This window comes from Pararge aegeria, chromosome 4 (assembly GCF_905163445.1).
Source record: "Pararge aegeria chromosome 4, ilParAegt1.1, whole genome shotgun sequence".
Lineage (NCBI taxonomy): Eukaryota > Metazoa > Arthropoda > Insecta > Lepidoptera > Nymphalidae > Pararge > Pararge aegeria.
Window position 1 is genome coordinate 4,340,821 of NC_053183.1, and position 60,948 is coordinate 4,401,768.

General features: G+C 36.5%; 5 protein-coding genes across 5 annotated transcripts; all 5 read right to left on the reverse strand.

Moving 5' to 3' along the window:
• Positions 1–13,094: 13,094 nt before the first annotated feature.
• LOC120623471 (seminal metalloprotease 1-like) lies at positions 13,095–20,472 on the reverse strand. The gene is made up of 6 exons (XM_039889507.1): positions 20,403–20,472; positions 19,373–19,570; positions 18,182–18,291; positions 16,241–16,451; positions 15,615–15,697; positions 13,095–13,190 (listed from the first exon to the last, which is right to left on the reverse strand). The coding sequence occupies exons 1-6, from the start codon at positions 20,470–20,472 to the stop codon at positions 13,095–13,097; spliced, it is 768 nt and encodes a 255-aa protein (XP_039745441.1).
• A 1,672-nt stretch (positions 20,473–22,144) lies between these two features.
• Positions 22,145–28,308, reverse strand: LOC120623475 (low choriolytic enzyme-like). Its single transcript, XM_039889511.1, has 6 exons — positions 28,191–28,308; positions 27,549–27,776; positions 26,170–26,276; positions 25,473–25,674; positions 24,334–24,470; positions 22,145–22,477 (listed from the first exon to the last, which is right to left on the reverse strand). The coding sequence occupies exons 1-6, from the start codon at positions 28,306–28,308 to the stop codon at positions 22,145–22,147; spliced, it is 1,125 nt and encodes a 374-aa protein (XP_039745445.1).
• A 3,747-nt stretch (positions 28,309–32,055) lies between these two features.
• Positions 32,056–37,761, reverse strand: LOC120623476 (seminal metalloprotease 1-like). The gene is made up of 6 exons (XM_039889512.1): positions 37,644–37,761; positions 36,452–36,705; positions 35,870–35,965; positions 34,614–34,818; positions 33,209–33,345; positions 32,056–32,358 (listed from the first exon to the last, which is right to left on the reverse strand). The coding sequence occupies exons 1-6, from the start codon at positions 37,759–37,761 to the stop codon at positions 32,056–32,058; spliced, it is 1,113 nt and encodes a 370-aa protein (XP_039745446.1).
• Positions 37,762–43,579: 5,818 nt separating this feature from the next.
• On the reverse strand, positions 43,580–50,005 carry LOC120623477 (high choriolytic enzyme 1-like). The gene is made up of 6 exons (XM_039889514.1): positions 49,888–50,005; positions 48,101–48,325; positions 47,538–47,647; positions 46,926–47,124; positions 45,905–46,041; positions 43,580–43,804 (listed from the first exon to the last, which is right to left on the reverse strand). Exons 1-6 carry the CDS (start codon positions 50,003–50,005, stop codon positions 43,580–43,582), a joined length of 1,014 nt encoding a protein of 337 aa, XP_039745448.1.
• Positions 50,006–52,778: 2,773 nt separating this feature from the next.
• LOC120623478 (seminal metalloprotease 1-like) lies at positions 52,779–59,911 on the reverse strand. The gene is made up of 6 exons (XM_039889515.1): positions 59,794–59,911; positions 57,574–57,792; positions 56,307–56,416; positions 55,823–56,033; positions 53,747–53,883; positions 52,779–53,006 (listed from the first exon to the last, which is right to left on the reverse strand). The coding sequence occupies exons 1-6, from the start codon at positions 59,909–59,911 to the stop codon at positions 52,779–52,781; spliced, it is 1,023 nt and encodes a 340-aa protein (XP_039745449.1).
• Between the last annotated feature and the right edge of the window lie 1,037 nt (positions 59,912–60,948).

Sequence of the window (60,948 nt, forward strand, 5' to 3'; positions counted from 1 at the left end):
AACGCTACGGATGCGACAATATTGTTTTTATAGCCACAAAATTAGATTGAAGGTGGGGTAAATGTAAAATAAATACTTGCAACTTTAACGTGTACAAAATATGCACTGTAAATTTTTATTTTGATTTTTCAAATCGTTTGAAGAGACGTTTGTTTATATCAGGGAGTAACATGGTTATAATAACTTTTTTCAGGAAATTGGTGACCCAAATAAGCTTGATTTTGCCGAAGAATTATTATTCTAGCGCTTTACATACTATTACTACTGTACTAGCCCTCTCGCTTTTTTTTTTAAATTCCAATGTCAGTATTCATACCTCAGTCTTGTATTGAGACTCTAACCGAGCAAAGATACCTTCCTGCTGGTGACTTATAAGGTTTTCAAAAGTCCAAAAATCTGGGTTTAAAATAGTGCTATCCTTTTCCATCGAGAAAATTATGAAAAGAACAACACTACTTTTAGACTTCTCAATTTAGTTTCGTTAAGAGATTGCGGTGGTTTCGAGGACGTTTTAGATTTTATTTAGTTTTAAATAGTTTATTTTAGGTTATATTTGTAAAACAATTAATTTAAAGAATTTATATATATATATATATATACTTTATATTTCCAATAATAAATTTCCAATAGGGAATAAAAAAAAAAAGATTTATATTATAGTTACCGAATTAGCAAGGCATGAATTATAGTCGTTGGGCATTGGACAAATGTATTTGCTACATTGTACGTACTTCGTGCGATTTTGAAAAACTTTTATTAACGGCCCACTACAGGGCACGGGTCTCGGAGGGGTTAAGGCCTTGTTAAAACCTTAAACCCTTCTCATTCTGAGAGGAGCCCGTGCCCCCGTGCCGTATAGTGGGCCGGTAACGGAGTGGTAATGAGTTCACAAATAATTTCTTAACTACCATTCTGTTTTCCGAGACACAGTCTTAACTAGTTCGGAAAACAGGTAGGTAAACTTCTTATCTGTGCAAAATAAAACTACCCACCAGTTACCTACTTTTGTCAGTTTTAGAATGTTTTTTTTTTATTGCACTACAAGTTAGCCCTTGACTGCAATCTCATCTGTAAGTGATGATGCAGTCTAAGATGGTAGCGTGCTAACCTGTTAGGGAGTTAGGTAGTCATCAGTGGCGTCCACTGGGTTTCTTACCAGGGTATGCATACATCGGGAAAATTGCGTAAAAGGCAAAAATCCTCATACTATACGAGTTATATATCAATTTTAGGGTAGGCAGTGCTTTTGTGCATGTATGAAGTGCACGCCACTGGTAGTCATACCCCTTATAGGTTTCTAGGCGACCCCGGGATACTCAATCGCTAAGGGCCACGTCATTGTCTGTAGGGTGGTAGCTAGGCACGGCCATCAGACCAGACCGGTGAAAAATCTGAAATTATAAATTCTCAAATTGCCCTGCTGGGAATCGAACCCGGGACCTGGCACTTAAAATCACAGCGCTCACCGCTGCGCCAGGGAGGTCGCCAAAATATTTTAATTCTTTTGTTACTGCAAGCGGCGCTTAAAGATGTTTGCTCCAAAAATTTCATTTGTAATTCGAAGATTCATTATAATTTTATCCGGTAGTGAAATTTAATGTTGCCACAGTGTAAGTTGCTGTCTGGCAGTCGGCGTGTTCAGTCGTTTTTCGAGATTTTACACTAATTCGATGCGACGGCTCTCGTTCTATTCCCGGCTTGGCACACACGGGAATGCATCACGACGGAAATCACGAAAATTATTCCGTCTCGATATTATATGGCACATTATATAGATGATACATCGTGGGTTAATAGATATACTTAGTAACCAAGTTTAGCCACCCGTCAACCCGCATTTGAGCAGGACGGTGGGTTTTGGCAATCAATTAAGAACATATAGAATCCTGATTCAGCCATTATTATATGCAGTGCATTGTGTCCAAAAACAGTGAAAACGCCCCGCGCACGTCTCACTTTACACCCGCGGAATATTGCTAGCGCACAAAGTTTTTCCCATTTTTACAATTATGGTGAACGTTTAGAACATAAGAGATGAAATAATTAATGCAATCTGCTAAATGGTATGAAGTGACCAACCGTTTGTTCGAGAAACCATTCTTAAGTGGAGTGGGTTTTAATGCTTCAATCTTAGTCGTGTATCTACACGGTTTCTGTATGTTTTGGCTCAATTTCCCTCTCTCCTTGAGGTCTAAGACTGTTGAGAAGGTCGTGTCGCAAATCAGTCCATGCTTTAAGATTTGTAACTGGATGTTACCTCTTTCAAACTAGGTACACTAGGTATCAGACAATTACCTCCATTTTTAAATTTAACTGAACATTTTTCCTTTTTACCTCGGAGAACAGAGTTGGAACAGTGTGGTAGTTCAAAAGTCCAGAGTTCCTTGCTGTGTTTTCGGTTTTGAATAGATCTATTATGTCTAATAGTAAGTAGACCGTGCGCCAAAGATAATACAAACTCAACGGTATACGGATGACATACAAAGAAACAAAAAATCTTATAGTAGTAGGTATATATATATGTTTCTTTGTATTTTTGGAAGGTTGGAAATTGGTATTACCTATTTTTGAGTAAAAAATAGTCAGTAAAATTCCTCTAGACCGCATCGTTCTATATTCAAAAAGCAAGCGCGCGAAAGTGTCATGGCGGCCATAATTGAGGGTGACAGTTGACGGCGACGGCCGTTCCCGACTCCGAGCTCGTTTGCGAGGGTGCGTAACGAGAGCGTACTAATCTTGTCTTGTAATTTAATGATAAAAGAGATGGATAGACATTAAAGCGTTCATTATGACTAATAATCTAAATATATTACATTTCTTAACATACTCTAAAGAGACTACGTGACTGAACGAAACCTGGATCAAATCAAATCGAAGTACTTACCTACTAAGTAAGAAGTCAATCGTTACCAAAATGATAAAAAAACGTGCGCATTCGACTCATGCACGGATAGAATAGCAGGCCGCAGGAGACAATTATATCGCCGCGGAAAGGATAAAAATGTATCTTGTCCAACAGCTTTATCAACTCACATTGGAAACATAATCCACATAATATCCATTATCCACATAATATTATATGTGTAATAATAAACGGAGGTAAACTTCTTCTATTCCATGTTCCCGTGCTTTAGCAGGTGGACACGTTAATTGTATACTCAGTCAGTATAATCGGGGGATAAAATTTTGGTCTCCTGCCCGTGATAGGGAATAAAGAGGTAATAAATAATAAATCCGTGCTGGGGAAAAAAGAATACAATATTATTTTATTTTTCACTGTTTACACATAGAAATTCAGTTGACAAGGCCTAGAAAAGTATTCAAAACATAACCACAGCCGGGCGTACAATAATTATAGTACATATATGATGATATATTAATAATTAAAACAAAAGTGAAACAATAAAAAAAATAAAAAAAACATTGTAAAACACATAAATACTAAACAAATTCTTATTTTTTTTTTCTTCATTTTAAATCTCATCGTGATGACTAGCAGAGTCAGCAGAATAACAGTTCTCGTCAACTGCCATCATAAAATTGAATCAGAGATTGAAATTTCATATTTAAAACTAAAGCTAAGTACTTAGGTACTACTACTAGGATTCCGAACGGGCCTGTGTGTAGTAGTAAAGCTTTTTGAAGCAGCTCGTCCGGGGAAGTAAGTACTACTGCAATGCCTATTTATGCAGCCAAGCCGCATTGCTGTGCTCCGTCCTATAATATTTACACTGGCAACCATGCCGTCAGCTTATATTACCTACACCTCAATTGGCATTTTTTTGTCTAGCAAAGTGTTACTCTGATTATAGGCAATGGTTTTACTCTATACATCCGGTGGGTCGTCGTTTTGTTTGTCAAATATTGCGATAAAATGAAAAAAAAAGTGTTCCGCCGTTGCCAACAACAATTTTAGCCAGGTATTCTATTTACTGTCATCATCTCACCGTACCATTGAAAATTATCTAGAGCAAATCATACTCAAGCTCACAGTGTCTCCAATTTAAAGCGCGAACATGGAGTTAAGAACAGACGGTATTTTTTTTTGAACACCGAACTTTCCACTCTATGCAAGGTTATAATTTGTTTTTATGGCTGCTGGTGAAACTACAAGGCACTAGGCTAATAAAATTAGCTAATAAATCATAAAGCGGCGCTTACAACATATCATAATTTTGACATAATAATTTCGCCACGGTGGTCTTCATTGGCGTATACATGTTCATCTCGCATGGATGTAGGATGTAGTCCCAATAATGCGTGAACATTGTCATTTGTCAAAATATCATCCGGTAGGATGACTATGAATTTCCGTTTTTGTGGATACTCAGCTAACTATACAATTGGCATAAAGAACAAAAGTTAGTAGGGTTAGATATAACACCCGTCAATTAGACAAATCTGTAGTGCAATTTACGATTTCTTTATTCTTAACTGGCTTTTCACCCGCAGCTTCACCGGCGTTAACTTATGGTTGAATAGTGTCAAAATTTATCAAATACCTATGGACAGACTTATAAACAAAAAAACAAATCTTTCCTCATTATAATATTAGATAATATGTTTTAGGCAAAAGAAAAACATCTTTATAATCGTTTCCAATTAAGTATAGCTTCCTTGGCTGTCGTCCTAAGTTTTCGCAAAGACTCGATTTGTCCAATTATCGTACGACGCAAGCTGTTTCCAAAGATTACTTGTTAAATAAATAAAGTAGCTAGTTAAATAAATTTATCACCACTTTAGCCCACTACATGGCACAAGTCTCCTGTCAGAGTGTGAAGAGTTTAGGCCGTAGTCTACTGCTCTCGCCAAGTACGGATTGGTAGACTTCTCACGCGTTTGAAAACACTATGGAGAGTTTTAAGGCATGCAGCTTTCCTCACGATGTTTTCCTTCCCAAGTCAAATCAAGCTATATTTATAATAGTTCGATAAATAATATATAGATATTTTAATCAGGACTCGTCTATGATCTCCCTCGAAGGTAGACACAACACATGCGCGCGCGCACCACAATTACCTCAACTCAATACAACCATCAGTCACGTCGCTTCCACGCAACGCTTCATCCCAACGATTAATTAAGACTTTATTTTAACGGTATACTGAATTTAACTAAAACATTTAATTAGGCTGAACAGAATTGTTACCGAGAGCATATACGGGCGAGTTGAACTGACAAATGGCGCAATACAGGCAAATTTGTATTGTTGTATGCGCTATGCTATTATACTTAGTTAAACTAAACCCATATACCAAATGGGTTTCTACGCGGCAAAGAACTGTCAATAGGATGGTAACTAGAAATTTATTAGATTCCTTAAGCACAAATTTCACCTTCCTAAAACTTCTTAGAAATATCATGTACGGACTTACACCTTGTGCCCTTTAATTTCAGAAACATTGCCGACGTTTGTCTCTTACTTAACATTATTAAAGAGTCAATAGATCGTCCGGAATTACTTACTAAAGACTTTATTGTGCCCTCACGATTACCTAGACATTAAAAGATTCTGCATTAACCTTTAACTAAAACTAAGAACAGATTTAATTATTTTGTTATCTGTGTTTCTTGCCTTCTTAATTCTGTTTATGAAATAGAGTGAGTATAGTCATAAAACAAGGGTACGTGAAACGTTTTTTTTTAGGAATCACCGAAATCACTAAGCACTTATTTCAGACGAAAGAAAGACTAACGGGTTAGTCAGTAGTTAGTAGTTGTAGTTAGTAGTTAGTCTTTCTTTCGTCTGAAATAAGTCATCAAGTTGGAAGGTACTTCGAGATCTAGTGAGGGGCGTTCAGGAACATAAGATATGTTCTCAGAGGAGGATTGCGTTGCGGTTGTGTGCTAAAGCGTTCTCGTGAGCTAGCCACCAGGCGGCCAGTTGGATCACCTAGGGTTTTTAGTCGGTAAGAGCCAACATAACCAACTGCACCGCGATACCACAATAGCCAAGAGGATATTAGCACGAAAAAACTGTGGTTCCATAGTCAAATATTTGGTCACCTTTCTCTAGTCTGGTCTGGTGAGAGGCTCGGAAGCTGTAGTAGTAACTACCCTGATGACAAAAAAAAAACGTGCCGCTTAGCGATTCATCGTAGAAACCGATTAGGGGGTATGGTTTAATATAACCCGTTAGCCCGTTATCGTCTTGCACTGCACAATCACTTAAAATCAATTGCAGGCAAGGGCAAAAAAATATACATATACTAAACCATAGAAACAGGGGCATGTTCGTACCGCCGTTAGTTAATTACACATTAAAAGTTAATTTTATAAAAATACCTTGGAATCCACAAATTCATCATAGCACTGTTCCGCCTCATCGCCAAGCACTCTCGTGTTGACAGTTTGTACCATATTAATGGCTTACGTAGCTAACGGGTCGTGCGATTTGCGACGCGGGAACATCCGGAATTTATGCAGTTAGACATGCGCAGGCGCCGGGCTGACGACGGGCTTCGATGGAAGAGTTGTTTCGTTATTTTCGAGATAATAGCAATTAGCTTCTTGCAAAAACTGTTTCAGCGATAGTTAATTATTATTAGAAACATAGTAGAAGTTGTGACTTTAGTGTAATCTTATACTAATATATGAAGCTTGAACGCGATGTTCTCTGGAACCGATTTGAAAATTTATTTCAGTGTTGTATAGCCCATTTATCGAGGAACGCTATAGGCTATATATCATCGCGCTAAGACAAATAGTAGCATAGCAACAATGGAGAATTTTTCAAAATCGGGGTTTTTTTTCCTTTTGAAAGTTTCCGCTGTCCGCGCTGCGTAAACGGTTGAAATCCGGTTGATACTAAGAACCATCTCGATGACTTCCAACAAGAATAAACGCATAGAAAACAGTCCATACCTTTGGGCCATGCCAAAGACCGACATAATACACAGATATTCACACATAAGTATAACTTAAAACAGCAATGGTCTGGGTTTAAAAAGTGAGCTAAAGTTGCCAAAAATTATTTTCGTAGTAATTTGGTAATTTTTTTCGACCTACAAATAGGTTGTCGGAAACAATCCTAAAATATGATATAAGTAATGTTTCCTGGGGAAATCTATAATTTGTGAACGCGTTGCTATAATTTTAATTGGAAACAGACCACATTAAAAAAGCACCGGGCGTCGGCACGTCTGTTTAGCTTTTTTTTAGATTTTTTACGTGCGTAATGTCGTTAAACTTTGACACTTTTTTACGGCACAGCTTATCGTTTTATCGGGTTCGTTAAGAGCACGTCAGTGTTGCCCTTTTCACTATTTTTGACAATATTCCGAGCTCCCTGGTGACATGTCCCACAGGATTCGAAGTACAGCACTCTAGTTTTGACGTTTCTTCTTTGGAAATGCAACTTTTTTTATTCCCTCTAACTGTCGCACATGGGCTGGAGTTACTGATTATCGCTTTACGGAAATAAATTGTTATTTTATCTTCTTTGGGTGCCTCTTTTAAAACTAGATTAGTAAAGGTCGGCAGTAAGGTTCAAATACTCATCTATTCATCGCGAGACGACATAATGTAGGTAGGTAAATACTGTAGTTGGGTTATCTTCATACTAATATAATAAATACAAGTATCTTTGTTAGTCACCTATCTTCGGCTCTCGCCACGCATTGATTTCTCTGAATTTTGCATTAAAACCTTGCATTCTGACTTCCTAAAAAATACTCCATAAAACGCGCTGACTAAATTGTATGCAGAAGTATACTGCTAAAGCCTATATTAATACTGAACATAACTGCCATACGCCTAACAGGTAAGCCCGCTACCACCTCAGACTGCATTATCCATTATTACCAGCAGGTAAGATTGCAGACAAGGACTAATTGTGACTGCCTATTGGGGCCGTGGTCAAAGTTTACCACTTCGTCATCTAAAATATTATAGAGATGTACTATACAAAACTGCCAATACAAACATCAAGCCACGGTAAGTTTATGTAATTTAATACGACACGCACAGAATCATTTCTTCGAAACTTTGTAAATAGCCGACCACCCTCCGTCGGGTATCGGTTACAGAGGTGCCGCTACCGACAGACAGACACGCTGTCAGCTGATACGTCGGACCGTGACCTGTCAACTTAGGTACAGTGATCTCTTTAAAATTATATATAGGTCATACTGGTGAAGACAGTACGTTCAGCTCAACAGTGGGCGAAGGCCAAATAGCCGCGTTCTACCTGCATTTCCCAGTTTGCGTTCTGCGCGCATCGAATCCTCCGTACTCCTCACACCTCCTAGGCACAGTGAATTTTTTAAGTTCAATATGTATGAGATTTTTTAATTTCTGAATTTTAACTGATTTGGTCTGAACGTTGTGCGGGCATTCCAATACCTGCACAGTCTTCGAGCTTTGTGCCCCGACCATTGCCACCACTTTGCTCCGCGACTCGTTGAGCTATTTCGTTAACTCTCGTTCTTCTCCGGATCTCCTCATTTCTAATTTGATCACGTAGTGATACTTCTAGCTCTCTCCATCGACCGCTGAGTGCCTTTGAGCCTTCTTACGCAGCCCATAGTAAGCGACCACGTTTCAGCTCCGTAAGTCATCACTGGCAACACGCACTGTTCGAAGGCTCTTGGTTAACTGCCATGGCCCCAGCAGATTAACCCGTTACCATCTGAGTCGGTATTATCAGCGTAGACCACCTCAGGTATTTAAACTGTGTTCTAAAAGGCTTTTAAGATGACTCTTGCTCAATCAGCATCTTATAAGTAGGCGCAAACTTGTTCGCCGCTAGGGACGCAGGTTTGACGCTGCAGTTTGGCCTTGCCTTGCGAACGCGCATGTTATATACTAATAGTGAAATATGGGACTACAACTATCTATAACCCCGGTTGGTTTGTTTAGGTAGGTAGGTTAGGTAGTTGTACGGTGGGAAGCGGTAATAGCTTAGTGGGTGAGGCTTTAGCTCCTTAGGGGGGACCGAGTTCGATCCCCGGCACGTTAACTATTCGGAGCTACTGGTTTTCTGTCTCTAATTTAACATTTAAAGAATACTTGCTTTAACTTAAGTAAACATCATGTGGAAATTTTTATGCCTGAGAATTCTCCATAACTTTCTGAAAGCGTGTGAAGTCTCCCAATCAGAACTTAACCGACGTGGTGGACGAAAACCCTAAACCCATCTCCAATGGCGTGCACAGGGTTTCTGACCAAGGTATGCATAAAGAAGGACGATGCCATAAAATGGAAAAATCATTATTAGTTAAAAATATTTTGGGTAGGCAGTGCTTTTGTGTATGTATGAAATGCACGCCACTGCCCATCTCATTCTGAAAGAAGATCCGTGCCCTGTGGTAGACCGGTAATAAGTTGATAATGATTGTGATGATGATGAAAGTCCAAATTTCGGGTTTTGTACCTATTCTCACAATTTGTTTTATATATTAAACCCAGTGTACCGATATGAAGTCGAGTATAAACCGATTAGGGGTATTAAAGGTTGAATGGAACTGCCATACCCCCTAACAGGTTAGCCCCTAACCATCTTAAACTGCATCATCACATACCAGGTGAGGTTGAAGTCAAGGGCTAACCTTGAGTTGAATTAAAAACCTTACAATATTTGGCTTGACAGAATAAAATTCAAAAAAAAATTTAAATAAAATAAAATAATTAAATATAATTTATATAATTAAATTTTTTGGTGACCCGTGATCCGTAGTCGAAGTCGAAGTACCCAATTTAAAAATGTTAATGTTACGACTAATAAAAATACTGCTAACATAATAAATCATTTCACCAAATTAGTAAGTGTGAAATTGGTAAAACGCACTGTGTATTTAAACTTTTTTTTAGGAGTTTGCAAATTATTTTTACTGTGACAAATTTATTATCCCGCTCACCGCGCTATTTCATTCATACAGTAAGCAATAAATCGAATTAAATCCGCGCCTCATTTTTAACTGGAGATTTCAAAGAGTGGAAATTTATCCTGACAGGATTTACGGCGACAGGCGTCGTCTACATGGTACGAGCACTTCAAAGCTAACGTTTGGGTGACCATGAGTTTTATAGTAAATAATAAATAAATAAATATACTACGACAATACACACATCGCGATCTAAGATGACGAGGAAGATGATGAGGAACTAAGATGACTGATGAATATTTTATGAATAATATACATAAATACTTATAATATACAGATAAACACCCAGACACTGAAAAACATTCATGTTCATCACACAAACATGTTCCAGTGGTGGGAATCGAACCCACGGTCAGAAAGCAGGGTCGCTGCCCACTGTGCCAGTCGGCCGTCGCCTCTTTAGTCTTCTCTAAGTAAATTTATCTGCACTCATAACTTAAAATCGTAATAATTATTACGAAATTAAGTAAAACGAGTTGGAAATCAATGTTTTTAGAATTATAAAAATGGACGGACCAAAAGGGGAGGAAAACCATCGACTATAAACAGAGCAGTAGGGCACGCAAGGAACTCGTCTTAAAACATGCCACCTCGTGTCCACTGGAGTAGGTATTAAGTGTCTTGTGCCTGTAATAACACCGGTAACCACGCTCTTCAGGCTGAAACACATGTTGAAACTGTTGTTTTGGTTTTTTAATTTTAAACGTTTATGTATAAAAAAAAAGTTATAAAACATAGTTCATTTTTTTTTTGTTCATTGATCGTTATTTATATCAGCGCGCATAAATAAAGGACCAACTTAAAGTTTCAAAACGCCTAGAGCCTAGAGCCGTAGAGCTCTTCTTGATGCCGTAGTTTATTTGTTTACTTAGTATATTTTAGTGTTACCCAGATTTTATAATGGCTTCTTTTTGAACATTCATACTGTTTAGAATAAATCACCACAAGACATTAAAATAGCAACGAAATAATAAACAAATAGCAAAATAAAGCAAAGATTACGACACAATATGATTTTTTCAAGAGCATGAAACAGACAGGACTTGCTTGCACGCCCTGTCCTTTTTTCAGGAAATTTTTCCCAACCACCGCGATTTAAAGGACTTCTCGTTGCATTGGTTAAATAAAACTGCGCGTATCAAAATATTAAAAACATTCGCGTGATTCCATAAAAAACAAAACATTTTACACTTATATTCTTGTTTAATTGCTACAATAAATTCCAGGACAGACTACAGGACTACAGGACTTTAGCCGAGTTTTAATCAACTGATGGTGTCCTTAACCAAAATCAGGCGTCACAATATGTTCACCCGACAACATGAAGGTCGCATTGCTCCTTGGGGGCCACTTAAAAAAACTTAAGCTTGTAAGTTTTGTAAATAATATTTTATCGCGGCCCTTTTGCCAGTTACCGAAAAAACTAACGGTAGCTGGTACAGACTAAAAATACACAAAAAATACACATCAAATGAAGAATTTTTTTTAAGTTAGTTAAATATATTGCGCTGATCAACAGATAGATTTTTTCAATATCATAAAAAGCTAAGCCATTCAAGAGAAAATTATATGAATGACTAGTTGCAATTTAGCGAATAACTTTATTAATTTTTTTTTATTTATGATTAGCCTGCCTATGTCCAATGTGCCTAATAGGTTAAATGTTATATTTCAGAATAAGATTTTAATCGCTTTTAATTACTGTGCCAATTTATTAATCTAAGTGTTATTATTATATTCTTTTGACATAAATTAGTTGGGCGGTTATAACTATTTTGTAACATTGCATGCCAAATTACTGGCAATACACTGTACCCTAAACCAACATGTAAAACCTTATTGATGTGTATTTTGCAATAAATGATTATTATTATTTTTATATTCTATCATTTATTGATTTTCATTTTTTTAAACCCTTAACAATACTTACAAAAATAAAAACAACACTATTAAAAATTTATAAGAAAAAAAAAACCCCTCCGCTTGCGGGGCTTTTGAATGCCCAAGCAACCGGCAGTCAGGGCTCCAGAGTGAGGAACCTCCTCACAATACGCGCTGTTTCTACTGCCTTCTGTATCCGACCTTTGATCCAACAACCAAGCGAAAGCTTCTTGAGATGTTGGTCGAAGCTTTTCGCGAAAAGACCCTTGACTGAAACGACGATCGGAACAATAACGGTCGACTCAATATTCCACATGGCGGTAATCTCGTGAGCAAGGTCCATGTATTTAGATACTTTTTCCTTTTCAGCTAGCTAACATCTTTCTAGCTTTATTATTATTATTATAAATGCGACAGTTTGTATGGATGGATGGATGAATGTTTGTTACTCTTTAACGAAAAAACTACCTACTTAACGGATTTTAATAAACCTTTCTAGTCTAGTAGAGCATTTTGTGACAGGGCTCGCCCGGGGCAGTTCCATCTACCATCATGCTTATTCCTAAAACTAAGCAGCATAGTTGCAACGCTGTGTTCCGATCTGAAGGTAAAAGTCTGAAAGGAATCCTTCTTCCTGGAATTCCTCTTCTGAAGGAAAATTTTGGACCTACCAAGTACCAATGCATAAGTTTAAAGAAAGTGTTAAAACACATTTATTACAGCGAAGTTACTATACAATTGATGAATTTCTTAATGACAAGGCTGCTTGGAAGCATCCATCTTCGCTTTCATCTCTCACAAGATTGAAAAATGAATTTTAAAATGTAAAATGTAATTTGTTGATATTGGAAAATAGCAACTGCTGAGTTTCTTGCCGGCTTCTTCTCGGTAGAATCTGCCTTCCGAACCGGTGGTAGAGTCACTACACATAGACAGACTTGACGTTTCAAAAGTGCTTATATTAGGCCTACTTGAAATAAATGAATTTTGAATTTTGAAAGACGTGGGTGAAAGTAATTGCCGCAGCATAAGGCTTCACATTCACGCCCAAGGTTTATGGACACGCTTGGCATAGCAACACTTTCCAGGAAGTGTTCCTTTTATGCCCTGCGATTATAGGCGATGGTTTCCTCTTACCATAAGGTATATACTTCGCTATCTGCTTGGACCTAACATCCCGGAGCCTCCCAATATGTACTGAAGCTGGCTACCGAGGGGGTTTTAGTGAGGAGAAATAAAACATAGCCCGAATTCTTCCGCAGAAAATAAGGTATCTCTTAAGAAGATTTCCACCCCCGACAGCAAAAAAAAAGGAATAGATTCATTTATTTAATCCCATGCTCCAGGACAGTCGTAGTTTCTGTTGATTCGAAGCCAATCGCTGTCAGTAACATAATCGCGCTGGCCCATCAAACCGTCGAATTTCTGAAAAAAAAACGACGTTTAATGAAAAAACGAACATCTCAACAATCAAAAAATGCTGAGTCCTTTAGTATATTATATAAATAGAAAAATTCGATTCTTAGTATCTTCTATTTTTATCGTATCTTCATACAAACATACATCGTACATACATAAAAACGTGCACTTATTATTTTATGCAAAATATCCAGCTACAACAATTTATTTTGAGAAACATTTACTTCCAACATTTTTCCTTGCAATCGAAGTAAAAACCTTATCACAAAACCTGTTTTATTTAATGTTTCTCCACTTCATGACAAGGTTTTATTCCTACACTTTAATATAAACTTACTTAATACTACTATGTAGTATAATAATTTTATTCAATATAAAATATTTCATATCTTTTTTCCTTGACGTTTTTTGCCTTTAACCTATCTTTTCTTTTAACTTATTGATTTTTTTATCTGTATGTATATATATTTAGGGATGTATGTGTGTCTGTATTAGTGTATGTGTTTATTAGAATTTGTAGCCCTTGGCTTTTTCAAAACTCGCTTGTCACTCATCGTATTATTTTTAGAATGCAGTGAACTCCCGATCCTTACATAAACTGACTCGTTTCTAAAGAATTTGACGTCCACTGCTGGACATAGGTCTTTTGCAGGGCGTTCATTGAATATATTTCCAAGTTTTTTTTTTCATTATAAAAAATAGTTTAGTTCAATAGAATTCTCTGCTGTTTTGTTACCTGGCAGCGATCGTATTTTAGCGACAAGATCCCTAATTGTACAACTTTAATTTAATGTTGTTTGTCACTTTGACGGCCGATTGGCGCAGTTTGCCTTTTCGGAGTTATGTGAGTTTTAATTGAAGCAATTTAAATATCACTTGCTTTGAACGGTGAAGGGAAACATCGTGAGGAAACCTGCATGCCTGAGAGTTCTCCATAATGTTCTCAACGGCGTGTGAACCAAACCACACTTGGCCAGCTTGGTAGATTACGGCCTAAACCCCATCTCATTCTGATAGGAGACCTGTGGCCTTTAGTGGGCTGGTTTTTGGTATATATATATATATATATATATCCCTACTAATATTATAAATGTGAATGTAAGTATGTTTGTTACGCTTTCATGCAAAAACGACTAAACCGATCATCACGAAACTTTGTACACATATTCCTGAAGGTATAAGAAGTAATATAGGATGCTTTTTATCCCGAAATTAAGCTCTGTTCTCTTAAGAGAGAGGGCGAAAGTGTTTGACGATTTTAAACCGGGCTTAGCTATCCTAAATAGGCACATGTCGTTCGAAAACAAAAACAAAAGCGGAAGAAGTCGCGGGCAACAGCTAGTATATATATAAAGTTTGTTTCTATTCTAATATAACAGATTCTCCATATTTTTGTATTTATAGCAGGTAAAACTGTATGACATACCTAGTTTAATTTCTATCCCTATCCCTATCCCTATCCCTATCCCTACTAATATTATAAATGTCAATGTAAGTGTGTTTGTTACGCTTTTACGCAAAAACTACTTAACCGATCCTCATGAAACTTTGTACACATATTCTTGGAAGTGTTAGAAGTAATATAGGATACTTTTTATCCCGACATTAAGCTCGGTTCCTTTGGGAAAGGGGATGAGTGTTTGACGATTTTACACCATAACTCCGACAAATTATAACCGATTTAAATAATTATTTTTGTACTATAGAGGTTATAATATGTGTTTAATTTTGCCCAAACTGTGGTTGGAGATAGAGGACAGAACTCCTCAGCCGACAGCAGCAAACCCCTCATTTAAGGCTTAGCGATACTGAATACTTTAATTCAAAAAACAAAATCAAACGCAGACGAAATCGCGGGCAACAGCTAGTAGGTTATAAGTTTAACATTATAACATTCTATTGAAACTCCTTTAACCATAAAATATACTTATATGGCTTTCTTATAGGTACAGCTAATGTAGGTCAATGTAAAGTTATTTGATTATAAAGTTGGTCAACGATGTTGATAAATATTCATATACCGAATGGTAGAATATACTAGGCTGCCTTTAATGTGACTAAATCTGTATATACCTAAGTAAATTCTTGTGAAAAAAATATATTTTTTATTATTACTTTATTATAATGAATCCTGAAAAGTACAGTCTTCAATAAATAATTCTTACAGTTGTAATGCCCATTTTTGCAAATAAAAATATCTATGTCAGGGATCGATGGGGACTTTTCGACATTCATTTATTTATCGTCGAGCGTCTTCATCACTAACCTACTTTACATACATTCTTTCATTATCGCGAGCATCACGCGCGTGTCACATAAGTTTATTTGGTAACATTCAAGCATTTATATTATTGTACGAGAACAGACCGTACAGTATCCTTTAATAACTAAATTTACTGAACTAGTTTTGAATTTGAAATCCCAACAAACCTTCAAAGCTTTGGTAAATTGGAATGTTGGTAACTCTATCCCAGGAGACGCAATGCTGTGTTCCGGTCTGTAGCGCGTGGGTGCTGGCGTAATTACAAGCTCATTTGGTTAAAGCTTACCTCAGGTTGACACAGGGCGGAAAATTGAACTAGCGCAGGAGTGAAGGCTCATACCTCCGGAACCCGAGGACCTTTCACAGGGTGTTCTTCCTGCGCGTTCATCCCGTTACTTCTAATGTTTTTTAGAATTTTAGGACCTATATAGACTTCTACTTAACATATCGGTCGCTTGCTATAGGCCTCATAAGTAGTCTGAAAGTCACACAGCGGGCTATGGAGAGAGCAATGCTAGGATTATCTCGACGTGATCAAATCAGAAATGAGCAGATCCGTAGAAGAACTAAAGCTACCAACATAGCTCCGCGATTCACGAAGCTGAAGTGCAATGGGCAGGGCACATAGCTCGGAGAGCCGATGGACGTTGGGTAAACGGTAACGGTGAACGCTGCGTACGTCGGCAGCCAACGAGGTGGACAGACGACAGCAGGTGAGTCGCTGAGAACCGCTGTAGGTAAGCGGCCCAGGGCCTTGGATTGTGGAACTCCCAACAAACCTATATAGACTTGCCTGGTGTGATATTTTCTTCTACAATACGCACATAATCGTCCCGATCGTGGGTGGAGTGCATGTGAAAGAAGCCGAGTATATGCATAAACTCGTGCACTATTGTACCAAGTCGTAAGCAACCGCTTCCTGGCGAATGCGGTGCAAGATTCATTACATGTATCCCTCGTTCAGCTTGGTAGCCGACCATGGAGTAGCATCCGGTAGTATTTCCCTGGGAATACAATTATGTTTTAAAATTGCGATTATTTTTTTACGCAAAGAATTAATCTGGCTGATCAGCGCGGAAATGCAGGCACTACTCGCGGGTATGACCTTTACAGTAATTAGTTTAGTGATAGGTTTTATCAATAAACTAAGTATACAACGTGTAACCGAATAACGAAATACTGTTGATGAGTGTATATATAGTATATTTCATAAAGAATCACCCTGTAAATTATTATTGGTATATGCTGTGTGGAGACCAATTCGGGTCCACACAAATTGTTTGTCCACTTTTTTTTTGTTCATTTATAAAATGTTCTTTATTCTTTATGAATAAACCAACGAAAAATGTATTTTAAATGTTCTTTATTTCTGTGGTTCCCAAATTAATACTTTTTCTTTCTTTCTTTTGCTAACTATCGCCCGTGGTGTTGGTCCGGTCCAATGGGAACCGTTTGTTTCTCTAGAATATAAATGTATGTAACATATTTCATATTTATAATATTACTAGCAGTTGCCCGTGTTCTTTGTCCGGATTATTACGAGTTTTTTTTACAAAAGTTGTTCTGGCATCAAAAGATCTTTATAGCCTACTAGATGTGCCCTGCGGCTGCGCCCGCTTAATTTTGGGAGGCAGCGTACTTACTACTACTACTACTACTACTACTACTACTACTACTACTACTAGTACTACTTAGTCGAGACGAATAGTCATATTGAGATATTTTCAGAAACATTTTTTTAAATTACGTAAATTTTTTTTCAATGAAAAGTATACTATATTATTTCTAATACCGCCAAGAATATGTATACAAAGTTTCATGAAGATCGGTCAAGTAGTTTTCGTGTGAAAGCGTAACAAACAAACCTACATTCACATTTAATATAATATAATAAATATATATATATATATATATATATATATATATATATATAATATAAATATAAAAATAAATAAGTAGGTCTGTTACTCTTCGTTCTTTCAACTAGCTCTTTTAAAAAATAAAGTTGATTACTTGCTTAGATTTGGCATGAAGGACTTTCGTATTTATAATATTATAATAAATATTCATCGATTGTTTTGGAGATAATCTCTGGTATAGAAATAGAGAAAGACCGAGAGTTTAAAAGGATTGTTTGAAAGACGATTTGTGTTTTATTCCACTACAAGTTAGTCATTGACAGCAATCTCAACTGCTGGTAAGTTAAAATGCAGTCTAAGCGATCTAACCATTTAGAGATAAGACAGTTATATTAAACTTATACCTCTATGGGTTCGACATGGCATTGTTCCGGAGCGCTAAATCCCTTAGCGACACCTATTTGTCTGTGTAACTAGCCACGGCTGCAGTCTCTCACTAGACAAGACCGGAGAAAAGTCACAAATAATAAAAATACAAATTGTCCCCGATGGGAGTCGAACCCCGAAATAGCGGATTGCATCTGTTTTCACAACTTCCTTTTCTTATTTTTTTTTATTTTATTTTATACTCTTTATTTGTACACCACTCAAGCAAAGAAACAAGACAAAAAAAGAACAAACACATGAAGAATGAAGCAGGATACAAAAGGCGGCCTTATCGCTAAGTAGCGATCTCTGCCAGGCAACCTTAGGATTAGGAAATCTCTTCTTGACGAAATAAGGATATCATTTAATGAAAGGCCTTGACTAATAAAATACTGTATGTATGGCCGCCACATAGATGAAATTTTTAGTTAAATATAAACAAGCCTTACCGTGATTCGTACGTAAACTTTTTCATCAGGCTCCGGTTTTCGAAACCTGATGCACGTTTTATTTTCAATAAGACAAATAGCTTCTTGGATAGCGGCCCGTTGCTCTTTATCTGTGTAAAAATCATCATTATCGTCATCATATCAACAAATAAACGTCCACTGCTGGACATAGGTCTTTTTAAGGTAGCTCCAAATTCCACGGTTTTTTGTCGCTTGTGTCGTCTGCCCGACTCGGTGGGGCTTGACGCTGCGCTTGCAATGCGGGGCTGCACGTCCAGCACCTTGAGACCCCATCAGACCCCAGAGTTATAAAAATTAAACAAAATTGTTTTAACCATCAAGATGTTAAATGACATATCTTTGAGCTTGACTAGAACTCAAAATTCAGTTACATGATTAAAAAAACGCATGAAATAGAATGTTATAGATAGTAACAATAAAATTGTATAAGTCAAACGCATTTAAGCTCGGCCAAGTTAAAACGTCCACGGATGCAGATTTTAGAGAGTTTCCGACCAATAACAAGTCGCGCCGGTTAAGCATGTCTTCTTATTAGTTTGACGACCTACCGGGAGCAGCGGTGAGTGCTGTGGTTTTTAAAGACAAAGACGTACCGCCAAGCGATTTAACGTTCCGGCACGACGTTGTATAGAAACCTATTAGGGGTACGGGTTACCTCCAACAACAGGTTAATCCGTTACCATCTTAGAATGCATCGTCACTTACTGCCAGGTGAGATTGCAGTAAAGGATTATTATATATTGGATAAAAAAACCAAAAAACGTGTGTGTACTTATGAACAAGCCTAAGAAGTTATACTTCTTTGGCGTAACAAGAGAAAAATCTTTTAAAAAATTTAATCTTTCGCCTTTTTCTGCGTTTGTAGAATAAATGACTCTAAAAATAGTAAAATGGTATTTAATACATGAAAAGTTTTAATATCACGCATATCAATTAAAGTCAACATTAAAATTTGAGATTTTTGTTGTGTTTTTCACCGGAGTGAGCCCGCAAAATTGTCAAACCTTATAGCTAAGTTCAGGGTAGAAAAAACCGTCGTTTTTTGTGACGGTGGGCGCATGCATCGTAAAATTTACTCTCATAATTTTTCCCTAACGCACCAAAAGAAGTATAACTTCAAAAGTGTATACGCCATCAGAGACTACGATTCTTTACGAACTGTGCTCTTACCAAAATCATTTTTTTTAAACTTCCAAACTACGGTATTGTTTGGCCACAGGACATCCGTTGCTATGTAAGCATTTCGTAACATGACGATGGTGGGGTCATCCAATAATATGTCGCCCTGGAATTTACCACTGTACTCCTCTGGATTGATGTCGGGTGGTATCATGCCCCGAAGGGGGAAAAGATTAGCAAGACCATCCCCTGGAAATTTTATGTTTTTTTTAAAGATCAAGGAAAGCGTACTAGCCGTAGCCAACGCTACAAACATTCAAAAATTAGTCAGGGATATTGTTAAATTAATAATAATATTGCTTAGCTGGCTATACTCCGCGAAAAGCACGAGAATGTATACGTTGTAATATATAATTTCTTCCATCTTTATTCTCCACACCAAACAGATCTTCCGCAATGCACTCTCTACGTTTCGCTTAGACACCGGAGCATCCGCAGGAGATCTTGACTTAACAATGAAATTCTGCACTCGTGCTTGGAACAATTATTCATTGTAAAGTCAACATAAACCATACAGATGCTCCTGCTCGCGGAGTAGAACAAATTAAGCTTAATTTTCATGAATAACATAGAATTCCGCAAAGTAACGCCTGCTTCTACCTAATAATTAGGCAGAAGAGAAAAGGTTCAAGTGTTAAAATCTTTTTAATAGTAAATATGTAATTCATCATCACAATGACCAACCTATTGACTACAAGGCACGGGCCGCATCTCAGAATGATGAGAGATTAGGCCGTAGTCAACCACGCTGGCCCAATGCGGATTAGTAGACTTCACACACCTTTGAGATCGTTATAGAGAACTCTCAAGCATGCAGGTTTCCTCACGATGTTTTCCTTCACCGTTGAAGCAAGTAATATTTATAGCCATAACTCCGAAAAGTTAGAGGTGCGTGCTGGCAATCGAGCTCGGTTACCCCTAAATTTAGGCCGAAGCTCTAACCAGAGTACGTGCAGCAGCTGCTGCGACTATTTAATTTCATCCGTCCATCACGTCGGAGGTCTTCCAACGCTGCGTTTACCGGTGGTCAGCATTCCAGCACCTAGAGACCTAAAAGGCAATCGGTTCTCCGAGCTATGAACGCCGCCCATTACCAATTCAGCTTCGGTGAAAAGTTTAGGTAAGTCTCGTTCTCCTACGGTTCTCCTCATTTATCAGGAAGTAATATTAACACAATATTATTAGTTCCAGAAACACTCCTAAGCCACATTTGGCGCTTTCAATGCGGACAAAATTTTAGCTCGTATAGTAGGTTAACAGCTAGTCCAGTGTTAAAGAGGATAGTGAGTTTTCTGTGTTGACTCTTGCAAAAGAATAAAATACTCACCTTTCATTGTGCCCTTCAAAAATTTGCGGAACGCAAAAGCTTTTATTTTAGTAGAGATATCTTTAATTGTGGGCAACAGTGCCACCACCAGACCAATAATTGACAGAACTGCCACCAAGCACTTCATTTTTTAATTTAAAAGTATTGAACTTCGTAACAAAGTATTTTTATGTTTAACTAACACAAAAACACGTCGTATTACCTGATAATAAGTAAATTAGGAAATGTGTCGATAAACTTCTAAAGGATGTTCAATAAAGTGAGGTAAAGCTGCAGTTTATCTTTTACATTTCATTAGCAAGTAATTCGCTTTAATTTAATGCCTAATGTACGAATATATCGTGTCAGACTATGGTGTTAATTTTCCGTTCACTTAAAATTTCCACAACTAACAATAATGAAGCCTTTTTATGCAATAGGTATATAAGATTAGTACCAGTAAGCAGTGGCGTGCACTTAATACATGCATAAAAGCACTGCATACCCTAAAAATTATATATACCTTGTATAGCATGAGGATTTTTGACGTTTTATGCAATTTTACTGCTGTATGCATACCCTGGTAAGAAACCAAGTGCACGCCACTGCCAGTAAGTGAGTATACTAGCGTATGTGTGTTTATGGGCGTATGTATGCATGTGTGGATGTGTATGTGTATCTACATACGCTAAGCTGAAGAAGTTGGAAAGAACAGTCTAGGTCCTCTTCTTGTTCAAAATCTCAGTAGTAACTCAAAAAACCGCAGGCTTGATAACTTAGCAAGTACATGCGCAAAGCCAGTTAAAAGCGGTGCAGATATTCAGCTCGGACAAAAAAACAGACGGATAGTAGAATAAGTAGAAACTTTCAAACTATCATATGAGCTAAACATAGTTATCAAGAAATTATAGATGGATAAATGTACAGTCAAAATACAGTTTTTGTTAATTGTATTTTATAATGTACCTAGTTAAAATTGCAGAACTACTATCGAGTTGTTGCCGCAAGACCCGTATATAACACTCAATGTTTGCATTAGAGTAATACCAGTAACATCTGTATCTGTCGGCAACATTGGTAACCAGTAGTTACCAATATTGCCGACAGATGACACTATCGCCATCGCAGCGCACATTGGATCACGCTATTGTCGGTAACAAATATATAAAAGGAAAGCAGAAATTCGTACATCAAATATTTTAAAGTTCCGTTGCGTTCAGACAGTAAGAATAATAATAAAAATTAATATAATAAGGGTTTAAAAATAGTGCATGGTTTTATTATGTACTTTACTGCGGGTTTTACAAAAGAGAGACACTTCAATTGTTTGTTAGTATAGAAAAAGTATCAGATTTATAATACGGTTATTACTCTTTTATTCTTTGAGCATAATATTTAATTCAGTAACTATAAATTTCCAAAGTAGTTCCCAAAAGGTTTACAGTTTGTTGAATGTATTAATTTTCATAATTATCGTTACCAATATCTTCGTTAAAATTGTTATTTTCGTTATCTGAATCTTCGTAATCCATAGCTTCTTCGTTATCTATATCCTCGTTATTTGTGTCTGCGTTAAGAGCTCGAACGTACGCGTTATCCTCGTCTGTAAAAAGTCCCTGTTTTGGGGCCGGCAAATTCAATTTTATCAGGGGCAGTGTTCGCTCAACCTCTTTTTTCATGATCTCCTCGGAGTTGCGGTTCCAAGCGCCGGGGCAGTTGTAGTGTCTGCGTAGCCTTAACCAGTCCCAGTAACTGGTTTGTTCCATCTGACCCATGGTCCCACTGAAACTCTGCAAGAAAATAATTTTCTATATCACTTATCATTACATTAATAACTATAAAATTAAAAGGCTTTGCCTTGACTGACTGGAAACTTACAGCCTACACGGCTAAACGAAGATAATTTTATATTTTGAAAAAATATTCGTTAATGAAACTTTGGGTATACCATGGCAGTAAGTTTTTAATTCCACCCTCAAGCATGTTTAGTACATGAAGAAAGATTGTATGAAAATCTTAAATTTTGTAGGTTAAATCTCCGAAAATTATTGGTCGGGAATTATTAGTATCAGTTAAGAATAAAGATTTATATACGTGTTCAGTTCTAAAAAAACCACGCCCGAAGAGTTTAATAAGAAATACATGTTTGTGTGTGCGGCCAATGTATCCAACCAATGTGACATATGGAGCAGAGACGTGGACTGACACAAAGAAGGTGGTGCACCAGCTACAAGTTGATCAGCGTGCAATGGAAAGAATGTTAGGACTGTCCCTATTAGATAGGGTTCCCAACGTAGAGATCAGAAACCGACCTGGAGTCACTGACATCGTTGAAAGAGCAGCAGCCTTAAATGGAGCTTGGCGGGCCGCATAATATGTCGTATGACGGGCGGTCAAGCCGAGTTCTTCTGGTTGGCCGACCACCAACTCGTTGGCGGAATGATATCGTAATAGAAGCAGGGACGAACTGGATGCAGATCAGAGCAAGTTGTGGTGCAAATGAAGAGGCCTTAGTCCATCAGTTGACACTGGTTGACGATGATGACTTTTTGTTTTAATGGTTTTTTTTAAAGATAGAGTAGATAATTTGACAGGAAGTTTTATATGTATAATACATGCATAATTTAGCAGAGAAACAGTGATAATTTCAGAGGTTTCTAATGTAACGTCGCACATTTTTTTGCGCTTACATTTCAAACGCTGGCTGAATTCTAAGAGATAGATGAAAATAATGAACTAGAATATTGTACACCTTGAAAAACTCTACAAACAAGTGCACAATGGTATATGTTTATCTCCAAAGGATAACCTATCAAGTATGTTATTATTTTTCTTTTAAATTTTACAAAAGAGATATGGGTTATTAACAAAACTATTTTAAGCAATACAGCATTATTCCTTAACCAAATAGATACGTTAGATAGGTTGTGAATTTCATGAGGATTAAAACTGTTACAGCATATCATTAAAATTAATATCTTAGAGGATATCAGAGATTTATCATATCAGAGATTTGCTCCCGTGCGAAGCCGGGGCAGGTCCCTTGTTAATAAATAATTATAAATGCGAAAGTATGTTTCTTTGTATATTCTTCGACCACGCAGTAAAAAAACAATGGATTAACGTGATTTGTCTGATGCGTGCAATCCATTGGTAGAATTATACAAACCAAGAACGCATCGTACAACTTCTCAATTTAAATTAATTTAAATTGACGTTGCCAGTCTAGTCTGTCCTGGACGATATATCTGGCCTGTAACTTGGTTGAAAAAATATGGACGAATTTCAAAATATTATCGTTGTATGTACCCGTAAGGATATTTTTAAGAAATCTTTCCTCGAATATTGGATAGAAGCAGGCGTTACTTTGCGGAAATCCATGATACATAAATTATGAAAATTAAGCTTAATTTGTTATACTCCGCGAAGAGCAAGAGAATTCTTCAATCCTTATACCTCCTCCTTCTTCCTTATACAGAATTATAAATTACACCATCCAGATTCTCCTGCTTTTCACTGAGTATAGCAAATTAAGCTAAATTTTCATAAATCTTTCCTCTTTATATAATTGGTATAGATGTACTCGTATGTGCATGTAGAGAACGGCCGTGCAGTATGCTGTTGGTGATGTTTATAATGATCTTACCCTGAGTGGTACTATAGTAGGTTGCCGGTTGCGGCTGAAAGCTTGGTTGTGGTAGTGCATGATGCTCGTGTACTCGTAGGGCAGCCCGTGGAGATTCACTTGATTACGTGGGAACCTTGTAAAGGCAAATTCCTGACCTAAAGTTTTCCAAAATTAAAAATTCAAATTCTTTATTTGAAAAACTAGCTGTTGCCCGCGACTTCGTCCGCGTTTGATTTTGTTTTTAATGTGGCATTCAATTTAGTTGTAGTTCTAAAAAAAATTTAAATATTCAGTATCGCTAAGCCTTAAATGAGGGGTTTGCCTAAAATGAGGATTTTTTTAGGATAACCTTTATAGTACAAAAGTAATTATTTCAATCGGTTATAATTTGTCGGAGTTATGGTGTGAAATCGTCAAACACTTTCATTCCCTCTCCCAAAAGTTTCAAAGTACAAAGTTTCATGAGGATCGGTTAAGTAGTTTTTGCTTAAAAGCGTAACAACAAAATTACATTGACATTTATAATATTAGTACGGAGTAGGGATAGTGATAGGGAAGTATGGCAGGCGCTAAACACTTATTTACAGGTTAACATTTTGTCATTGTCATATGAACGACAAAATATGAAACGACGCTTAAATGTTAAGATATATTAATGAAACTGATTATAATGTTAGTATGGTAATCAGAAAAATCAAGTGAAATCTTTTTGTGCACTCAAAATTGTTTGACTGATAAAAATTAATTTTGTAAGAGCCAATTTTTCAATGCAGCTTTAAAATCTGTATATTTTGTTGTAACAGGTTGAAAATTTTAATGCAAATTGCGAAGGGCTCTTTAGAGTTTTATATTTTTGGATTTCTCACATTTCCAGGGAATTTGCCCTAATAAGCTTTTTTAAATAAGTTTAAACCTTTATAACATTTTTACAAAAACTGACAATTCATATATGTGCATGCATGGTAATGTTAGTACCACCAAAATTTTAAAACTGAGTTTACGTCATTCTGTAAAAGGTTTACCACAAAATTGCTCGTAAGTATTTCAATTAGGAATCATGTTATAAAAGCGTATACCAAGCCCATACACTTGATTTAACCAAAGGATACAGCCACCCATGTCATGTTACGTTACGTCAAGCACAAAAATCAACTTACCAGATATAATGTTATTCCAGTTGATGCGAACGAACGAATCCCTCTCGTATGTTTGATGCATGTGTTGGAATCCAAGGCTGTGGAGCAACTCATGGATAATTACGCCGTGTGAGAAACAGTGATTGTTTCTGGCCAAGTTCAGGACTCGGTTGGGATGGGCGGTCGAGAAGCCGACATGAGCGTAGCAGCCGGTTGGATTGCCCTGGATAAAGACGAAACAAAGATTCATCAATTCAACATTCGTCATCATCCTCAGCCTATTGAAGTCCCAATCCTGAGATCCCCATAGGCAGGAATGATTTTAGATTACTGACCCACCACGATGCTCCAATCCGGATCAAAACAACATTACATTCAAGGAATCCACGCAAGAAGAACCGGTGAGATTCTAATGGTTTCAGCTTCGGCCTCCCTGGAACGAGATTAATGCTCGGCACTTACCGTTTCGGACTTATGTGCGTTTAAAATCCTAGCAATTAAAATATTCCTTTGACGGTGAAGGGAAACATTGTGAGGAAACTTGCATGCCTGAGGCATTTCTATAACGTTCGTTAAGGTGCATGAAGTCTTCCGATTCGCACTTGACCAACGTGGTTGGCTATGGCCTAAAACCTGGCTTCACCTTATACGGTTTACATTTAGAGAAGCAAGAGCGTGGTTTACGAATTAAAGATTTTAAAGCAAAATATGTCCTTACCGTCATACGAACAAAGACTCTCTCATTGGAGCGCCAGCGGAACCTAACGCAGGAGAAATGCTCGATCCAACTCATTGCAGTCCGAATAGCGTTTTGTTGAGCATTATCTAAACAAATAAGAGCATTTTAATATTGACGCTAATTCCACTGTACGACTGAGTACGACCCCAATCAAATATGCTAGAAGTCAAGCAAAACGTCGTGTCGAAAGCTGCATACTGTACTATGTTCTAAAAGGCGTGAAAGGCATTCTGATTCCTGACCCGTGTCCGTGTCTTTTTCCGAGATGAATGTTGAATTCCGAATAGCATTTTATTCAACAAATAAGAGCATTTTAATATTGATGATAATTCAGCTGTAGGTTCACAGAAACTAAGTTAAATCACAGAGTAAGACTGAGTTAGATTGCGGCACGAAACTTCAAATTTATGAATTTCAAATATGGAAGGAAATCAAGGAAAGCGTTGTTTTGAAAGCTGCATAGTCTTTTATGTTCTTAAAGGCGTTTAAAGAAATTCTGATTTCTGAGACCCGTGCTAGTAGTGAGCCTTTAATAGGACGATTATGATTATAACGATGTTTTACGAGCTGTTGTCCGCGACTTTGTCTGCGATGAATATTTGAATTCCCAAGAAATTAAAAGAAATCCAGGGATCGTCTACGCCTATATCCAGAAGCACTTCAAAATCAGTCTCATAGAACAATATATGGCATACGTTATCAGGTAACAAACAGACAGATATACACACTCTCAAATTAATGATATTACATCGGATTGCATCTATGTTTTATCAGCCTATTTATTTACATAGTTTTATTTTATATCAATCAATTAAAACTAGTTTTTCTATTCTTTTATTTTTTTTCTTTTTTATTAGCACTAGTGATTTTTGCATTAACTTGCTATGAGAGCTAATTTTAATTTTTAATTAGGTACTGTAGGTACCTACAGTTAAGATTATCTGTCTGTGTTACTTGTATCTACATCGTATCGCCCTACTGCTTCTTACAATATTATGTGGATAGTGTTGTGGATTACATATCAACCCACACTTTTTTTGTTTAGATCTAAGAGCTATTGTTATAATATATAATTGTTTTCTGTCCCAAATAAATAAAGTAAAATATTTAACCAGATATTTATTAACCTTACTGCGTATTTAAGTGTCTCTAAAAAATTATTATTCATAAGATTTTTATACACAATTCTAATTCCTGGTTTAATTCATTAGGCATGGAGTATTTCGTTATGTCCATAAGTTAAGTAGTTAGTAAGTTTTTGTGATTACGTGATGAATGAAGTCAGGAAGTGACCTTTGCTTTTATATAAATAGAATTGATTAATATATAGGTGTTTTTATATAGAATAAAGAACTTACTGAATTCATTGGATGCGTAATTGAAAATCATGACGTTGTTCGGCCATCTTGTGTTAGCTACGACGAAAGCATTCCTGTTGTTGTCGTTACTGACCCCAGCGAAGTCAGCCACCAAGTCTTCGAGCTGCGAGTCATCAAGGAGTATGTCGCCCTGGTACTTGCCACTGTTTTCCCATACAAGTCCATTGGAGCCAGCTAGCATACGGGACTCCAGCAGAACTCCATCGTCTGAAAATAATCATCATCATCATACCAACCCATTACCGGCCAACTGCAGGGCACGGGTTCCTCCCACAATGAGAAGGGGTTAAGGCCCAGTGCGGACTGGTGGACTTCACACACCTTTGAGGACATTATCGAGAACTCTCGGGTATGAAGGGTGATGGTTTCCGTCACCGTTGAAGCAACAGATATTTTAATTGCTTAAAACGCACATAACTTAGAAAAGTTAGAGGTGAGTGCAAAGTCCTACCCCTGGTCTATCACCGCTTCAAAATAAAACTTAGGTATTATTGTTTCTTATGCAAAAATCCGAAACTCCCTGGCATCCATTTTCCTCAACAGCCTATCGCCTCAGCAATATATTCTGCTCGCCATTTGTTGAAGAATATACCTGCAATCGATTATGCTATCGATAATTACCGGTTCGACTCTTCTCTAAATACTGTCTGAATTCTTCAATCTTCGCCTTACTCTTCGTCACAGGAGGACTGCAAGCTGCCAGTCCAATGAAGAACAACAGCAATCCTGACCGCATCATGTCTGCCGTTTGATACATCACTAAGTGTTAAAGCTCTTATAGGTATCCGATACTCTTACCGTGAGTTTGTGTCTAGTGCGCAAGTTCGAAAACGTAGAGCGGTTTTCGATTAACGAAACACGGAAGCGTCAGAGTAAAATTGAACTAATTTACCTCATTGTAAAGCTCGAGTTCGTCCAAACGTGTAACCGAATAACAAAATACTGTTGAAGGGTGCAAAAATATATTTCATAAGTAATCACGCTGTTAAACTATTAAATCGAATTAATAAATAATTAAAATAATAAATATACTAGTTAGCAAAGTAACCAAAGTAAGCTTAGTTTGTGTTATGGGTACTAAGATGACTTATGAATATCTTAATGAATATTATACATAAATAGTTATTAAATACCAAAAGTACACAAATACTTTAAGTATTTGTGTATATGTATATCATAGTAATAAACAGATAAACATTTTCCAGTTGTGGGAATCGAACCCACGGCCTTGGATTCAGAAAGCATGGTCGCTGCCCACTGCGTCAATCTGCCGTCAATTTATTTTTCCATACAAACTAATTAAAAAAAATCCAAGTGGTTATATTACAACCTTGAAGATAAAAGACTGACACAAGCATAGTGCCTACGCTACGCGAAGTGTGCCTAATTAAGTGACAGGAGTAACTTGATTTTAATCTTGAAAGTGATGTAAGGGCTATATCCGATTTCTTTCATTAAAAACTGTGACATTGGTTAACCCAAAAACTATCAGCGTTTCGGTTTCAAGTTTCAGAGGCACTAAATAATGTACCTCTAAAACCTGTGAAGTAATATTTCGGTTTTTATTTACACGTTGCAAATCCAGTGATTTAGCGGAATGTTTGTGTCATCAAATAAAAAAAAAAAAAATCTTATACTAGGGGTACAAAATGAAATCGATCAAACCCGTGCGTATTAAAGAGATAATCACATTTATCTTTGTGATAATCCTTAAAATAATAAACAAGATTGATTTTGCATGAGTTTTAAAATAGACCTGTTGATTTTCAAGTTTGACATCCCTTCCAGCTTATTCACCGCTTTTTGATTATTATGGCACTTTTGCCATATTTTCCTTTTTACACGGTCCGATACAAAATCCACAATATACTAAATAAATATATATAAATATACTACGACAATACACACATCGCCATCTAGCCCCAAAGTAAGCCTAGCTTGTGTTATGGGTACTAAGATAGCTGTTGAGTATTTTTATGAATATAATACATAAATACTTATAATATACATATAAACACCCAGACACTGAAAAACATTCATGCTCATCACATAAACATTTTCCAGTTGTGGGAATCGAACCCACGGCCTTGGACTCAGAAAGCAGGTTCGCTGCAACCTGCGCCAATCGGCCGACAACAAATTATTTTCTTGACGCACGCACTGATGAAATAAAACATGTTCAAAACCTCGAGTGTGGTAAGACAGACAATATTATATTGCGCGGAATAGGAATTTAGTAAGCGCCAAATACATTTTATTTGAATAGCTCGTTAAATATACATTTATTTTTTAAATGGCCAATAGGAGCACTGGATAATATTCCTAGGAACTATGTAATTAAAAATTGTCTCTGAACTATGCAACAGAAACAAATTGATAATGCTTAAAAATTAGAGTGAGATTATGTGATTTTTTCGATCGAGAAAATTTCATATTTTTCTGTTTTCGCTCAATCAGAGCCCTTGGAAGCATGATGTAGTTATTATGTTTTTTTTTTGGGCAAACCAATCTTGATGAAATCAAATGTAAAAGTAGCGAGTTTGCTTGATACCCTCTTAACACCTATTATAATATAGCAAGGCGTAGTAGCTACGAGGACCTATTTGGAAGTTCCTAAAAGATTTAAAAACGAACACTAATTCTTAAATGATAAATTGAACATATGGTTCCTAGTCCAGGTATGCCCTTATAAAGAAGCTGTTCGCTACTGGAATAATTTTTAGATAGTATCCGTATCGATCGAATCCTCAGGAGTTTGGTATAAAATAGCAGCTAGTATCTTTCAGTACAATTGCTGCGCATAGAATATGGGTTAGAACATAGATCCATCCAGCGGGCTTTCAAAATCTGGGTAATAACGTAGAGCAAATAAAGGAAAAAGGAAATTTCGGATTTTGTTAAGGATATTAATAATAATAATAATATCTTTATTAAATCAGGTTAATGACAAGGTTGCCTGGAAGCAAGCCGCTCCGCTTTCATGATTTGATTGATTGTTAAATTGTAAAACGATGTTGGACTCAGCAACTGCTGAGTTTCTTGCCGGCTTTGAATTTAGTTTTTATTTCAGAAAAACGTATACTTTCATTAGTGTGACCTCTGTTGCCCTGTCTCCTGCGGTAGTTTAAACTGTGTTACAGGAGGCAGTGTCTTCCCTATATCTATGGTCTTAATAACAAACCTTTGACAAATTTACAGGAAAAATAATATGACGGGAAGAAATAAATGAAAAAAAAAAGAATCATATAAATTTTTTAGGCAGGTGCGTAGGTACATTTGATTTGTTTGTGGGTGTGCGAGTGAGTGGGTGTAAATTTTGTTCTTTTAATTTTAATTTGTAATTTGTTTTATTTAAATTAGATATGCTTACGAAATATTTTCTCTGTACCCTCATAATCGTAATCTTTTAGCCAAGACTTATCTTTCTCGGCTGTGCAACTTTGTCGCTTTCTGATAGCCTGCTGAGGAACAATTATAAACAGTTTATAGCATGAAGTCTAGGAAGATCATGGAGAGAGAATGGAAGCCTTCACCTTTACATTTGGGGTGCTTGCTAATAATAAATAAATTATAATACATTCATCATCATCACCACATCAACCTAATACCGGCCCACTACAGAGCACCTTTCCTCCCACAGTGAGATAAGGTAAAGGCCGTAGTTCACCACGCTGGCCCAGTGTGCATTGGTGGACTCCAAACTTTTGAGAACATTATGTTGATCTCCCAGGCATTTTTGGTCAAGGTCTTCATTTCTCTATTGGTCATGTCCTACCTTTTTTTAAACCTTTTTGGTACCTTACCTAGGTACCTTTTTTCAAAAGGTTGTATAGGCAGGGTGCAAGTAAGTTATAGTGTTTACGTGCAAAACCACTTTTTATTATAGGAATTGGGCATCTATCAATTCTCTTTGTAACCATTTTGCTATGGTATCTTTGCAATATTTGAAAAATATATAGTTATATTATACATTCATAGGTAATTAGGGATTTAATTAAGTGGAATTAATAGTGAAACTTCTGCGCAGTGCGCTGAGTAAAGAGTTAGAATCGAGGAGTTTCAATAAATAACATTACTAGAACTTGTAAATAAAGTCCTACACAGTGTTCAAAATTCAATTCTTTATATTTGCTGTTTTTTTCTATGTCGTATACAATAAAATAGTGTTCATTATTTAATTCATTCATTACCTGAAGCAAATGCCCTCTAATGCAAATAAGTTCAGCTATTTTATTAATTAAGCAAAATAAACGGATATTCAGACATAACAATTAAAATGAGTTTTAATTATGCGATCGCTTAAATTATCGTATGAGGAATAAGATAGTATATATTTCGAATTTACGGAGAGACTATTAAATTTTATTTATTTGAATGTATACATAACATAAGATAACAATATTGGTTTTGCCAGTGTTTATTTAAACATCAATAATTTTTCAATGTACTTTCAAGGGCTTAAGAGTAGATTAAGTAGATTTTATTTTTAGTCTTCGTTGACAGTATCTTCGTTAAAATTTTCAACTTCTTCGTTAAATGTGTTTTCGTTGTTTGTATCTTCGTCAACTGTGGTTAATAGAGCCTCGACATACGCGTTATCCACGTCAGTAAAAGGTCCGCGTTCGGGAGCCGGCAAATTCATTTTTATCAGCGGCAGTGTGCGTTCGACTTCGTCCTTCAGATCCTGTGTGCTACGGGTCCAAGCTCCGGGGCAGTTGTAGTGCCTACGTAGCCTTAACCAGTCCCAATAAGTCGCGTGATCTCTCTGACCCATGGTACCACTGAAGGTCTGCAAGGAAATTACTTTTACATAAATTTGACTACCTTAGGCGCTCGTTACAGAGCTATAAAGTATAGTGACAAGGTGCGAGCATCTTACCGTTCCATTCAAATTTTATACAAAACATATCTGTCCGTTTCGTGAGAATCAAACACCTCAAATTTACTTTTGATGAAATTCGAATGGAACGTCAAAGCGTCATTTACTACGCCAGATTTCCTCGTAAAATTTTACTACTTGTGCGCACAATGAAAATTTGCCTTCACAGCTGAAGGTCTTCAAACGAACCGAGATGCTTAGTTCGAAACAAACCACTTTAATGAGAATAGCTACATTCGAGTATCAGGTAACCAAACGTAAAAGGAAATAAATCAAAGTTTTATGCAAAAAAAATGATTATTATGACACCACAGTCATTTTTAACATAATTTAATGAATTAATTGACTGAGCAATTATTTAATATAATAGATTTATTATCTTAACGATCTTTAATAGTTACTAATTATTCTGACATCTGATATATGTTTCTAACACTAATTAGAATCCTGATTATAAGGGTCAAACTGTTTTTTATTGATACGCCCTGACAGGGCGTCATGTCTATGTAAAAGCATGGATGCAAGTAAATAAATAAATAAAATAAATGTTCAGACTAAGGCTGGTTTTAATAAACCTACACCTTACAAATAACAAGTTCTCAAATAAAGATCAATTTATGCATGAGACAGGTTCTCAGCTGTATGACAAAATAATTGTACGCCTTAATCTCAAACCTTCAGCTATGCATTGTTGTTTAAGTCGTCGAGCAGATCACGACTGTTGTCAGAAAAAAACTTTTTCTTTAAATTTGCAACTTACCCTAAGTGCTGTAATGGTAGGTTGCCGGTTGCGACTGAACGCTTGGTTGTGGTAGTGCATAGCGCTTGTATACTCGTAGGGCAACCCGTGAAGGCTGACTTGGTTACGGTTGTATTTTGTGAACGCAAACTCCTGACCTGCGCATAAATGGAGAATACTAAAAAAATCATACGCAAAATATTCGCTTCAACAAATATTAACTTTGTAAATATATGTATAGAATTACGATTTCGCGTCACTCATTGCCTTATTCCATTAGTGTGTAATTTAATATTGCCTCTGAACTATGCAACAGATTGAAAACGTTTTCGCTCAATCTGGACCCTTGGAAATATGATGTAGTTTTTAATTTTGTGTAAATCAAACTTGAGGGACTATTGTAACAATCAAATCTATAAGTAGCGAGTTTGCTTTATACCCCCTCTTAAGGTAGCCTGGAAGAGATCACTTTTAGTGATAAGGCTGCCTTTTGCATATAATTATCTATATTTAGATTATATTGCAAATGAGATTGTTTGTAAATAATAACTAAACTACATCTAATTATACCGTGAAAAGTAATAGGCTTCTAGTCCTCAAAATACTGAAGCCTATAAAAAAAACCAACTCGTTGCAACTGTGTTCGTGTGCGTGGCTGTTAGTCAGTCAGTCAGTCAGTCAGTCAGTCAGTCAGTCGGTCGGTCGGTCAGTCAGTCAGTCAGTCAGTCAGTCAGTCAGTCAGTCAGTCAGTCAGTCAGTCAGTCAGTCAGTCAGGCAGAGATAAGCGATATTAAATATGCGGGGCCCCCTTTCGCGCGGGGCCCGTGACAATTGCTACTCTTGCTACGTGGTTAATCCGGCACTGAATGGCAGTAGTACTTCCAGTAGTTAGTAAAAAGCTTAGCGTTGGGTCTTTTGGGTCAAGTAAAGAAAAATTAGGACAACACGGTCAATTACTCTGAAAAAAACATGATTCATGAATAATAATAATATCATTTATTTGCTAGAATGTTTGTACAATATCAAGATGTCAGCTAACAATACACTCAGTTTAGAAAGCATGAATGGATGACTGTGCCGAAGTTTGTAGTTCTGATCTTTGTCCATAAACCCGAGTCGTGTGCCTGTACAGCGGCAGACAGAAATTCTGCTCGGTGGCAGAATTAAACGAGGCGGTTACACTTTCACAGACAAGATCAGACACTAATGGCCCTTGCCACTAAAGGAATCGCCTTAATCGGATGCCTAGTGATTTAGGAGATTCCTAGAGAAAAAAAACGTTACACGAACTATGTGATGTCGTATCTAACAATGTTAGGCACCATCTAAAGTTACTTAGCCAGCATCATCACTTACCATCAGGTGTGTTTGTAGTCAAGCGCTCGTCTATAAACATATTTAAAAAAAATGATGTGTGTCTACTTACCAGATATTACATTATTCCAGTTGATGCGAACGTACGTATCCCTTTCGTGTGTTTGATGCATGTGTTGGAAACCAAGGCTGTGGAGCAACTCGTGGATAATGACCACGTGTCTGAAACAGTGAGCTGAGTTTCTGGCCAAGTTCAGCACACGGTTGGGATGGGCGGTGGAGAAGCCAACATGAGCGTAGCAGCCAGTTGGATTGCCCTGTATAAAGAAGGGAAAGATTCATCAACTCAAAATTCATTATCACCATCCTCTGCCTAATAATGGCTCACTCCTCTGTTTAGGCAAGACGGAATTTAGAACATTGACCCTCTCGCTGCTTCCATTGGGATCTCATTCTGAGAGGAGACCCACGCCCTGTAGTGGGTTGGTATAAGTTGATAATGAGGACGATGTTACGCTAAGAAAAACGAAGTAAAGCTCGTAGGGGGATTTGACACGGCGGTTCGGGGTGTGTTGTGTATTAAAAAAAAGTCAAAGGTCAAGTCAAAAATATCTTTATTCAAGTAGGCCCATAGGTGGCACTTTTGATGCGTAAATTACTTGAAGTACATGGTAGTGAGATGATGTCGATAACCATATTCGTAAACTTAAAACTAAAGCTACGAGGGTTCCAAACGCGTCCTGGTCTAAGAAAAAGCCCACAACAAACTTAGCCGGATGTTTTTCTTTCAAACATCCAATATCATTAAAATAATATTAGAATAGATGGGATGGATGGATGGGACATAACAGTAGTTACGAACGATGAATTCGGGAAAAAACAACTAGTCATTAGAGAAGAACATAATATAAACACATTTTCGTGTTTGCATTTAAGAACACCATTGTAATCTCCGAAATCACAGAAGAAAATTAGATTATAATGGAGTTCTTAAATAAAAAGACGAAAATGCTCTAGTAGCTCTATGGAAAATGTAATTTTTTTTTATAATAATTGACAGACTAAGTAGATTGCAAACCTGATGGTAATTGGAAAACCATTGCCTATATACAGAGAAACACTTTGCAAGACATGCAAGGAACAAGTTCTGCTAATTGCGGCCCTATGTCCATTAACCTTAGGAGTAGGTGCTAAGCCTCATGTATCCTTGTCACATTTGCTCAGAAATAAAAATGGCAGTAGTACTTCAACCAAAAAACTCGATCCAGGGAATGTGAGTGTTACGTCTTAAATAGCAAAGTAAAAAAAATTACTGTGATACAAACTTGATCGATGAATTGATGCTTGTAATGCAATAAAGGTTCTTACCGTCATACGAACGAAGACTCTCTCGTTGGTGCGTCTGCGGAATCTAACGCAGGAGAAATGCTCGATCCAACTCATAGCAGTCCGGATAGCTTGTTGCTGAGCAGATGCTAAACGAAAAAGAGTATTTTACTTTGGGGTTAGAGGGCGATGTATGTATATTTATTTGTTTATTTATTTGACTGATAAGTTTATTGATTTGATAAGCGTACTCCTCCACAGTGGCGTGCATACAGAATATGCACAGGGTATGCACCTTCTGTACAAGTTATAAAAAACTTAAGGATAGGCATTATAAGAGTTATAACAAGCCTACCCTTGAGATTTTATAACTCGTTCTGGAGACTTTCTTCATTTTATATCACCTGCATACTCTGTGCATACCTCCTAATGTACGCCAGTTGTCGCGTGACGTATTATAGATCAACTCAGATATTCGCTACATACATTGTCTATGCATACTTAATATGTTTAGGCAATTGGCGACACCAGTGTCCTCCAGTCATCTCCTAGGCACGGGAGTGAAAAAGGCAATTCTCTAACTCCAAACTATTTTTAAACTGGCTTGTTTAATGTAAGATTTACTTGAGAGTATAAAAGCTTGTACTTACTGAACTCATTGGCTCCTATTTGGTAGATCATGATATTGCTCGGCCATCTGGTATTAGCTACGATGAAAGCGTTCCTGTTGCCGCTATCACTGACCCCAGCGAAGTCAGCCACCAAGTCTTCGAGCTGCGAGTCGTCAAGGAGTATGTCTCCCTGGTACTTGCCACTGTTTTCCCATGCCAGTGCATCTGGACCAGCTAGTTTACGGGATTCCAGAAGAACTCCATCATCTGAAAGAATTAAATTTACTTCATTATCGTCAACCCATAACCGGCCCACTACAGGGTCTCAATTAGAATGAGAAGGGTGGGGGTCGTAGACCACCACGCTGGCCCAGTGCGGATTGGACTTCCCACGTCCTAGAAAACATCTGTGGAGAACTCTGAAGCATGCAGGTTTTCCTTTACCGTTAAATCATGTGATAATTCATTTCTTTAATTAAAAACGCATATAACTCTGAAAAGTTAGAGGTGCGGGAAGCCGAAGGTAATTCAATTTTACAAGAGATGGAAGCTGACCGGTGTGCTTCTAAGAAACCTTGTCATTAAGAAATTCATAATGAATGTTTTAGTGACAAGGTTGCTTAGAATTGAAAACAAGTGATATTTAAGTGCCTAAGTTAAAAACGCACATAACGCACGAAAAATTAGAGGTGCGTGCCGGGGATAGAGCTTGGTCCCGCCTAGGCGTACGTACCCCTAGGCTAGACCCGCATTTTTCACGCAATTATTTAAATTGCATGTGCAGACTTTTTAACCGCAGTTAGTACCTATAATATAAAACGCACAAAGTTATGCGATACATAATTAATTCATTAATTACAAAAACTCATCGGTTTTCATTTATCGTTCGAAATTCGAAATTCTGTTTTCTGAAGTAAGTCCAATATAAGCACTTTTGAAACGTCATTTCTGACTGTTTCTAGTAACTCAACCATCGGTATTGAAGGCATTCAAGCAAAGCAAAGCAAAGCAGAATAGGCGTAAGACTCGTCAAAAAGCTGGGTTACTCCCTGGCCAACAGTGCCATCATACTGGCAGCATTGACGCGCTGTTGAAGTTGTATATATCGTAAACTTTTTTGAACAATTCGTTAGCGCGATGCAGGATCGTTGTGGCTCCATCTAGTTGGGAAATGAGGAGACCGCTACAATATAATACATTATTACCTATTCTGCTATTTTCTAAGTACTGCCTGAACTCTTCAATCTTCTCCTTGCTCTTCGTCACAGGAGGACTGCAAGCAGCCAGTCCAATGAACAACAACAGCAATCCTGACCGATTCATGCCGGCTTTTTGATATACATATCAATATCGTAGCTTTTATAGTAATCCGGTACCCCTAGTATGAGATACGCAGACTAGCTAACGTAGTATACTTAGTTTGGATTATCAAAACAGTGAATCGTCAAATTGAAATGGATCTTATAAGTCTTGAGTTCGCTTAAACTTCCATTTCTTAAACTAAACAAAAAAATCAGGAGTATGTAAAAGTATCAGTATAGTATTTCGGAGAAGATTTTTAAGGTCGCATTGGAATTTTAGTCGTTTTCGAGTATCAAAACACTAACGATAGAGTAAATGGGTCTTATTGTCGACTGCTTTTTATAATGCTGGAAACTGCGTTTGCGCATCTCTTCCGGAAACAGAGAAGCAGAAGCTGCGTATTTCCGTCAGAGAAGCACCAGGAACATTCGATGCGCTTCCTGACTCGAGGACGGACGGACGAAAGATATTTCCCGGAACTCTTCGTTATGGGGGCAGCTGAAGTTCACACTGCACACATCGGTGAGGGCCAGCGGCTGCGTCGTCATCCCGCCGAAGAGCTAATTACGACACGACTACGACGGCCGACGGGCGCAGTGGGCAGCGACCCTGCTTTCTGTGTCGAAGGCCGTGGGTTCGATTCCCACAACTAGAAAATGTTTGTGTGATGAGCATTAAGTGTTTTTCAGTGTCTGGGTGTTTATATGTATTTATGTATATATAATTCATAAAAATATTCATCAGTCATCTTAGTACCCATAACACAAGCTACGCTTACTTTAGGGCTAGGTGGCGATGTGTGTATTGTCGAAGTATATTTATTTATTTATTTATTTATAAAAAAGCTGTAATGTTTTAGGGGTTTCTGGATGTCAAGTAAATGAGTTCTTACTTCTAAATGTCTCGATTTTGTTTTTGTTTTTGCTGTACAAGTCCTAATTAATTGTGAATCCAAACATTTTGTTTACATAAGGATGACGAATGGAGTTTTGGAGATGTGATTCCATCCTCCTGAATACAGGAAAAAAATAGACTTGCGAGGTATTCGTCGTTCAGAAGTACATATAACTTTATATACACAAACGGAATATATGCCCACATAAATTGGCATTTTGACTTTTGTTTGCTATTAGCAAGATTACTGGAAGATGTACCGTGGCAAAATTTTACATCTTACGAGATATTTGACATTCAATGGAGATGAAATTGCTAGTTAGTGCTAGCTTGTTTTACTACAACTTTAAAGCGTTAGATATTCAAATACGACTCTACTCGGGTTATAACTACCTATATTTATATAGGTGTGTATGTTAGGATTTGTATATTAGGTTTTAATACCTTGTACTAAGGGCATAACATCATATCAATCAAAACCGCGTGTTATTAAAATAATCAGCTAAATGTTTTAAATAGATTGATAAAAAGATAGTTAGAGAGATTGATTTTGGTGTTTAAATAATCCTCTTAAAATAATGAAAGGATACGTTTTCCATTAACTTTAAAATAGTGTTTAGCATTTGAAGATATATTTATTTAAGATTTTTTTATTTTATTTCAAATAGTATCCATTCGCCGTCACCGGGATATGCTTTACTTCTGTACTGTGTGTTATTTAATCCTAAAACAATTAATACTTGAAGGAAAAGTTTCATTTTATAGGATTGCCTGCTGAGTTAAGATCATGTCGTACGCTGACGCTTCACATGTCTTTCCACGAGACGAAGTTCTATAAACTCTCGTTTACAGTGCAAGCTATTGAATTGTGGAATGCGATCCCACTAAATACACGTGAGACAAAATCGCTTGTAAAATTTAAAAACGCGGTGAATGCATATTATTTTGCTCTTTAATGACGAATTTTTTACCTTATTTTTATTTTTATTATCTTTATGTTCTTTAGAATTTATTTATGTATGATTGAGTATTTATTAGTTTATTATTTAATATTTATTTATTATATTTTTCTTATTTGTGTAATTTTCTTTATGTATTTTTATTTGAATGTAGGTTTATAATAATTTTACACCACCTGTCTGCTCTCGCTCATCTTGTCCTAATCCAAAGGTTGCCTGGCAGAGAACGCTACAAAGCGATAAGGCCGCCTTTTGCATTCTGCTTCTGTCTTGTATTTCTATTGTTCTTTTATTTTCCTAACTACATAGTCGTGTACAAATAAAGAGTTAAATAAATAATAATAATATGAATAACTTTATAATATTCCTGATTTGATCACGAAGAGATATTCCGAGTACAGCTCTCTCCATTCCCCGCTGAGTGAGCCTGAGCCTTCTTCTAAGAACCATAGTTAGCGACGCTTTGAAGCCATAAGCCTGTATAGTATAATAATGTAGATATATAACTAGCTATTGCCCGCAACTTCTTAATTGTTTGATTTTGTTTTTAAAGCATCCAGTAGGAGCAGTTTATTTAAGAGAAAGTAGTAACCAAAAAAAATAATCAATTGCGCTGAGTAATGAGTTAGGACATTTTTTTTTTTAAATAAATAAATAAATATACACACATCCCCATCTAGCCCCAAAGTAAGCGTAGCTTGTGTTATGGGTACTAAGATGCCTCATGAAATTTTTTATGAATAATATACATAAATACTTAGAAAATACATATAAACACCCAGACACTGAAAAACATTCATGCTCATCACACAAACACTTTTCAGTAGTGGGAATCGAACCCACGGCCTTGGGCTCAGAAAGCAGGGTCGCTGCAAACTGCGCCAATCGGCCGTCAAATTTTTTCTTTCATAATAGCTTGATGATAATAACAGAACCGGCTGGATTCGACCTCACACTCGGCAAAACGGTTTGATAATTTCAGGCTGAATGACCGTGACCGTGGCAGAATTGCCAATTGGCAAAGCTGAATCGGAAAAATGCGGATTTGAATCCCGCCGGTTCTGAAAGTCGTTGTCATTAGAAGCCAACATGAAAATGATTGTAAACATGATTCGCACCGCAACGATCTGAAATGCCCTTTCTTCCTGCCCTTTTCACATTCATTTTATTAATAAGTTTTGCTTAAAAATTGCTTATCTATTCACATTAAATATTTTTGATTGAAGTGTTTTTTTAATAACAATTTAAAAATCGATGGCCCCGAACAACCTGCAATAAATAAGTTTTAAGTACCAACAGCTTTTTCGGAATAAATATTACCTTTTGTCCATCTCCAGAATTCGAGCTAAATGTGTGCCAAATTTCATCAAGATTGGTGCAACATTTAAGCTGACCACAGATTAAAAAAACAACAAATAAAGAAACACACATTAGCATTTATCATATTAGTACTTAGTTCAAATTGTTTATTTATTAATAACTCTAGCTCTACATTAGGGTTTCTACCCGAATGTAGAGTTATTATAAGCATGATGAAAATAACCGTTGATTTATGAATATTAAATAATGCCATTACCTATATACTGATATCTAATAATATATTAGCATTACAATAATCCGCGATAGTCATATTAATTAATGGATGCAAAATATTTAATAAATAAATCATGATATGTAGTGACATAGTATATTGATGTGTATTTAATTGCACAAGTGATAAACCCTGATATCTTTATATAGTTGTTTATTAAATTTAAATTAATTTGCATGCTGTTGTAATTTCTAGAGGGTTGCAACTTCCTGTCTTTCTCTTTTATTTACGTTATTCTCATGATAACGTCATTGATTGTTACCAGTTTAATGATCCATTAAAAAAACAGCTAACATCATCATTTTCGTCCTTACTGACGACTTGCTGCTGGTCTTGTTGGTTCCACGCTACATGGTTTCAAAGTTCCAGTAATTCGCTTGATGTCTTTTTATAGTAAATAATAATTATATCATTTATTTTTATTTATTTAATGATTTAAACTCTTTATTTGTACACCACAACACAGTTAGGAAAATAAAGGACGAATAGAGAGAAACACAAAAAACTGGAGTAGAATACAAAGGCGGCCTTATCGCTTAAAAGCGATCTCTGCCAGGCAACCTTAGGATTAGGAGATAACAAGAGCGAGAACAAAAAGGTGGTGTAAAATTATTATAAACCTACATTCAAATAACTACATACGATAACAACAAAATATACATAAATAAAAACATAAAATAAAATATTCATTATTTCAAACGTTTCCATCCAAAGATTTTGACTACCTAACTTATATATATATATATATAACATGTGACTGTTGTGAGTAGTTATATATATATATATACTACTATACTCATTTAAGGCTTAGCGATACTGAATACTTTAAAAACAAAATCAAACGCAGACGAAGTCGCGGGCAACAGCTAGTTGTTTTATAAATATAAGCTAAAATAAACTATTTAAAAACTAAATAAAATCTAAAACGTCAAACCACCGCAGCGAGGCACAGTTCCTAAGATACTGGCAGCATTGCCCCTTTGGATGGCCAAACTAATTCGTTGAATTATTTATTTATTCGTTATTATATTATTCGTTATATTTATAAAACAATTATTTTAAAGAATAAATAAATAATTTTATTTATTTCAGACAGCAAAAATGGTATTTGCGTTACTAGTAACAATACAAACTTATCACTACGTACAAACTTATCTAAGGTATTATTAGTAGGCCCACAGGTGGCACTTTTGATGCGCACATAAGAACCACACGGTAGTGAGATGATGGCGATAACCACATTCGTAAACTTAAAACTAAAGCTACGAGGGTTCCAAACGCGTCCTGGTCTAAGAAGAAGCCCACAACAAACTTAGCCGGGTGTTTTTTTTTTTTTTGTTATCACCATCTCACAATGTCATTTTAAATTATTAGAAGAGCAACCTGGTTAGAGCAATAGTTTACACCCAAGCTTTTTTATCGTTTACGTAGTCCTTTATACTATAATAGGACTTTTCTATAAGCTTACGTTTAATACAAACTTTGAACTTTATAGTTGGATTAAGTATAGGTATTATTAAGGGGATAACCAATTAATTTATTTAAGGTTGATTGTGTTTGTTTGTAGTTATTTAATCATAATAATAATAATGACAAATATCATTTATTCCAGCAAAATAAAAACATCTCTTGGAATTTGGAACTTACACATAAGGCGCCATGAAATAAGGAACTCAAAAAAAAAAAAATTCTGACTCCCGGAGATCAGGCACCATGTTTTACTACGGAGACTAATGTCTAGTGTGTGTGTGTGTTTCGGTGTGTGTAATATGCAGTATAGGTACTCTCCCCAAAAATTCTGTCACCTTTCATTCAACTTCTTAAATCTGCTTTAGTTATCGGGAATATTGCAATCATAATAAGGTAGAGCAGAATCCTAATCCTTTATGCACATCTTAATTATAATTACATTGTTACAAGTTTTTTTACAACAATTTTTAAATAATGGCTCGTCAGGTCGACTTCACTTAATTATAGAAGATATATATGTATTATATTATACTATGTTCGTATTGTAACTTAATCAATAGACCAGCTATATGGTTCCATATATTTCCCAACTCATTTAAATTAGAGCTCAGTATAAAGAGAAAGGAAAAATTATTATCTTTTCAATAATCGTACAATTATTTAACACACATTTAACAGGATTGTATTCAAAATGTATTAAAATTAAATTAAGCACGTTGTATTTTTTGTAATTATTATAAAATTATAGAAATTTGAAATGATTTAGCAAAAGATAATTAATGTAATTGTAGAAAAAAATTGTCTTCAAAAAAATAAATACATTAATTTAACACAATACAAACAACTTGTTATTAAAAATATATTAAAATTAAATTTATTGCCGGTCGTCGTAGTTTTTGAGTGGTGAATTTTATAATGGTAATTATTATTGAATATCATTTTCGTTAACAGTGTTTACTTCGTTGTCATCTTGAACGTCATCCGTGGTCGGTGGTGCAGCGATCATCAGTGGGAGGGTGCGGTCGACCTCTTCCTTCAGCTCTTGTATCTGCCTTTCATCCCATGCCCCAGGGCAGTTGTAGTGCCTGCGAAGCCTCACCCAGTCCCAGTGAGTGACGTAAACCATATGTCCCATGGTTCCCGGGAAACTCTGTAAAATTAAAACAACATAAATATAGTACACACGCCTCTTCTCTCATGGGAAAACGAGAGCCATAACCTATTTTTTTTTTTAATATTTATTTGTTATTATACTCTTTATTTGTACACCACAAATAGGAAAAAAAAACAAAGGACACAACAAAAATAAACTTAAAGAGTAGGATACAAAGGGCGGCCTTATCGCTTAGTAGCGATCTCTTCCAGGCCACTATAGGATTAGGAAAACCAAGGGAAACCCATTGGTGGGGTGTATTATTATATACATACTTACGAACAATTACACACTAATACTTATCAAGATTACACACAAAAAATACTAATAATAATAAATATAAAAATAATAAACTAATATATACTAAAACATACTTAAATATGAGTAAGAGTTAATCACTGTCGTCTTTATTGCTCAAGATAATGGGCTTTAACAGCATTTTTGAATATGTCTAGTGACCTTGACTGTCGTATGCTTTTTGGGAGTGCAGTCCACAGTTCAGTAGCTTGAACAATGAATGAATGCTTATAAAACTTAGTTTTATGAAACGGCATGCTCAAAGTCAGCGTACGACAAGAACGTAAATCTGACTGCACTCCAAGAAAATTAAATTTCTCCTTTAGGTAGGAGGGAGGGGTAAGAGCGACCTACGAACCTTTTGCTATTCAGATTTGAGTACGTAGAAAAGATCTTTTCACTGCTTTCACAAAACGTAGGAATCGCCTTAATCGGTTGCCTAGTGATTTAGGTAATTCTTAGAGAAAAAAACGTGTCACGAACTCTTATTTGACATTAGACGCCGTCTGAAGTTACGATACCGATTAGGCGGATCGTTTATTTTAGGGGACTCTTACACTGACACTTGACATTAATGTTCTTATGGGGGCCATGCTTCAGAACTTACGACTGCGGCCAGGAAAAGCAGTGCCACTAGTCAGGGTCTGTGATTGTCATGTCACAGTCATCAATAGAAATTACCTATTTTGTATATTACTAAAGATACTAGTAACTTATTTTAGTGTTTAGAATTGCGCTTGACCAGTTTTACCCGAAGAAAAGTGCAGATGCGGCCTAGGATGGGATAAGTTTGCTTAGAAGATGCCTATTTATTTTTGTTATGCAGGTAAGGTTATAAGGAAACGCAGAACTCGGACGGGGTTTCCAAACCATAGCCATGCGTTTAAGGAAAGTATAAGCAAGTTGCTTTGTGTAAGTTTTTAGGATATTAGCAACATATGGATAGCAACCTTCCGTTAGATATCTTGCGGTGCGATGGTAAAACAAGAATGTGAAGAGGAAACAAGATATCAAATAGTGCCTGAGCTTCCTTTCGAAAGCATATCCGGAAGACCGACGAGCTATCTATTTTACGACGTTGATCAAGACTTTATAAATTAGTTACTAAAGTTTATCTCTTTTAGCCTTATTCTTCTCAGGAAACCTTACATTTAATACTCACAGAGAAACTACCATGTCAATGCGTACAATAATTGAGACGCCATCTTTGGGAGTCCACCATATTGGATTTATTCACAATAATTCAAATTCAGAATAAGTGGATTAAAATTTAGTGCCTGCGGACCCACGGTCCCAAAGTCTCTACTCCAAAGGCACAAAAATGAAGCTGCTATCCAGGTTTTCATATTTACGCCTCTTGGCTTCTCGGCACTGGTAGCAGAGGCACCCACCATTGACAGCTCTTTTCAAAGAATTATCGAAAAGGGTTACCGAGTCGGTTACCGGTGATCCTAGAGCGGGCAGTTACCTTCGCCAACAAATTAGTTTGGCCATCCAAACAGGCTGTCAGCATCTTAGGAGCTGTGCCTCACTGCGGTGGTTTCGAAGACGATTAAGATTTTATTTTAAGTTATATTTATAAAACAAATATTTGTATAGCGTATGTTGTTTAAGTATACAACTAGTAGATAATGCGTTTTCGAATAGACATGAAAGTTTCTTACAAGAAATATTATTACAAATTCTTTAAATATATTTTCTTCATTTTTAAAATTTAGTTACATGATTCGACACACATAACTTAGTAGCTATAAGCTACTTTAAAGATTGTGTGTTATCTAAATATTTTCTAAATCTTACCCTTGTAGCTGTAATAGTTGGTTGTCCGTTACTGCTGAATGCATGGGTACTGTAGTGCATGCAGCTCTGGTACTCATACGGAAGGCTTAAGAGGTTCACCATGTTCCGATTGTAGCGGTAAAAATTGTGTGCCATGCCTGCAAACATATACTTTAAAACTTAGCTTCCGAAGTTTACTTAAGAAATCTTTTATCAATGCATTCATTTAAACACCTTCCTATTTAAATATGTTTCATTAATTTGAAGTATTTAATTTAAACTGTCTGACTAACTGAATGTTGAGTATAAATAACTTAAAAAGCCCAACTTGCATACAATCTTATCCAGCTAATTTCGAGGCGAATTACTTAACACTCTATTCCTAGGAATCGAAATTTGTATTGTCTTAAAATTAAAGAAAACATAGAACTCTCAGACCATTTTACAACCCTCATTTCAACAACAATAGGACATTTTTTAAAAATTTAAGAAGACTTTGTCACAGTCTGTATAACATTTTATACGCTTGTAAAAGTCCCGACAAAATTGGATCAGCCATTGTAAATATTAGTTCGGATGAAACAGACAGAAAATAATGAAAAAACTTGTCTTCTCTCTATGCTAGCGCTGTGAATTTAAGTAGAAGGTCCCGGGTTTGATTCCCGGCAGGGCCAATATTGGAATTTATAATTTCTGATTTTTTTCTGATCTGGTCTGGTGGGAGGCTTTGGCGGTGGCTAGTTACCAACCTACCGACAAAGACGTGCCGCTAAACGATTTAGTATTCCGGTGCGATGTCCTGTAGGAACCGATTAGGGATTATGACTACCATACTCCCTAACAGGTTAGCCCGCTAACATCTTAGAATGCATCTTCAAGCATCATCAGCAGTCAAGGGCTAACGTGTTTGTGGAATAAAAAAAAAACACTATAAAGTTATTCATTTGTATAGATTGGTAGTTTTACAGGATTTTTAAATTAATATGAGTTCAACTTAATGAATTTGGCATAGCAGGTTTACAAAATTTTTGAAGCCACTCACCTTGTACAATGTTGTTCCAGTTTATGCGTACGTAATTGTACCTCTCGTAGGCGGACTGCATGTGGTAGAACCCGAGGTTGTGGAGCAGTTCGTGGATGATGATAATGTTGTTCAGACATCCTCGACGAGCTAAGTTAAGTGTATGGGCGCCGCGGTTGCTCGAAAATCCAACGTGTGCGTAGCATCCAGTTTGCCTCCCCTTAGTTAATAGATAGTTAATGATATCAGTAATGTAATAAAAAGTTAAACTACAGTTGTCAAATAAAATTTTGAGTCCATGTGATAGGTACAACAATTCAAAGAGCCCTTTTCCCAGATTATATTATGTTTATAGTTGCAGGAACTAAAACCTAAAGTTATTTCAATATTTAAAGGTCGAAATAAATAAATAAATAAATGTATTAGATTCAGATTAAAGTTGAATGAAATGATTTTAGGAATCTAGAAATTCAACGAATTCCTCCATTTAAGAATTTATAATAAAATAAATAAATGTTTAGAAATTCTCAACAGGTTCATATAGATTGTTAAAAATATAAACGAGAACTCTTACAATTTTGAAACTTTAAGCATTTTTTTGGCTGGTCTAGATTTTTTAAAAATTATACTTACAGTGATTAAAACGAAGTTACGTTCATGAGGTTGACGTCTTCGGAACCGCACGCAGGAGAAATGTTCGACCCAACCCATCCCTCTCAAAATGAGATCCCGTTCTGCATTATCTTAACAAGAAAAACAAAAATTGTAAGGTAATTCTGTCATTTTCTTCACACTAATATGTACATGGAATTTATATTAGAGACTAGCAACTGCTACTCATTTACACGATTTACACGCAATTTACTCCTTCCTTCGAGAATTGAGGTGCTTTTTACTAAAAATATTAATCAGACATCAGCTTTTATTGATGATAAAAAAACTGGGAACTTCGAAAGTAGCTTTTTGTGTAGGAAATGATAAAAAATTATGGCGACTTTTAACATGAAATCGATCGATCAGCTACTTTATTTTTAAAGTGATACAGAGTGATATTTTTAAAGAGTGCTAATGCTTCACTTTAAAAAAAATTGGATACTTACACATAAAAACCTCACATCTAAAATAGTCCAGAGACTGATCTCAGATAAACAATTAAGAAAAAAAAAAAAAATTTTAGCAGAAAGTTTTTTACTTACTAAATTCGTTAGCTCCGAATTCGTAAATCATGACGTTGCCAGGCCACCTAGTGTTAGGCGTGACCAGAGCAGCTCTGTTGCTACTTGTAGCCCCAGCATAATCAGCTACTAGGGTTTCAACTTGATCGTCATCCAGTACGATATCGCCTTGGTACTTTCCACTGTTCTCCCAAACATTTGCTTTCGGGTTGGCCAGAATACGAGAATCTAACCGAACTCCATCATCTGTGAAAATTTACTTTTTGTTACATGCCTCATAAGTATAACCCCTTTATTCAATTTATTGAGCATAAGGTAAAGGGATAAGAGATTTAAACATATACAAAGAATCAACATTTAAAGAAATAAATATAAATATACTATGAAAATACACACATCGCCATCTAGCCCCAAAGTAAGCGTAGCTTGTGTTATGGGTACTAAGATGACTGAATATTTGTATGAATACATAAATACTTATAATATACAAATAAACACCCACCGAAAAATATTCATGTTCTTGATGAACATGAATATTTTTCAAACATTTTCCTGTTGTGGGAATCGAACCCACAAACTTGACTCAGAAAGCAGGGCCGCTGCCCACTGCGCCAGTCGGCCGTCAAGACTATATCAATTTTATTTACAATCCGCGACAAATAGAAAATTCTGTATGGTAAAGATAGCTTTTATTTTTTACGTTAAATACTCAACAAAAAGTTTATCTGCATATTTGTAGAAGATATATTGAGTCGACTACACATAATGGTCTTCAAAAATGCACGGACGGAGGTGTATGAAATTTTTTACACTAATGGTTTAGATTTATTAGAAGGAGTGCAGTATACTAACATATTTTTTTTAAATAATCCAAAGTAAATTTATCTATGTAACATTAAATAAATAAAAACGAATGACACACACTACCACGTATTTAAAACGCATATATACATACCCACTCTTTTTTCATGTTTTTTTTATTATAAAGTTTTAAAAACAGGCAAATTATTAGTGTCGCTACCTTCGCATAATCTGTGATTATAGAATATACATTATAGTCCTTGACAATAGAAGTATTATAGTCTATGACAATATAACCTTAATAATGTACAACTTATTATATAAATGAATTATGGTTATATTTTGACCACAGCGGGACCACTAGTTTATATTAATCGGTGGCTATATTCACACGCTACTGCATCATCTTAACAAGAAAAAATACAAGAATTGTAAGGCAATCCTGTATTTTTATTCACACAAAAATGTACATGAAATTTATATTTAAGACTAGCGACTCCTACTCAGTTATACTCTATTTACTTATTCCTTCGAGTATTGAGGTACTTTTTACTAAAAGTATTAATCAAACATCATATTTTAATCATGATACAGAGAACTGGTAACTTCGAAAGTAGCTTTTTGTGCGGGAAATGATAAAAAATGATGGCGACTTCTAACAGAAATCGATCGATAAGCTAAATATTCTTTATTTTTGAAGTGATACATTTATATAATAATGCTTCATTTTTTAATTTGGATACTAACACATAAAGACGTCACATCTTAGAATAGTCCAGACTGATCTCAGATAAACAAATGAGAAAAAGAATAATAAAATACTTTTATCGAAAGTTTGTTCAATGTTCAAACTTAATATTTAAATTAATTATGATAATATTTTGACCACAGCGGGACTAGTGGTCCCGTTTATATTAATCAGTGGCTATATTCACACGCTGCTATAACAGACCCATTGCTTGAGTCAAACTCTCCCCACTTTGTGTTCAGGGCTAAAAATGACTTACCAATTCTGCTATTTTCCAAAGCCTCCCGGAATGCTTGTATCTGCTCTCTTGTCTTCGAAACGGGGGGGCTACTGATGGCAAGCCCGACAAGGCAGAGCAACACACCTATCCGCAGCATTTTTGTATTTCCTAATGATATGTAAATTTGCTTTTTTATACCCATGCATCATGTAGATTTAAAGACAATGACACCTTGAATTGTAATCAATCAAAGATACTACGCTAATTTGCAGTAATTTTGGATTAATTTGATAACTGAAACAAATTGGACAGTTATTGGCCAACAGGAAGGTTAATGAAAAATACTATTTACTTTATCTTTTCATTTTTTTCTTTAAGATATAACATAGTTTATATTATGACATCGACCTTACAAATAATTTTAAAATGACCTTATTCTAGGTCTTATATAATCTAAACATCTAGTTTATATTATGTAACGGGTAAATGTTTATTAAACCCTGATTAGGATAGGGTGATGCGGCGATAGTCCACCCCAGTGAAGCGGTGATAGCCCAGAGGGACTCCTGGGGGGGCCCCCAAAGTGAAATCGGGAGTAAGAATCCCAGCACGCACCTCTAACTTTTTTAAGTTAGGATTTTAAGCAATAAATATATCACTTGCTACAACGGTGAAGAACACCTTACGGAAACCTGCAAGCCTGAGAGTTCTCCATAATGTTCTCAAAGCACACCCTTACACACCGTTGTAGTCCACAAGTAATGCTTAGTACTTTATTCTAGGGTGCAAAGACGGCCTGGCCTTATCACTAAAAGTGATCTTTTTAAATGCAACCTAAGCGTGTGAAGGCGATAAAAAGGTGGAAAGTGGAAGGTGCATAAAGTATGCTACCAAAAATAAAATAAACTTACATGACATACATTCTAAGTACATTAACATAATTACTACAAAAATACCGAAAATTATATACACTAGAATAGATATTTATGATCTATATTTATGCTAGTATAAACTTACATAATACGGCCTTAACACCTTCGCATTGTGGGAGGAGACCCGTGCCCTGTAGTGGATCGGTAATGGGTTGATATGATCATGGTTATTAAGTACACGACACGATATTTAAGGCCCAGGATATGGGAGGGCACCCGAGCGAAAGTAGACAGGTAAAATAAAAACAGGACAAGTGCGAGTCGATGTCTCACACGAATAGTTCTATTGTATAAATCTTACGGAAGGGTTCTATTATGTTAATACTCTGCATGTTTTAATACTTTTTGTACGAGAAGAAAGGGGTTATACAAATATGTAAGAATTTTTAAATTGTATAATTTAATTGGGAATAAAATTGAATTTGACTTTTCAGGCGTCTGACTGAAGGTTCATAACACAAAAAACAGACGGACAGGGCCCGGGTAACACCCCAAAAAGAAGAGAAGTATAACGTGGGTGGTATCCTTGAACTATTGTCATTATCAGCCTATTAAGTCTCACTCCTGGGCACAGGCCGCCATCCTCAAAGGAGACATCGATTTGAAAGCACAGACCTACCACGATGCTACAATGCCAGTTGGGGGGCTTCAACCTTCTGATTTACGGAATTACCCAAGAATTTGAAAAGTTAAATCAATATGGTCACGTGATCCAGCAGGAAACAACTGCCCTCCACGTGCGACACGCAACGACTGAGGTCCTCACTACCCTGCATGCTAACACTTTCCCTTATCGGCAGAGATCAAATAAAGGCAGATGGTCGACCCGATCTGCTTAGTAAAGGACCCTTACTCTCTTTTTAAACCACGACGTCGGGGTTTTTTTTTATTTTATTATACGTTTGATGTGACTTAGTGTGTATGTATGTATGTTTTTATGTGCGTGTGTGTGTGTGTGTGTGTGTGTGTCAGTGCGTGTGTGTGTGTGTGTTTGTATGTGTGTGTATGTATGTCTGCTGTGGCAACGTATTTCCCCAACCGGTGAACCGATTTTCTTAGCTATGTCAGGGGTTTATCTTAGCTATGTTTGATGAAAATCGGTCCAAGATGGCCGGATTACATATTGTTTTACAACTACCTCTATATGGGTAACAACGAAAGGGCTTGACTAGTAGAATATTATACACAATGACTTATTTCAAATCCAAAATGACCGCCACTACAACATAGCGAAAAACAATTTATCACAACTTTGGGTATCGAATGAAAGGGCTTGAATAGTAGAATATACTAGATTGAATGTCACGGGTTTTTTAATTAGCACCTGATTTAGGATAAGGGTCTCTTGATTTCGGGTAGTGTCATAAACCATTTTACCTCTATAAGTAGTCCCATATATACGTACGAACGTCTGTCACCGTACTTAACCATCTCATCCCGTATTACTACATGCCCCGGTTTTGTCCTGTATTTCAATAAAATAAAACTTTATAATAATAACAGGAAAATCTTTAAATTTATAATAAATAAAATAATAAAAAATCGTTTCATTAATTTTGTTTTTTTTTTGTACTTTTATATGATACGCTTGGGTTCTCATATTGTATAGTTGAAAAGCCCAATGTCTGGTTTAGGGCATTAGAGGAGAAAACGCCCCGTATTGGTTCCTAGAAGTTATGGCAACCCTGATTATGGAGCTGAAACCGAGTGGTGGTAGTGAAATAAATGAACCTCGTAGTATATGTGCACTTCTTTTCAAATGCTATTTTTGTCCCTACACTTATTAGGTGCCTAAATTTATTTGTCTGGTCCGTTTTATATAATATACATTCAAGTTAAAAATACTTAACATTAAAAAGGCATATATCCTGGGATAGCAATTATATTATAATTCTGAAAGTACATTTATTTAACATAAAAACTTAACATGTTATCAAAAATGTATTCAAATTAAAATATCTGGTTACTTATTTCAAATTGTGTCAGAAGTGTATACAGTTAATTTTCATTTACGTCAACAATGTTTATTTCGCTGTCGTTGTTGTCTTCTTGGACATCATCTGTGGTTGGCACAGCGATCATCAGTGGGAGGGTGCGTTCGACCTCTTCCTTCACCTCCTGTATCTGCCTTTCATCCCAAGCACCGGGGCAGTTGTAGTGTCTGCGAAGCCTCACCCAGTCCCAGTGAGTGACATAAACCATGTGGCCCATGGTTCCCGGGAAACTCTGAAAAGTTAAATATGTATTATGTTGACATATACTTCATTATCACCAGCCTATACTATTGGAACATGGGTCTCCTCTCAGAATCGAAATCAGAAAAGCCAATCGCAGCCAAGAGCCGAGAAAAACAATTTTTTGTTAGTTAGTTTACTAAAGTGCGGCAAATTTAACCGCGTACGAAATGTAAAAATCACAAGTCACATTTAAAATTAGGTTAGGTTAGATAAAAAATAAAATATGTTTTTTACCCCTAAAATAACCCATTATTTTAGGGGTAAACACCATATTTTATTTTTACGGACGTCTAAAATTAAAATTTGTTTTAGTTTTTTCAGAAGACGAAAATGTAGTTTACCCCGTCATTAATCATCTGAAGATGATTGCGGCTAGACTGGACTGTCATTACCTCCGGCATTGCTGTGATAGGCACGTTGCAATACCAATGCCGCTGAGACAGTATTAAGGGATTGTTCTCATTCTTCTTTTTATTTAAGTTTGATTTTTGAATTGGTTTATTTGGATTAGATTTAATTTAGTTCTATTTTTTTTTATTTAGTTTTATTTATTTTTGAAATGTATTTATTTTAATTGCATTCAACTTTAAGTCGTAACTGATCTTAAATTGTATGGGTAAAGCCTGAAATAAATGATTATTATTATTATTATTAAGCGAACGACCTGTTATTTGTCTGTTTGTTATTTGGTCGCGGATAAATTGGCCGCACTAAAGTACAAAAGCTTACCCTAGTTGCGACAATCGTTGGTTGCCTGTTGATACTGAACGCGTGGGTGCTGTAATGCATTGAGCTATGGTACTCATACGGCAGACCTAACAGGTTGACTTGATTGCGCTGTAGACGATAAAAGTTGTGGGCCATGCCTGTTAATATAATTTTCATAGATTAATACATTATTATTAGGTTAGAGGTACATTAATAGTCATGCTTATTATGATAATAAAGGAACGAATGTATATAAATGTAATGTATGAAAATTGTGTAAAATAATCAAAGTCAAAGTCCAAATATTTCTTTATTCAAATAGGCACATAGATGGCACTTTTGATGCGTTGATTATATACAAAAATGTGTTGCTCTGACCAGGTTGCTTCTTAAATATTTTCTAATGACAATGTGTGATGGCGATAACTACAATCGTAAACTTAAAACTTAAGCTACGAGGGTTCCAAACGCGCCCTGGTCTAAGAAGAAGCCCACAACAAACTTAGCCGGGTGTTCTTTTTGTTATCACCGTCTCACATTGTCATTAGAAAATATTTAAGAAACAACCTGGTCAGAGCAATTGTTCACACCCAAGCTTTTTATCGTTTACGTAATCCTTTATACTATGATAGGACTTTTCTATAAGCTTTCGCTTATAACAAACTTTGAACTTTTTTAGTGACATCCCCAAGATATCAACCGGTAATTTATTGTACAATTGTATACAATTTCCTTTAAATGAATTGCTTATTTTGTGTAGTCTAGTGTATTGCACTGCAAGTTTATGTTTGCTTCTAACGTTCAAATAATTGCAGTCACTATTTTTTTTTTTAATAATGATATATTTTTGTGAACAAAGATTAAATTTTCAAATATGTGTTGGCTATAGACTGTCAGTATTTTAATAAATCTGCTCAAACTGTAAGTATTTTGCAAATTTATAATTCCTTAAATCTGCTGCTGCTTCTCGCCAATAAATAATGAATAAGTTTTAGTTAATTTATGACTATAACATAACATTTTTTGTTTTCGCGGCTTTGTCTTCTTGTTTGTTCTTTTGAAATCTTTTACAACATGGATACTCATAAATGAGGTTGAAATAACAATTTTAATAAGTTATGTAGGTACAACAAAAAATAAACAGTACTTATTCTTTATCATATTTATGTCTAAATGGTGATCCGCTTTATACGATTCACTATAATTTCCTCGTTAATAAAAACAATGAAGTAACCTCTAAGGAAAATTAAACGTAAGGTTTTCTTAGTTACTTTACACCGATGCACACACACACCCATGCACACACACACCCATGAACACACACATTTCGTTAGATATAGCTAACTGTTATCTTCATCAACCCATTAACGTCCCACTACCGGGCCCGGGTCTTCTCTCAGAATGAGAAAATTCCACAGACCCCACGCTGGCTGCTTGAGTACGTTATGGAAAATTTTCAACATGCAGGTTCCCTCACGAAGTTTTCCTCCATCGTTAAAGCAAGTTATATTTAATTCAGCATCATCATATCGACCCATTACCGGCCCACTACAGGGCATGGGTCTCCTCCCACAATCAGGAGGGGTGAAGGCCTCCCACACAGGCCCAGTAAAGTATGGAGAACTCTCAGGCAGGCATGCAGGTTTTCTCACGATGTTTTCCTTCGCCGTTGAAGCAAATGATATTTTGATTGCTTAAAACGCACATTACTTAGAAAAGCTAGAGGTGCGTGCTGGGATTCGAACTAGGCCTCCAGAAAGTGAAGTCGAAGTTCTACCCACTGGGCTATCACCGCTTTATTTAATACCACCGATATTTAATTGCTCATTAATTAAAATATAACTACCATACTCAGCGGCGTGCATACAGGGTATGAACAGGGTATCCACTGAGCGGGCAGATAATATAAAATGAAAAAAATCTCCGGTACCATTTTTAAAAAACCATACGGATAGGCTTTGTAAGAGTAATAAAATACCTAACCTTAAGTTTTTATAACTGGAACTGGAATTTTTGTTCATTTTATATCATCTGCATACCCTGTGCATACCCTCCGTGCACGCCACTGAACATTCTACTATCAAATTAACTTCTCACCTGGAGCAATATTATTCCAGTTGATGCGCACGTAATTATACCTCTCGTAGGCGGACTGCATGTGGAAGAACCCGAGGTTGTGGAGCAGTTCGTGTATAATGACAATGTTGTTCAAACAGCCCCTACCGGGCTCCGCGCGAGCCAAGTTAAGCACATGGATATGACCAGTTGCGTGGTAACCAACGCGTGCGTAGCATCCAGTGGGCCTTCCCTGATGATAAACAGACAAACGGTCATATAAAATATACGTTTTACATCGGTGTTATTATTATTATCATGATCAACTCTTAATAGGCCCACTATGGGGCACGGCCAAGTGCGGATTGGTAGACTTCATACGCCTCTGAGAACGTTGTGAAGAATTCTCAGGCGTGAAAGTTTTTGATGCTTCAATATTAGCCGTGTACACGGTGTCTGTACCTACTTATGTATCCAACTTAAAGTAGCTATAAAAGTAATAGCTCTTAAAGTAGTATATACTAACGGTAATCAAGACGTAGTTCTGTTCGTTTGGCCTTCGCAGACGGAACCTTACGCAGGAGAAATGCTCGACCCAGCCCATAGCTCTCAAAATGGCTTGCTGTTGAGCAGCATCTGGAAGATAATTCGTTCGTTTTTTTCATAATAAAAAATCATAATAAAAACCTACCTTTTATATTGAATTTCGCATTTATTAAAGTACATAGTATAATTACAATTTCTTTTTTAAAGAATAAATTTCAGAGAGGAGCCCGATTTTGTCCCAACTCTTCCGCACGTTATAATATAAGCGTGCGAATATTTTGCCAAAGAGTTTACAAATCTATTAAAGTTAGAATAGTTTATAAAGCGCACGCTAGACTTAATATTACAGAGTTAGTCTGTTGTTTATTTATTTAACTCTTTATTTGTGTACTACACCATTAGCATACATACACATGAAAAAAGAAGTAGAATATAATAGGCGGTCTTATTGCTTAATACCGATCTCTGCCAGGCAACCTTTGAATTAGGAAAGAAGAAGAGTAGAATAGGCTGCTTGCTGGTGGTGCAATTTATAATTTTTTTTTTTATATAACGATAGGCAAGTAGTTGTATCGTTAGTAAAAAAAATGTACTTGACGAAATCATGCCCGTTAGAAAGCAATGATGAGGTCTAGGTTGCAGCACGCTTGCCTAGAAGAAGCCTATTCACTCTTGCCTTGAAGGTACTCAAATTATACATGTCAGGAAACACAGTTGCCGGGAGGGCGTCCCACATCTTAGCGGTGCGTATCAGGACAACAGAATTGTACATTCAATTAGTTTTTCTTTGTTGTCTGATAAAAAATACCAATTTATGAAATACTACTCAAAAAGAATTCTCCACTAAGCATCATACAAAATTTTATAGGTACTATGTTATCAAAGCTCAACAATCTTAGTTTAGTTATGTTATTATCAAAATTAAGCTTAATTTGCTATACTCCGCGAAAAGCAGGAGAATCTGTGTGGTGTTATTTATAATTTCTTCAATCCTTATACTCCACAGCAAACAGATCTTCGGCAATATACCCTCTACGCACGTTTCGCTCCGAAACCGGAGCATCCTCAGGAGATGTTGACTTTACAATGAATAATTGTTAAGATTCACCAGCACACAGATTCTCCTGCTTTTCGCGGAGTATAGCAAATTAAGCTTAATTTTGATAATATATCATGGATTTCCGCAAAGTAATGCCTGCTTCTATCCAATTAGTTATTTATACAAATGTTAGGTATTTTTGACTTACTAAATTCATTAGCGCCAAATTCGTAAACCATTACGTTTCCGGGCCATCTCCTTCCAGGCACTACGTAAGCAGCCCTTTGACCGGCGCCCGCAAAGCCCGCCACCAGGGCTTCGATCTGTTCATCATCGAGGACTATGTCACCCTGGTACTTGCCGCTGTTCTCCCAAATATTAGCATCCGGATTGGATAGAACACGTGAATCCACTCGAATCCCATCGTCTGCGAAAATAAAATTTTTATTTCTTACCTATGTGTTTTATAAACAAATTAGCAGTTGCCTCTTTCTTAATCCGCTTTTTTATGTTTTTTTACAATTACCGTGGATTATCCATTCTTGCGATAAAAAGTTATCCTATGTTACTCTCCGACCTTTCAACTAACTGTATGCTAAAAATGAAGTTGATTTGTTGCTCAGTGATACCATGAAGGAATGACAAACAAACAATATCACTTGCGCATTTATAATATTCATCATCATTATCGCCACACTAACCCGTTACCGGCCCACTACAGAGCACGGGTCTCCTCCCACAATAAGAAGGGGTTAAGGCCGCAGTCCACCACACTGGCCAGTGCGGTTTGGTGGACTCCACACACCGTTGAGAACATTATGTAGTGCACGTTTCCTCACGGTGGTTTCCTTGACCGTTGAAGCAAGTGATATTTTAATTCCTTATAACGCACATAACTTAGAAAATTAGAGCTGCGTGCTGGGATTCGAACTCGGCCCCCCCGAAAGCAGTTGCGTGTCTAGAGGGTATGCAGATGATACAAAAATAAGAAAAGTCTCGAGTGCGAGTATTAAATACTTAAGGGTAGGCTTTTTATAGCTCTTAAAATACCTATCCTTAAGTATTTTATAACTCTTACTAGAGATTTTTTTCATTTTATATCACCTGCATACCCTGTGCATGCCCTCTATGCACGCCACTGCCCGAAAGTGAAGTCGAGCACCTACCCAATGCGCTATCGCCGCTTCTAATATATGATATTAGCTAGGATTAAAAAACTTGTTGCCACAAATAGCAGACAATGTCCTAACGCAGTAGCTCTATGAATTTGGGAATTAATACTTACTCCTGGCGTTGGTCGTTAAATATCACTAACAAGCCTTACAATAATCATCACCTGAAGGTCCTCAAGGACACAGGCAATCCGCCACAGCGATTGATAACACGTAGAGCGCAGCGATCCATCGCTTCTAAACTGTCGTCCACAAACATACAAGGTCGCTGCGAAAGAACCCTGTGACACAGCCCTCTGACATTTGCATTGAGACGCAGTATCACAGAAATCTCGCGCAAGTGGAATGATCCAGTCAGTAGCTTTCGCAAATATGTCGCTTGCATCAGTTATTTGTGCAAGTAGCTATATTAACTTGTGCCCAAGGCCTGAGCTCTTTTTATTATGACAGGAGGACCCGTGCCGATATCACGAGCAACACTAGCTAAACTTAAGGATACTAAACTTTCTGCAATCTTTTGCAATATATCATGTTATAGCAAGAAACTTGTGCGAGACTTACGCGACTTTAGGTATTTGCAATTGGAAACGCACTAGATTGCCTGCTATCTCCGAAATCGAATGCAATGTATATCCATGATATAGAACCCTTAAGAGCCGAAGTTCGCTTCCTTACCCCTGTCATGTCTCTACAATAGACTGCAGAAATAAGTTCAGTTACGTTCCATTAGTTGCTCAAAGTTTAGAGTCCCACTGTTCGTTCACGTGCCTTCTGTTATCCAGTACCCATTTCCCACCACATAATTATGATCATAAACCAATCCTGTCCACGATTCTCCTTTCAGAATGATATGGGCTTAGGCCTAGGGCACTAGATAATATCGATATAAATCTCCTACCCATGCTAGCCGTGCTGGTCAATTAAGGCTTCTTACCATTTAATTCCACACCTAAGGGGTTTAAGTTTATTTAATAGGACGCGGAGAGTAGTAGTCTCTGGGAGTAGTTAAAGAGTCAGATTTGAAATATCTGTTGTGCATATAGTCCCAATTTTTGAGAAGGGTATTTTACCAACAAACTACGGATTTATGAGTCGGGTAACGAACGATAATTCATGATGGGTCGTAGAATTAATGGGGCTTTACTTATCAGTTTTACATAGATGGGCATTAAATTGGATAGGAAAATTGTTGGCCCGAATTTTAGATGTGAGAGTCTTTTTTTTACCAGTACCTAAGTTAGTTAAAATAGGCCCACCTGTTCTGCTGTTTTCCAAAGCCTCTCTGAAAGCTTGTATCTGCTCTCTAGTCTTTGACACGGGGGGGCTGCTGACAGCAAACCCAATCAGGCAGACCAGCACGCATGTGCGCAACATATTAAAAATTTTCAATACCTATACCTAAATGTTTGCTTTTATACCAAAACAAGAATTACTATCAGGTACATCTTGAAATTTAATCGTTCCTAAAGATAATACAGTAATTTGATATACTTAATAAGTAAGCGGTGATTTATAATTATAATAAGTTACTGCGATCAAACTATAGATAAAGTTGAAATATAACTCTCGGAGAAATTTATCAGAAAATCATCATTTTAGCCTAAGAGCCCAGCCAAACCTTCGTTATTTAATAAAAGCTGAAAGTTCTTCTGTGCGTGTCCTGCATACAGGTAAGAACGAGCAGGCAGCAGTGGCGTGCACTTGATACACGCACAAAAGCACTGCATACCCTAAAATTTAAACATCTGGTTACTTGGGCAGGTAACAGGCAGTAAAGGTGTATAAAATAAGTACTTACTTAGTACCTTAATTAGGTTAAAGTATAAAGCTCTTTTTTTATATTTTATTAGGGATAACTTTAGAGATCTCGTCATCTATTGCCGGACACTTATGACAGTTGCTACGCCCTGCCAGACACTCATAAACTTTAATAAATTATAATTACTTATACTTTCGTTACGGTGTAAAAGCTAAATTTTATATACTTGGGGACCTATGAAAAAATGTTACCTCAACACCCGGACAGTTTTAATGGTGTTTACACCTTGCCAGACACATTGAAAGTCCGCTGTCCACCCGTCATGGAATAGATCCCATTGACCATCGCTGTCAAAGAGCGCGTAGAATAATGACAATGAAATGGCATAGGTGACATGCTTCGTGCAACAGGACAGGTGCAAGGACCATTATGCCTGATGGAAAGCAATGGCTACTAGATGCAACCTGACCAGGATGTCAACCTATAACAGTCTTTTCACTCTCATTTCTTTCAATTCACTCACCTACGTGTCAGACGCTGAATGGTACGAGTAGATAGTTCCACTCCTAGCCGAAGATACGTATCAAAAACGTGTGTTTTATGTGTGTTGACTACATAAGGGCGCAACCGATCATTTTCGGTTATAAAAAGT

Coding starts and splice junctions, on each gene's coding strand:
- LOC120623471 (XM_039889507.1), bottom strand. CDS start 20,472: ATGGGCGGCGTTCATAGCTCGGAGAACCGATTGCCTTTTAGGTCTCTA. Junction 16,452..18,181: donor AAGTTTACGTACGAATCACG/GTAAGGCTTGTT, acceptor TTGTATTCCCAG/GGAAATACTACCGGATGCTA. Junction 13,191..15,614: donor AATTTACCAAAGCTTTGAAG/GTTTGTTGGGAT, acceptor TTTTTTTTTCAG/AAATTCGACGGTTTGATGGG.
- LOC120623475 (XM_039889511.1), bottom strand. CDS start 28,308: ATGATGCGGTCAGGATTGCTGTTGTTCTTCATTGGACTGGCAGCTTGC. Junction 27,777..28,190: donor TTTAGAGAAGAGTCGAACCG/GTAATTATCGAT, acceptor GATTATTTTCAG/ACGATGGAGTTCTGCTGGAG. Junction 24,471..25,472: donor CTGGAATAACATTATATCTG/GTAAGTTGATTT, acceptor GGAAAACTTTAG/GTCAGGAATTTGCCTTTACA.
- LOC120623476 (XM_039889512.1), bottom strand. CDS start 37,761: ATGAATCGGTCAGGATTGCTGTTGTTGTTCATTGGACTGGCTGCTTGC. Junction 36,706..37,643: donor CTTAGAAAATAGCAGAATAG/GTAATAATGTAT, acceptor TAATTCTTTCAG/ATGATGGAGTTCTTCTGGAA. Junction 32,359..33,208: donor CTACCATTACAGCACTTAGG/GTAAGTTGCAAA, acceptor ATTTCCTTGCAG/ACCTTCAGTGGTACCATGGG.
- LOC120623477 (XM_039889514.1), bottom strand. CDS start 50,005: ATGCTGCGGATAGGTGTGTTGCTCTGCCTTGTCGGGCTTGCCATCAGT. Junction 47,125..47,537: donor GTAACTTCGTTTTAATCACT/GTAAGTATAATT, acceptor CTATTAACTAAG/GGGAGGCAAACTGGATGCTA. Junction 46,042..46,925: donor CTGGAACAACATTGTACAAG/GTGAGTGGCTTC, acceptor ATATGTTTGCAG/GCATGGCACACAATTTTTAC.
- LOC120623478 (XM_039889515.1), bottom strand. CDS start 59,911: ATGTTGCGCACATGCGTGCTGGTCTGCCTGATTGGGTTTGCTGTCAGC. Junction 57,793..59,793: donor TTTGGAAAACAGCAGAACAG/GTGGGCCTATTT, acceptor TTATTTTCGCAG/ACGATGGGATTCGAGTGGAT. Junction 53,007..53,746: donor CAACGATTGTCGCAACTAGG/GTAAGCTTTTGT, acceptor TTAACTTTTCAG/AGTTTCCCGGGAACCATGGG.